Source organism: Notamacropus eugenii, chromosome 2 (assembly GCF_028372415.1).
Source record: "Notamacropus eugenii isolate mMacEug1 chromosome 2, mMacEug1.pri_v2, whole genome shotgun sequence".
Lineage (NCBI taxonomy): Eukaryota > Metazoa > Chordata > Mammalia > Diprotodontia > Macropodidae > Notamacropus > Notamacropus eugenii.
In genome coordinates this window covers 6,513,308-6,585,396 of record NC_092873.1, presented here as the reverse complement: position 1 = coordinate 6,585,396, position 72,089 = coordinate 6,513,308, and the positions used below count along the sequence as shown (strand labels likewise).

The following is a 72,089-nucleotide window of genomic DNA, read 5'->3' as shown; positions in this document are numbered from 1 at the left end:
GTACAACCACAGTGTGTGAGGAATTTTTCTGGTAGACTTCGTCCTGCCAAGCAATGCAAGGACTTAAACAATTCCCAATGGACTTTGGAGGCAAAATGCCTTTCACGTCCAAAGAAAGAACTGTGGGATACATCACAGCATGAAGAAAACCATTTTTTGTGTGTTACCTTTGGTTTGGTTTTATGGTTTTTCCCACTCATTTTAAGTCTTCTATACAACACGACGGAGGTGAAATTGCATTCAATAGGAATGTATTGTATAGGCTCTTTAATACCGCTTGCTGTCTTTGCGATGGAGTAGGGAGAGAGGAGACAATGAGGACGAGGATGCTGAAAAAAATCTAAGATAATGGGAAGTGATTGGACAACACTGAAAGCAAATAAAATAATCAGTAAAAAACCCCAAAGAATGAAAAAATAGAAGACAATGTGAAATATCTCTTTGGAAAAACAAGTGACCTGGAAAATAGATCCAGGAGAGACAATTTAACAATCGTGGGACTACGTGAAAGTCGTGATCCCAAAAAAGACCCTAGACACCATCTCTCATGGAATTATCTCAGAAAACTGCCCCAATATTCTCGAAGCAGAAGGTAAAAATTTCACCTCCTGAAAGAGATGCAAAAAGAAAAGCTCTTAGGAATATTGCAGCCAAATTCCAGAACTCCTAGGTCAAGGAGAAAATACAGCACCCAGCCAGAAAGAAAAAATTCCAGTATGGTGCAAATACAATCAGGAAAGCAGAACATCTAACAGTTTCTATATTACGGGACTGGGGAGTTGCAATATGATATTGCAGAGGTCAAAGGACCTGGGATTCAAACCAAGAATCACCTACCCAGCAATATTGAGTAGAACACTTCAGGGGGAAAAGCGGTCATTCAATGAAATAGAAAACTTTCAAGCATTCAAGATGAAAACCCCAGAGTTGAATAGAAAATTGGACTTTCAAAGACAAGAATCGAAGAAGCATGAAAAGGTAAACATGAAAGAGAAACCATAAGGGACTTACTAGAGTTGAAATGTTGACATTCCTATATAGAAAGATAATATTCCTAACTCTTGAAACTTTTCTCAGTATTTGGCTAGTTGATGGAAGTACACACACACACACGTGCAGATACGGAGAGAGGGAGAGGGAGGGAGGGAGAGAGAGAGAGAGAGAGAGAGAGAGAGAGAGAGAGAGAGAGAGAGAGAGAGAGAGAGAGACAGAGAGAGAGAGAGAGAGACAGAGACAGAGAGAGACAGAGAGAGAGAGAGAGATAGAGAGAGAGAGGGCTGAGGGTATGTTGAACAGGAAGTAATGATAAGTAAAAATTAAAACTAAGAGGTGAGAGGAATATATTGGGAGGCGAAAGGGACAAATGAAATGGGACAAATGATCTCCTATTAAAGAGGAAAGAAAAAGCTTTCTCAATGGACTGCAAAAGGGGTGAGGTGGGAGGGAAAAAGTGAAGCTTACTCTCATCACATTTGGCTTAAGGAGGGAATAACATGCACACTCAATTTCCTATAAATATCTATCTTACACTACAGGAAAATAGGGGAGCAAGGGATACCTGGGGTGTGGGAAGGCAAATGGGATGAGGGAGTAATTGGAGGTAAACACATTAGGGGAGGGACAAAAATCTAAAGAGAAAACAGGAATAAATACGGGGCAAGATAGGATGGAGGGAAATATAGTTAGTTTTTCACAACAAGATTATCATAGAAGTCTTTGGCAAAACCCTGCTAATAGAGCCTATATTGAAATGCTTGACTTCTGAATAGGTATGAGTGGGGAAGGAGGAAAGGAGAGAAGCTGAAATTCAACGTTTGAGGAAAGAATGTTCAGAATTGCTTTGCACCCAACTGGGGTATAAGAAATAGAGGTAATGGGGTATAGAAATCTATCTTGTCCCATCATAAAACAAACAAGATGGGAACAAGGGAAGGTAGGGGTGTAATAGAAGGGAAGGCAGAATGAGGGAAGGGGCAATCAGAATGCAGGGTGTTTTGGGATGGGGGAGGGGAGAGACGGGGAGAGAATGTGGAACTCCAAATCTTGTGGAAATGAATGCTCAGAAATAAGAATTTGTAAAAAAGAAAAGACCAGAGGTGAATAGAAAATTTGACTCTCAAATACAAGAATCAAGAGAAATATGAAAAAATAAACAAGAAAGCCAAGTCTTAAAGAGCACATTAAATCTGAGTTGCTTACATTCCTACGTGGAAAGTTGTTATTTACAATTCCTGAGACCTTTTACATTATTAGGGCAGTTAGAGGTAGTATATGTATATGTATGTGTGTGTATATATACATACATATACATATATACTATATGTATATAATTCCATATGTCTTTGAGTAGATGCAGATATATATGGGTATGTAAATATGTATATTATATATGCCTATGTGTGTCTCAGTATATATGTGTCTGTGTATATATATATATATATATGTATATATATATACGTATATATTTGTATACATACGTGTATATATGTATACACACAAACAATATAGACAGAGGAAACAGGATGACCTGAATATGAAGCGAGAATACCTAAAAAGATGAAACTTACTATTGAAGGGTATGTATTATGAGTAAGAGCAAGGGAGAGGTGGAATGTAGGAAATCATCTCATATGAAAAATAGAAGGAAAGGCTTTTACAACGGAGGAGACGAGGGGTGGGGGATGAAGGGAAATAAGTGAGCCTTACTGTCATGGGATATGGCTAGAGCGGGCGAATAACATACACTCAACTGCATGTGTAAATCTGTTTTCCCCTACAGGAAGGCAAAGGGAAAGGGCATAGGAGAGGGAAGATAATATAAGGGACAGCAAATTTGGGAAAGGGATAATCAGAAGCAAACACTATTGCGGGAAGATAGGTCAAGGGAGAGAATGGAATAAGTGGAGGGCAGGATAAGACAGAGAGTAATGTGGTAAGTCTTTTAAAACCAAACGCTATGGAACTGCCCTGCACTGTTAGACATATATGACCTATATTGAATTGCTTGTTATCTCAATCGAGATGGGTGGAGAGGGCGGGAGAGAATATGAAACTCAAAATTTTAATACTAAATGTTAAATATTGCTTTAGCATGCAAGTGGAAATGAAGATGTAGAGGCAAAGAATTACAGAAATCTATTTTTCCTTACAGGAAAATAGAGGTGAAGGGGAATGGAAGGAAGAAGGTGGGTACTAGAAGGCAGGAGAGACTGGAGGAAGGGGTGGATGGGGTGCATGCTGTCCTGGAGTAGTGGCTGGGGAGAGGTGGGGAGAAAATTTTTAATTCAAATTCTTGTGGAATTATATGTTGAGAACTGAAAAATAAATAAATTACATATTTTTTTAAAAGACGTTTGTTGAATTTCATTGAATAGATTGGGATCCTTTCATTTTCAATCTTCAAAGGACATCCTTCAAGAAAAAGATAAATAAAGGAAGCAAATATGTCTGTGTTTTGTCCTCTGTTAAACGCCTGGTTGCCTCTGTTACAGAATTTTGTATGATTTTAGCATAGGATTGGGGATATCATGTTTCAGGAGAAGATTAAACGTTTTTACTGAGTCAAGGACTTTTAAAAATTAACAAAGATATCCAAACACGTCCATTTAAGAAGGTATGGTCTGCTTGATAACAACCTCTGAAAACCTTTTCTTCCCTTATGATGCATCCATCCAGGATACCTTGTATGCAAGCACAGTCCATTCCTATGGTTTATCATGATGAGGAGGGTGTGTGAGGCTTAATTGCTGCTGTATTTTTGAGTCACATTTTAAAAAGGAAAGGAGCCTCTCACTCCTTCTGAACTCTTTCCTCCTTTCAGATATCTTGAAAACATATTCCTCAGTTCCATCAAAATTTTGTTGTATTCATTTAATTAATTGTAAATTTTATCGTTATGCAATTCTTCTGGATATGTTGGTTAGATCCAAGTGTTCTTCCTAGTTTTATCTGTTCAGCTGCTGTTGCCATTTCCTCACATTCTGAACTGGGCATAGAAGAGGTAGAATTCAAATGTTGTAGTTCCGTTATCACCACTAATCAGAAAAAATGTTCAGACCTGCTCCATTTCACGTCTCTATATTGTTCATCCACTGTAACTTATGAATCGACTTAGAACCCTAAGAACTCCACACTAACGTTTCCCCCTACTGCTTTTCATTCTCACTGTTTTGTGAGTTTATGTTGTTTGTCATCTTATGTTCTTTGGCCCTAAGCACAATGACTAGCATATAGTAAATGCTTATGAAACTCTTGTTGATTGGTTAACTTTCTACGAACTCTTACAATTGGGCTTGTAGTCTAACTCTATGTTGCCCTTCCCTTCCCTGGCCATCTCTGACTGATAAGAAAATGATGTTTCCGGACATTCTCCTTGTGGTAAGAATTTTGCCTTCATAAAGCATCAAGCTACTCTCAGAAAGCAAGGTATGGGATTGTAAGAAGGTAAGCACAGAGGCATAGTGCCGGTAGAGCAGCAAAGTAGTTCAATCATTTTGGAAAGCAGTTTGGAGTTGTGCAAATAAAGAGGGTATGACATTCATACTTTCTGAGCCAGAGATTGCACTATTAGGATCTTTGACAAGAATCAAGTCCTCATCCACAAAACAATATTTATCGCACTAATTTTTGTCATAGAAAAGAATCGAAAAGAAAGTAGATGCCAAAGAATTGGAGAATAATTAAACAGATTATGGTACATGAATGTGGTCAGATATTTATCTGTGCTATAATAAACTGCAAATATCATGAAAACAAAGAATCATGGAGACATTTGCATGATCTGACTCAGAGTGAAGAAATCAGAGCCAGGAAAACAATATATACTCGGACTATGGTAATGTAAATGAAACCACAAGCACAAAACAATCAAAAGTGAATGTGGTAGAATGACAAATAAGCCTGTTCCCAAGGAAGAGTTAAAATGGCACTCCCACCTCACTCATTTACACTGGTGGGAAGTTCATCAGTGTGGAATATTGGTTATGTTTCCAGATTTATTTGTTAAATTGAACTTTCCTAGCTGTTCTCTTTGTTATAGTTTACTTTGAAAATATTATTTTTTATGTGAGATGGCTCTGGAGGTACAGGAAAGGACACTAGGGAAAATTCTGGTGATGGAAGAAAGCAAATTATATTGAAGAAATGAATTTAAAAAAGAAATAGATGAGGGTCTATATCTTTCCTTTTGACCATTTCAAAATACTTGACATTGAATGTTTATATTTCTGGTGTTGCAGCTGATGTAATTCCATGCTATATCCCCTTTTTTTCTTCAAAGATAATTCTACTGCTTTTCTCTACCAAGATTAGCCTCTACCAAGAACATGATTAAACCACATAGAGATAATTCATTATTAAGTAATTATTATGACAGTAACCCATGATTTCCTTTCTTATAAGATAAATGTCTCCATGTGTGTGTATGTCTCTGAGTGTGTGTGTGTGTGTGTGTGTGTGTGTGTGTGTGAGTGAGTATATGAATGTTCACTATATTTGTTGTCTCCCTACTCGACTAAGGAAAATATTCATGTTATATAGGTGTTAGACTTTTGAGTGGTCACTTTGAGTTCTTGATTCTTAGGTATATTTTCGCACGTAGTTTGTGTTACATTTCCCCTTTTCCAATTTATCACTGCCGTTAGCCCGTGCGACAGTGGTGAATCTTGTTAAATTCTTCAGAGTAGAATTTTCATATTTCCTCACTCTCTCCTGCATATTTCCTTATTGTCTACTACATCCACTTCTATATATTATCTAACTGAGTTGTTCTGAGGAGTGAACTTTGTAAATAATAGCATTTTGAGGTGCTGAATAAATGGGAGGAGATAGTAAATATAATAAGTTAATGAGATATTATAAGTACCATATGATTTAATGTGATACCATATAACATGGCATAATACAATTATAATATATGATATAATAAAAAGATATCATAAAATATGACATAATATATCATGTGATGATGTAATGTGATGTCATTTGATGTGATGTGATGTAACGTGATGTAACATGCCAAAATATAAAAATAACTATAATATATTGCAATGCAATGCAATACAGTCTAACGGAATATATGTACACTAGTGTCTTGTAACTCTTTTCTTAGCAATGTTTGATCCACTCACTGAGACTACTAGACGATCAATGCCCAAATCAAATGAACTTTCTAATTTTGTACCCATAATGGAACTAGTGATGGCAAGTATGGGGAAAGACAGAAAATGAAAAGAGAAGTCTGTCTCCTCATCTCGGCAGACTGCAATATCTGATACCACTCCTTTCATCGCTGCTCCAATGGAAAAATAAAAGCTCCTAACCGTTTTTCTCCTTAAGCTTACAACAAGGGTAAGGGTGGAGGGGAAAGAGTAGCTGTGGGAGAGGAGGTTCAGATCAATAGGAATGTTAGGAATTCAGAAGTTGTTACATTGAAGAATCTGCGATTTACTGTAAAAAATTCAGGAATTACTAAAACTCCTATCTCATTTCTTTATTTTTGTTGCTCTCTATGATTAATCATAATAGGATGACACATCTTAAACATTTTGATGAGCAAGAGGTATAGGTGTAAGAGAAAAATGATTGCATAGGAAATGGGAACTTTGACCAGCTATGTAACTTTAGTCACTTCGTCTCTCTGGATGTCTTTGTAAATGACTTATACTTGATTAGCTCTGAAGATTCCATTGCGACCTTCATAACCAATGCCTTTTGAAATATAGCACATTGTTAGCCTTTTGAACATTAACATAGACTCTTACAATACAGATTAAGAACCTTTGAGTTGTAATAAAAATTTCAACAGTTCTAAAGTAATTCTTCATATCCAAAGTGCAATATCTGTTTTTCTTAAAAAGCTAATGCGTTACTTAAAAAAACACTTTGAAATTCCTTGGACATAAAAGATCTATCCTGCATCAGAGTTATTTTTCCCCTTTCTGACGTCACGAAGGGATTCATTCAAATTTCTCAAGCATTTGTCATGAATTATTTTGTACTATCTATGAGTTCGTTGTACTAATAACCTTAAAAGGATCTTGCATTCCAAACTTATATTACCTTCGTCAAGGAGGAGAAACTTTTACTGATTGAGGGAGTTTCTTTTCTTTTTTGGACCTTATTGTAGGAACTGTCTTACACTAGGTAAAGTTTTCCAGTCACTGAGGCTTATAACCTTGGCATCACTTGGACTGTTTCTTTGCATTCATACCACATATCAGACCTCTTACCGAGTCTTGTTTCTACCTTAAACATCCTCTCTTGTATATATCCCATCATCGTCATACAGACCCTCATTAACTGGCTCTTGGACTATTCAGGAACCTTCTTAATGGATCTGCTGGCCTCCAGTCACTACCTGTTTCAAGTCCATATCCTATTCTGCAGACAAAGTGGTCTTCCTAACTCCTAAATATTCTAATCATTTCATTTCTCTACACAGTAAATTCCACTGGCTCGTTTTTAGCTCTGAGATCAAATACAAAATCCTCTACTTGATTTTTCAATAACTTCATAAACTGCCTCCTTCCTGTGTTTTCAGTTGTATTACACTTCTCCGTACACTTCTTACCCTTACAGATATTGTCCCTATTCCTCATAACGATTTTATATCACAGAAATACGAGTCTACAGCATGACAAACAAATGCCCTTTAATTGTTCATTTTATCATTTTAAACACTCCTATCACTTGTCTCCTTAAGGACATGCAAAATTTTATCTCATAATTTGTTAATCGTTACATCATAAATGCCACTATCCTCCACTGCAGAAAAATTGAAAATATATCTAACCTATTTGAAATAACAATCTACGCAAGCTAAAGGGACATATAACAATTGATAATAAAGCAGACATTAGGCTGACCTAGATGTTTTTAAATAAGTCGTTTGACTTTACAGTCTCTTCCCATATATGTACCTTCCCACCCTGTCTAAAGAATGATTTTTTGATCAATTTTTCAGAAGATGTAAAATCCCTTCCAAAGCGTCCCTATCCTGTTACCAAAGCTTTCCAGGACCATTGAAAACTTTATGTATTATGTAAGGAGGAAAGATGCATTCTTTTTTTTTTCTTTCTGACAATTCTTTGAAAATATTCTTCGCACACATGGAAAATTAGTCTATGAAAAATGTAAAAGCTGCTAAAAAACCTGAGCATTCGGCTTCTACTCTGAATCTGAGAGCCACATGACCACGGATAACACATTCTGTTCAGAGAAAGACTGAAGACCGAAGCCTACATGTCCAGGAGTTGGAAAATATTCTATTATACTTAATGCTTTAACTTAAGAGAAGCAGGCACTCTTTAATGGGGAAAAAACCCCACAGATTGAAGTCAGATCATTTGGATTCAAATCCCACGCCTCATATTTCTAGTATGAATGTGGAGAGTCAGTTGACATTCCTCACCTGCATTTTTCTCATATCTCAAATAATGGCGTTGGTTGAGATGTCCTCTGAAATCTCTTATACCTCAAGCTTTATGATTCTAATATTCGATTGACCACAGCAAAAGAACACTCAACAAAATGCAATTGGCATATTTCTACATATGTGGTTAAGATGATTTGATGTTGAACAAATGTACAAATGAACAAAATGTAGTCACATTTTAGTTGTTTAATTATTAATTCTCTGGTATTTCATTCTCTTTTTTAATAAAACTAGTAACTCACATTCAAATAGTCTTCTAATGTTTTCATTATTACTCTTACTAGTATTCTTTCCAATTACATGTATAGTTCTCAACAGTCATTATTGTAAAATTTTATGTTCCAAACTTTTCTCCCTCCTTGATTTTCCTCCCTTCTACCCATGACACCAAATAATCAGATCAAGTTTTAATCAGATAAAATATTTAAAAAATGACAATTCAACCTAAATTAATTTGCTTATTAAGTGCCATACCAAACACAAGAGAAATATCTTCTAGAAATAGAATAAATAATATCCAAATTCATTTGGAAGCACAAATGGTCCAGAATATCAAGGGAAGTAATGAAAAGAAATGCTCGGGAAGGTGGCCTATCTCTGCCAGATCTCAAATTATATAATAAAGCAATAATTATGAAAACCACTTGGCTAAGAAACAGAATCTTAGATCAGGGGAATAAGTTAGATACACAAGACACAAAGTGAAGGAATGTAGCAATCTATTGCTTGATGAACCCATGGGGAAAGGAGCAGGAGGGAAGAGGAAAACAACAATCTAAGTTATATGGATATGACTGTACAACACTGAAAGCAAACAAAATTAGAAAAAGAAGAAGAGGAAAAGAAAGAGTTTAAGATGAATGAGTCAATTTCTTATTCTTCATGCTGGGGGAAGGTCTTTGATTCCCTAAAATAGAAAAGCGATGCAGAGGACATAGTGCAGTAAAAAGGTTTTCACCCACTTACTGGAGGAATGAAATGAAAATCTTTAGACTACTAGAGTCTTTCCTTCCCTTAAACCAACTCGAGCCCTTTTTTCATAGAGAAAGTCCTTCACTTTTAACTCTATGTTGTATTGTGAAGTTTCTTAATATTAGCGGTAATCATCTTGCAATCAAATTTTGTTTCACCTATTTTTGGTAATTTTCAAATCTCTTTTCAAATAGTTTTCAAATAGTTTATGATTCAGTCCTCCTTGTCGGGGATATTTTTTTATCTTCAGGATTAGAGAAACGGAGAATGAGAGGGAGCTCAGAATTTCTAAGAGGCCCTGGCAAGACTGCACATGAAAGGCTTTCCATCATTTGCTTTCTTCAAACAGTCAATCTCCTTTTGGGAAGACTCCAATTCTTAGAAAATTTGTGTATACGTGAAATCAATATTTGTGTCTTTGCAGTTTCCACTGATGAGCAAAACAAGCTTGATATTTCTCCCACGTGACAATTTGAAAATCCTTGATAGGTGCTTTTAACACACTATATTTAGATACATTTTATTGGACATGAATTTTATAATGGCAGAAGGTGAAAAATTTGTAACATACAAATCTAGATAGAAAGTCACTGGAGCCTAGAAGATTCATGTAAATATAAATTCCCCAACTTATCTACTGAGTTCCTAAGAGGAGCAAGAAACATGTGACTAGGACTTAAACAGAAAGTATTGCTTTGCAGTCATGGGGAAGATGTAAATCTCAAGGATGTAGCTCTCCAATGACCTGCTACATGTTCTAACTACTTCAAGAGGAATATAAAGAGAAGATATTTCACATTCTTCTATGTTATGGATTACCTTATTTTTCAACCTATTAATTTGTCTATCCCTTTCAGATTATACTTGCTCCACTTCCCCCTTGTCAAGAAAATCTCCTTTTTCAGATTCTCCAGATTTCTTTTTACTTGTTTCCAAAAGTTTTTTTTTAATCTGTGTGAATGAACAGGATAGTTGAGTCAAACTCTTTATAGCTCAAATATTATATAATTAAAAAGTATTAATTTTGACCAAGTGCCTTAAACTATTTTGAATCACAGAGAAGGAAATAAATCTAAAAAGAATTCTTGATGTCATCCAACAACATTTTCTTAAAAAACAAAAGCAGAGAAACAGTAGCCTAACTTATGTTTTCATCCCTATTGCAAGAGATGCATATTCAAGATCAGCTCTTCATTAATATAACTTCATTGTACAATATTCCCCAAATGAGTTTTGGTTATGTTTTAATATTTGTAGAAAGCCAGATAGCTTCCACCAATATAATCCAAAATCTAAAACGTAAGTAAATTTCTTTTGAAAAACGTTTTACACTGATGTGTTTTTGTGTCTTTGTAATTTTAGTTGCAGATCTGGATAAAGGAGCTAGCGACGTATTTGAAGGTCCTACTCCACACAATACAAATGACATCATTTAATGTTATTAGACTGCAAAGCTGCATTTATAATGTTCCTTTAGTGGATGTAAATATAGACAGTCCCTAACATGAAAAGTCAATTAGAACATTTTGAAAATGAGGAAACCAAGGCCTGAAGACAGAAAACCCTTTGTGAAAACTCATATGGACAGCAAGGGGCTGAGCCAAGCCTGGGGATGTTGGAAAAGTCACCTTCAAGTGCAGGTATTTCTTACTATATATGTATCGTATCAATAGATATTATGCATGCAAGTATATACTACCCAGTAAATGTAGCTATTTGGCAACTGTTCTTGCAGTAGAATTGCTAACTTTGCAAATTTTCATTGACCATTTTTTTGTGTAGGGAAGAACAGGACTGGCTTAACTACCACCTGCTCTAACCCCCGACTATAGTGGTCTCTCCTTTTTACAAATATTTACATATATACCATTCAGTGAGTAGTTCTTTATATCTTACCTTGTATTATAAATGAACTTCCACTATTCTCCATTGGCTTCCCAGTGAAAGTGCATGTTCTACAAGGAAAGAGGACATGTCTTACACATAGTGTTTGTAACCTGGTCAGAATTAACCATAGTTTAATTCACATAACCGGCATTCACTATTTGATGAAGTGTTGAAAAAGGAGGAAACAGTAATTTGGATTAATTCTTATGTAGTAAAAACTTAGTTGCCAGCATAGTCAGGGAAATTAGACAGGGAAGAAATGATGCCAGTTTTCCTTGGAAGGCAATCTTGTGAGTTAAGGCATAGTGCCAAAGATGGACTCTAACTTAGTGCTTCCTTGCTGTACCTTCTACTGCTCAGTTCACACGTACCTTCCCAATTGCAGCCTAAAGACAAAAGTTTTGGAAGGCTAATATTTTAATCAATGTGTCCCAAAAAGAATGCGACGGTAATAAAAGGAATGGGTGATAGGGGAGTTAATTGGGAAACAAAACATATTTTATTCCAATATTGATTTCTGAGACTTAGAAATATTTTTCAGGTCATTCTAACCCCAGGACAACATTCTATCCATAATTCCAGCAACGTACCTCCAAGCAGAGAACAATCTCGTCGTCGAAAATTTTATTTTTCAGTGTGCTGGCATAGATTTCTATTACTTTACCATTGAAAATGGGTACAAGACTGAAAATAGGTTTTGAAGGATACCAAGTATATATATTTCTGTAATTTTTGGCTGGTGTAATGATGAATATATTACATTTAAAAGCACATAAATGTGAGACACAACTGATAACAGAGAAATATATTTTGCAATAACAAAGGGAACATTTTAGGGAACTTGACTGTCAAACTCTTCTATGCTTTCCTTAGCCTTTATTATAATAATTTTAGTAGTAGTAGTAGTAGTAGTAGTAGTAGTAGTAGTAGTAGTAGTAGTAGTAGTAGTAGTAGTAGTAGCAGTACTAGTACTAGTAGTTCTAGTAGTAGTAGTAGAAGTAGTAGTGGTAGTATTGGTGGTGGTTGTAGTAGTAGTACTTGTAGTAGTGCTATTAATAGTAACAGTAAAAAATTTTTTATTGAATTTCTATTTTGCCACTGGGAGACTCTAGGGAATTGGGAACTAATAAAAAATGAGACTAGAAAGACTCAAAGTGGACTATTCCAAATACAGTCCACATATGACCTTAGAACAATTTTAATGTTAGCTAAACTTTCAACTCAGGGTAAAGTCAAGAAATAAACATTTACTTAGCTTCTTCTTCTTCTACCACTATGAAGATGACTACTACTGCTAATGCCACTACCACCACTACTACTACTACAATAATGACCATGACTTTTGTTTCCAACAAGCTGTGAAAAACAAATTCTACGGAAGATGACGTTTTATAAACAATCCATGTCCTGAAGGAATTACAGTCTAGCTGAGGAAACAAGCCTTAGGCACACAGAATGGTAGGTTGATAACAGGAACAACATAAGGCTATCAGTATACAGTTAAATAGGAAATCATGTGGCATGAGATGAAAAGTGGAATTCAGAAGTCTGTGAAATCAATAGGACTGAAAAGTCCAAAAAGGCATGTAGCAAACGAATCATTCTTTTGGAATTCAAAAGGATCTTGGAGGTGAAAGAGGTATTCGTGCATCAGGGTGCTGAGGAACAGATAGATTATGGATAGGTAGCAGAAATGGGGAAGTATAATTAAGCAAGAAGAAGAGCATGACTGAAGTTGTGGAGATGCAAAGCAACACGGTGAGATCATTACGAATAAATTAGAGAATATTAATAAGATTATTCATCTAATTAATTTAATTCTCAATGTCCGTTGGCATGCACAAGTTATATATTTACAAATTCTGAAGAAATATCATTTTTCTCTTATTCAAGTGGTTTGATTAGAAGTAAGCAACTTCCACTTCACAGAACTGTTATGGGGATTAAATGAGAAAATAAAGATTAAGGAATTTCCAAATATAAAGTGATGGAAATGACTTAGTTAGTACTGTTACTTGGAAAACCACCTCATTCTTTGCATAAGGATAGAAAAACAAAACTGTCAAACACCTAAAGAGTGAATATAATTATCCCAATTGAAGAGTAGAAATGGTGGAGTTTATCAATCTTGTTTTATGTCCATTTGAACGACAGACGCAGTGTTCAGATAATAATGGTAAAAACTGAAGTTACATTGAAAACACTTTCCATTAATCAATGAGCAACTATTGACTTTTTGAATACATACGTTGCATTTAGTTTGATGTATTTCCTTCTGCAGTTTTGTTTCATATCTCCCAAATTATTTCCAAAAAGTGATTTACCCTCTAGTTAAGCTTCTGTCCTGGATGTTTTTTTGAATGAGTAAGTTCTAGTTGAAGCTTTCTTACTGTAACCTAATAGAAATATGTTCGCATTGTTTCTATTAATTAGTTCATGAATTCATATCAGCTTATATAAGAAGAATAAACCTTAAAAATTAACAGATATAAATATTATGACATGCAACATAATTTCATTAATGTATTCACACTTTTGGTAGATTTAGAACTAGAAATATTCTCAGGGACTAGTGAATACAACCACCTCATTTTGCAGATGAGAAAAGCTACACCACAGAGGCCAAATGAGTTACGCACGGCCATAACGGTTGCAATTAATAGAGAAATGAAGTGCAATTTGGCTCCTGAGATTACAAAGCTCTTTTGACTATACCACCCATCCTTCATTCAGCATGGATCAAAGGCTATCTTCCTACATTCTCGGTATACTCCTCATAAAGTCATGCATTCAGCCCTATTTCCCCATTACCACTTTCTGAGATTTACAACACCTACAAGGCCACCTAGGGGCTAAAATTTGTGTTAGTGCAATTCACATGGAAGATGGGGCAATGGAAAGGAAGAATTTATAGGTTCCTATTCTACATAGAAACTGTAGGGTTTCCTCTTTCCATTTTTGAAAAAAGTAGAGTACTTTATTTGAATAAGGACATCTATTGTAAAAATTGCGTTTTCTTTACTCCCATAGTTTTCCTGAAGGATGAACATGTGCACTGATACGCTAGTCAAGCTTGGTAAAAACACATGAACAGATTGATTTGGATTTCTGGAAGCCAAAAGAAAAAAAAAAGAAAAAAGAAAAGAAAAACAGAAAAAAAGATCATTCGCTATCATTCACATCTTGAACTGTCCTTGGCAAACATACAATTCAATTCCTTTTTCTGCTAGAATAGGAAGTACGCTCTTGGCTGCAGTCAATAGGCAGAAAAAGGTGAAAATATGTTAATTCCACCACTTAAGTAAAGGGAAATCATTTCATTTCATTTCATGCCCTAATGTAGCAAAACTGCATACATACGTGTGTGTATTTACACACAACACCAATACACAGTTGTATTTTTATAGATATATACAGATATGCTATAAAATCCTATTTATTTCACTAGACAATAAATTATTGTACATATTATTAATAGCAAATAAAACTGAAAAGCAAAAGAAATTAATATTTTTCCATCATTAGATAAAATTAAGTATCATGTAAAAAAAAATTTAACTAAAGTCTAGGAAGTTTTAGAAAGGAAACATAAACTAAAGGAAGCCAATATAAAATTGTGAAAGGAAAAATGGGCATAATGAATTGAATGCCTAAAAACAAATTAAGTTCTAGCATGAAATCATGAGATTCAATCACATGATCGTATATATTAAAATTAAATATATATATTATTATACGAAATTTTTTTTACCCAGCACAATTAGTTGTAGTCTGGCCTCCCACTGCATGTGCGAACAAATCTCAAATAATAAGAACTGCTATCATACCACAAAAGACTAACCATCTTCAAAAAATAAAAGGCAATCATCCAAGAAACTACAATTGTGTGCATTTAGCAAGAAGTGTTAGTAAAACAGAGAAAAAATAGTGAGATAAAAATATGGAGTGGCAATGCAAAGAACATTTTTTAATTGGAAATATTAATGTAGAAAAAATACTTATCCTTAATGCAGAATCATAATATCTTTGAACAGCATCACCGTCCAAAATTTTAAAGGGACATAGTGGACAGCATTTGGAATAACATTAAAAATATGATCCAGGGATTAATATTTCTAAAATTATTTCCAAGTGTTTTGAATTAAACATAGATCGACTGATAAATATTTTCAAGTAATTATGAAAAGTGTAACTATATTATTCCACACAATCAAAATTCAGATGTACCATTTCAATTATTCCATAATTGCTAGCATCATTTTTCAGGATTTTCTTCAGGTATAGCATTTCATGTAATTTATTCCATGGCAGAATTAAAATGGAAAAGTAGGCATATTATTAGAGACATCAATTCATCAGTATTTATGCACAAGGGATTAACCCTACGTGTATTTATGAAAGCCACATTTCATGGGCTACATAATTTCATTATCAAAAAGAGTCATCTTATTTGAAAGATGATTTTTAAATTTTATTTTCATACTTTTCTTTTTAATTTTATTTTTATTCTATTAGTTTTATATTTGAGATTATTTCCATTTAGTTATTTAAATATCTATATTCTATTACATTCTGTTTAATTATTTTTTTCTTATAATGATTAGGTTCATATTTTATTACACAGTGCTACATTATTATTTTAGTAGCATATTCATCGTATTATTGTTTCTCATTCTCCTTTCCTACATATCAGTATTTTTTCAATGAAAGGTAGTATCATCTGCAGGCTGAAAATTCAAATCTTCTTTTATCTTTATCAAAATTACTTTGATTTTCATTTTAAAAAGAAAATGCTTATCAAATTATGACAAATAAGGAGCTATCTCTTTTTCTGCTTTCCCATTTTCATATTTGCACATTTGTTCTCTTAAGGGATTATATTCACTGATTACCTCTTTATTTCTCTCTTCTACCATAAAAATTTGTTTTTCAGTATCAACACGAACTTTGCTGAAGACATCAATACATTCTACCTGGTCATCACTCCATACCTTTTCTTGAAAGATGCCTTTGTTTTGCGTATCTTCAAGCTGTTGTTGAAGTAATATATTTTCACTCCAGATGTAAGCTAATCTTTCTTGGATAGATTTATGTTTGACAATATATTTGTTCAGTTTTTCTTTTTACACTTGCTTTGTGTGTTCAAGTTTCTTTGCGTTATGTTGGGCCTGTTTTACTTCTCTCTGTGTGCTTTCCAAAATGGCTATCGTTTCTCTAAGGTAGTCATGTACATGGTACAGCTCATTTTTTTACACTGTTGGCTTTACTTTTAGGTGTAGAGAGCTCTTGACAAAGGACACAATTGCCTTTCCCTAACCTAGACAAGTTATGGTTTAGTTTGTCCTGTAAATGAAGTCACTCATCTCTTTCTCCCTGAAAGGTATGTCCAAAGGCTAGTTTCGATGTCTCACTTTGTTCATGACCTCAATAGTAGAAGGGGTGGTATGATTTCGTTTCTGTCTCAAGCCTTTCCTATTTTTCTTTGTTGCATTCTCTACCTTAGTGTTCAACACTACATTCTCAGCTGTCCGAACATTTACTTGTCCACTCTACTGGGATATGATTTTTGTTACTGCTCCTTCATTCAGTTGTAATTCCTCTTGAAGCCCATATTTCTTTTCTTTTCAAACCTCAGTTTCTTCTGGATCTTGATTTTCTTTTGCATGATCTTTAATTTTTACTGTATTTAGCTCCAGTTTGAGCATAGCAACTTTGTACTGTAGGGTTCCAATTGTGTCCAGCAGATATTTTTCTTTTTCATTACTATCATTCGGGACCTGAATACAATTAAAAGGGGAAAAAATGCTATTCAAGATTAAATTGTATATTCTGAGTTTTCCTTAGTAATTCAAAACAAACTCCAAGGGGCCAAGAAGCATACGGAGAAAAAGTAAATCGAGGGAGTTGCACGTATTTCACATTTCGGTCAGACTCAGGTTTCCCAAAGAATAGGTCTTCAAGGTGCTTCATCAATCTGAAGATGTGGGTTGAATTTTTAGGCCTGTAAAACTGTCTGCCTTTCAGCATATTTCATTTCCTTTGCTCTATCGATGGGACACCACACTGATTCATCCTACAGTAATGACAAAAGTAACAATACCTACTATTTGCACAGGCATAGTAGGGTTCTGTGCAAATGACTTTCATTGCATTATCTCACTTCAGACTGGCAACACACTTATGAGGGCAATATTCATATTGTTCAATTCATTTTACAGAATCGAACTTAGGTGAGGAGAACTTGTTAAATGTTCCCCCCCCCCCCCGCCCATATCATCACACTCAGTAGGTTTTAGTAGCAGTATTTCAATCTAGGGCTCTTCATACTCGAAGTCTAACACTCTTTTGCAAAAGTTATTTTCCTCTTAGGTGTTGAAGATAAGAATTTGTCCTATATTTAGAGTCATTATTCTGGTACAATCATCTTATCTGCAAACCAATGAAATGATGACTGTCTTAAACTTTCCTAATACACGTCTTGAGAAACAGCTCTTTTCTGGGAGAACTGTAGCATTTTCATTTTATCATTGATTTAAAACTTTTAGAAGTTTTCTAGTCTGAACATCTCTTTTAAGGATGGGAATAGTGAGACCCGGAGTGTGGTCAGTAGATTGTAACCTAAACTTCCTTTACCATCAAATTTCAAAAGAATAGTGGAAGAATTATTGAGTTCAAAGTATAAAAGTTTGATGTTGCAGTGCCATCAGTTCAAGCAAACTGGGCCCCATTCAGGATAGGTGGAAAAGCTATCTCAAAATGCTTAGAAGATCCATTCTATGAGATTCCTTCTATAAAGTCACGAGGAGAGCATGAATAGGGAGCACTCCAGTACCCAGGCGGCAAAGGACTACTAAGGGCTAAATGATTTACTTGCTAAATGATTTACTTCCAATCGATTTTGGATAAAAGAAATGCAAAATCCTAAATCTGGCATTTGAGGAACTTGATTTTTTATCATACAGAGCAATGATGAATGTCAATTACTGAATCATTGTGATGGAAGGAGCCTTATTTTAGAAATCTAACTGAAAGTTATTCCTGTTACAAATCCTTATGTTCCTTCTCTTTCATGGAACATGTGTGAGACAACATCGTGAAATCGATCAAATTATTATCATGCATTTTATCACTCTTTCCCTCTGCCTATGAAAGCAGAAACGGATGAAATCAATTAATGAAGGAAGGAAAGAAATTTGTTTGAGATATCACCTTCTATTGGTTGCATTCCTTCCTCCCTGTAGGTATTAGTGACAGTGATGAGCTGCCCCTTTCTGATTCTCAGAAAGGGCAGAGGTGCTCCCTTTGTCTTCCTTCCCTTCTAAAGACCCCGTCCTTTTTCTTTCCCCTTCCTCTTCTTACTGCTTCTGAGCCTAGTTAGGTTCCATACTTAACTGAGTATGTTCTTCCTTTCTTGAATCATATCTAATGAGAGCAAAGTAAAAACAATGCTCATCTCCCTCCCTTCTTTCCCTTTACAGTCATATATTTTTGTGTCTCCTTAAGTGGAGTAATTTACAGTTTTCTGCGTCCTCCTTTGCCCTTCTCCCATTGCAATCTTTTTGTGATACTTAATTCCTTTTTTTGTCACATCTGTTAGTTTATACCCACAGCCTCTGTCTATGTCATTATAAAGATAAAATTTTCAAGATTTTTAAATGTCAGAATAAAGATAAAATGGTCAAGATTGTGAAGAGTATTGTTGTCCCACATAGGTATGTCAACAGTTTTCTCTTATTGAATAAGCTGATATTTTTTTAAAATGTGTTTTTCTTGTTTATTTTTTCATACTTCCCTTGAGTCTTGTATTTGAAGGTCAAATTTCCCATCAATCTCTGCCCTTTCATCAGGAAGATCTGGAAGTCCCTTCTTTAATATCCATCTCCTTGACTGAAAGATCACCCTCATTTTTGCTGGGTACCTGACCCTTGGATATAGTCCAACCTTCTTTGCCTTACAGAATAGCATATCCCAAAGCCTCTGACCTTTTAATGTAGAAGTTCCAAGGACCTTCGTGATCCTGACTGTAATTCCATGGTATTTGAACTGCTTCTTTCTGAATGCATGCAGTATGTTCTCATTCACCTGATAATTCTGGAATTTGACTACAATGTTCCTTGCAGTTTCAAATTTGAGATCTCTTTTAGGAAGTGATGGGTGGATATTTTTGATGACTAGGAGAAGGAAGTGGAAGAGGAGGTGGAGGAGGAGGAGGAGACAAAGAAGAATGTGACCTCAGCAGATCATATTAAGGAATGGGAAAGATGTTTACATTTAAATTACCATTACCGAAGGAGGAGAATAAAAAGGAGGAGAGCAAAGAGAAGAAGGAGGGGGAGGAGAGAGAGAGAGGGAAAAGGAAAGTGAGCGAAAAAGTTAAAGGTAAAGGAAGAGGGAGAGGGATAAGAAAAGGGGAAAAGAAGTAGAAGAAACAGAAGAAGAAGAAGAAGAAGAAGAAGAAGAAGAAGAAGATGATGTTGATGATGAAGAAGTAGAAGAAGAAGAAGAAGAAGAAGAAGAAGAACAAAAAGGAGAAAAAGGAGGAGGAGGAGGAGTAGAAGGAGGCAAAGGAGAAGGGAGAGGAGGAGGAGGAGGAGAAAAGGACATCATCTTGTGAGTATCCGTTATTGTTGTATTCAGAAGTCCAGTGATCATGGACCTGAATGAACAGAATGAATGTTAGTAGTGCAGAGTACAAATTTCACATCATGAATGGAAAGCTGCAGAGGAAAAAAAGGGGAAAAGCCAAAGACCATGTGGTCATAGCTGGTTGTATTCCCCTTTGCAAGTACTTCCTGAGCTAACATCAATAAAGATCGCCAATCTGCTCTGCATTATATGTACCTTCAAAACCAAGGCAGCTTTCATGATCTATTCTAATGGAAGTCTGCAACAGGACGATACAAACAAATACAGAGAAGGAAAATATCCCTGTCGAAAGAGACATTATAAATTCCAGAGTCCAACCTTGCAGTCAATGTAAGAATTGTGTCTGTAGTAGTCACACATAGTCAGACAGTGTCTCCTGAAGGAACTTGTCTCACAACCAATCCATTCCATTGCCATAAATTTTCATTTTTCTTATAAAAGTCACAACTAGGCACCTTTCATCACTGATTTGACCAATCTGTTCTAGAGATACCCAAGTCAGCACAGCAGCTCTTCACGGATCTGAAATTAGACATCATGCCGTCCCTCAACTGTCTTATTCATTCTTAGTTCATCCATATCACTTGTCTCTGAATTGAGTTCAGCCTTCTCCAGTCATCCTGATTCATATATGGCCAAAGAACCCTGGTGGTTCTGGAGGAGAAAGTGAAGCTGGTGACTTTCCACAGCCATTCCTTATTGAAATCCAATTCAGTGGTAAGCCGTGTCATCATCTTCTTCAAGTTCTATTGCTCCTCAAGAATAAAGGAGATACCAAAGCCTGTGAGTAGCTCACTTTACCTCAATAGGGACCCAGCTGAGCAGTTCTAGCTGGGCTACTCAGCTCGTCCTGTCCTCTCTCCTCTTTTTCTCCCCGACATAGGGTATCACCTCTTTCCTGTAGGGGGTTCTGCCCAAAGAAAGGTGAGATTTCATGACTCAAACCTACATAGTTACTGGACATTTACTGGCTGGATTCGCTTCTTAACGATAATGCCTTCAACTCAATTCACTCTGCCTCTGATTAAGTGAACTATAGGTCGCTGACGAAGTACCACTTAATGAGTATTTTTTGGCCATCCTGGCTTCAGAGTGAATGTAAATAATAATTGTTTCTCTTCAGGAGAGAAGAGAGTTGAATTTTTTTTTTTTAATTTCCATTAAAGTAGATATCCTTTGATTTACCTTTTAAACAGGCTTCTTAACTGAACTGGCATTGCCTCACTCAAAGTGAGAATTTGAAAAGACATTTATTTCAAACGAACAAGTTTCCTCGGCACATGCTGGGTCATCTCCAGTCATGCTGATCGATATGTAGCCAGTGGACTCAGATGGCTCCAGAGGAGAAAATCAAGCTGGTGGCTTTGCACAGCCCTCCCTCCAATCCAGTTGAAGTATAAGTCATGTTGTCTTCTTACTGAGGTCAAGGTCCTCTATCAGAAGGAAGGACAAACCATAATCACAACTCTTAACTTATCAATATTCCTCTTAATATGTAGCCCCCATTATTATCATAGTCTTCTGGACGGGGACCCTGCAGCCCAGAGGTGAATGGAACTGTTAACTTGCGAGATTTAAACTGTATTATTCTATTACCGTAGCCTTTCTTATGATCAGCTAAAACGAACATCACTTTTTCCAAGAAACTGCTGCAACCCACTCTTCCCCTACCCTTACTTAGGACATATCTAGGGCAATGATAATTTTGCAGAAGCTAGGCTTGAACCCAGGGCTTCCTGTCTAAGGCCAGCTCCACCCTCCCCGTGCCAGGCAGCCTGTCCCTGAGGAATCATTGCCCTCCTCTCCTGAAGGTCAGAAGGGAAAAGGAAGAATGAGAGCAAAGAGGAACCTAGGCTACCAGACATCAGAGTAGTAACATGCTACTCGTTTTCAGTCGGGGCGTCAACGAATTCTTAAAGCCTTGTAGACCCTTGGCGGGCTATGGAGAATCACCTCTTCCTTTTACAGACGCAGAAACTGAGGCTGGGAGAGGAGGTGCTTTCCCAAGTGAAACAACAGAGCCAGTCCGGAGTTCGACATTCGAATCCAAGTCCTCTGAATCCAGCTGCTCCAGCTTTCCCATTAGGTCTCCTCCACCCCTTCACAGCCCCGCCCCTATGCATCCTGTCCCAGCGCGAGACCCGGCAGAACCTCTAGCAGGGGAAGCAGCCAGCCTTGGGCCCAGCCACCCTCGCGATCATGACCTTTGGAGCCTTCCAGCAGAGAGTTAATGGACCTGGCACGTGAGCACTCGTGCAGGCTTAATCTTTCCCGTTGGGCGCGTGCGCATGCCTTGAGCGTCTGTCAAGCTCACGCGCACTTCGGTCTCCCTCGAGGCGTTGCTAGGGCTCCAAGCATCTCCAGGATCGATTCCTTTCTAACTGTTGCCCTGTTTGGACGCAGTTTCCTTGGAGTCTCTGACTATCGAAGTGTTTTGGAGAGTAAGCGAGCTCCCGGAGAAGGCTGAGGGTCTCCAAGTGAGTTCTCCAGACCATCTCTGAAGCCCGCCCTCAGGATGAGGAAGATTTTCAAAATCTTGAGAAGGAGAGAGCGGTCTCCATCTGGCTCCTCCTCTCCCAGGAGAGACAGCGAGGTCCGACCCTTGGTCCCAGGTGCCGGTTATGTCATCAGAATGAAGGACCTCGGGAAGATCCATAAAGCTGCCTCCTTCGGGGATGTGGCCAGGGTGCAGCACCTGCTGCTGCTGGGCCAGGCACACGTGGACGATCTGGATAAAGAGAAGCGGTGAGAGGGCGCTGGGGGTGAGAGAAGGGATGGCCCCCCCAGGAACAGTCTAAGACACCCCCTCCTCCACCCTCCCTCCACGAGTCTGCATGTGCCTTGGCTAATCCTTGGAAAACTTGTCCTTTGAGCACCTGGGCCAGAGCAGGCGCAGGCTCTGCCTCCTGGAGATTGGATCCCAAGTTCTGAGTGCTGGTGACCCCTGACCCTCCTGCCTGCCCATTTTTAATGGAGGGGAAACTCCTTCCTTTTACTTGTAGTCTGCTTCCAGCTGACTTACTCTTTCTCAGTGACGTGGTGGGAGCAAATGCTGCTCTCTTCCAGTGAAATGTTCTTCTGAGTCTGCTATTTATTTCCCAGACGTTTTTGTTCATCATATCCGGTCAGAAGAACTAATGCACATTGTAGATGTCCTCGGGTGAGAAGGGTGGCCACTTATATTTATTTGGGCAGCGATTTCGATTTCAGGCGGAGTAACAATAATGCATTTTATGTTACAAGTATAGTACCTAACAAGAGTACAATTTTGATTTTCGTAATTACCAAGCATTGACTTAGCTCTCATTTTCATAGCACACCTCTACACCTGGCTTCTGCAAATGGCCATCCAGATGTTGTGTCTCTCTTAGTAGAGAGAAAATGCAAAATAAACCTGCGTGACAAGCACTATCAGACATCTTTAATGAAGGTATGCCCTAGTTAACCTTGCTGGTCTATAGAATGCGTTTGGAGTAAGAAAATGTGCTTTACTAAATTATTTAAATATCACTAATGATGTTTTAGTATACTAAATACTTTTTAGAGTATTGATTGTCTCTTTCTCTACATTCCATTCACAGGCAGTACAGTGTCAGCAGGAGGAGTGTGCAAGGATCCTGCTGGATTATGGTGCAGACCCTGCTCTGATGGATACCCATGACAACACTGCACTTCACTATGCTGCCTCTGGACTTAACACAGCCATAGCAGCAAAGCTGCTTAGACATACAATAGACATGGAAGCAAAAAACAAGGTAGAAGTCTACCTCTTGTGTGAGAAAATATTTTCTGAGATCAAATGTGTAAATCAGGTATTTTCCAATGCACATTATATTCTTGGAAGCATTTCTTTAATGCAAGTATCTTAAAATCCATCTCTAGTCAAAGTTCATTGGCCTTGGGAATTTTCTGATGGCCAGGCAAAACGGGGAGGAGACTCCATTCACAACGGAACTCTTAATGAGGAACTTCCCTCGACTGCTTTGGACCAGGGCCTGTTCTAAGATTTAATCTTCGAGTAGGGTTGTTAACCTGGGATCCATTAATTTCAAAAAAAAATCACCATTTATTTTATAGTTCTTTCAATGTTATTGGCTTCCTTTGCATTCTCTGTATTTTAGGTATTTAAAAGCATTATTCTGGAAAGGGGTGCATGACACACACACACACACACAAAAAGTTATGAAAACGTGACTTAGGGAATGGTTTGTAATGGTGAAATGTGAAGTGACTTCCCAGGCTCACCTAGCCACTCTAAGTGTCTCAGCAGCAGGCCTTGAATCTCTGTTTCACTGATTTTGAGTTTGGCTCTCCATTCAGTCCACCACATCTGTCTCTCTAGAATTTTCTTTGCATGCTATATTAGGTCTGGTACCCAGAATTCAAAGGTTCCATCAAATATCTGTCTGCAATACTTTACATATAAACCTTTACCTATGATAGTACAATGTTAATTGGTCAAGAAGAAATGTCATAATGTTTTAAAAAATATTCTGTTAAAAATTTGTTCAGCATAAAACTGCAGACAGACATTTTACAAGAACAAATTCTTAAGTGTATGTAGGTGTGTTTTTTTTTTCTATTTCCTACACACTATGCCGTTTCCTTTCTAGACTTATTGAGTATCTCCTGATTTTTAAGAAAAGGTTTGACTCTTCGTCACTGCTGCTCAAGAAAGAAAATAAAAATCAAAATATACATTAGGAGGGTTGTGAAGGCAGGGAAAATATCAAGAGAATGACTTTCTTCAAGGTTCAGCCACCTTAAGGCAAGATTTTCTTGAGTTTTGAGGCTGGTTGTAACACACTTCAGGGGAAAGGATGAAGAGAACTAGGCAACTTGAAAACTGACCAGAACTTAGTTGTAGCTTGGCCAAGTACTGGGGAAATAAGGGTGACTGCACGCAGACGATCATTGATCACGACATGAAGACAGAGGAAAGGAAGGTACCCCTAAAAGATTAGGAAAATCTCTTACACATCCTGGTTTTCTATGTCCTGATCACAAATTAATAACTGGAAGCAATCCCAGAGGCTATCTAACTTCATTCCCTCATTTTACATGTGAGGAAACTAAGGCCCAAAGAAGTGAAATAATTTACTTACGGTCACATGGAAATTAACTAACAGAAGCTGGATTTATGCCCTGCTCTTCTCATTCCAGAGTTCCATTGTAGCCTACTTCCTTAGCATGTCATTAGCAAGTTCACAGGATGTTCACAACATGCCTTCAACTGAATTCTATCATATAAACAATTCTTGCATACCTTAACTTGATCTTTAATATGTTTTTGCAGGAAGGCTGCACACCACTTTTGCTTGCAGTTAAAGAAAATAACCGAGATATGGTAGATCTTTTCTTAAAGAATGGAGCAAATGTGAATACATCGGATAGGCTTGACAGGTACGGTAATTAAAGCTTCCAAGCAAAAAAGAGGTAACTGTTATTAGAGGAATAAGAACAACTTCAGTCAGGGAACTCTTAGTGAGCAACAATAATTGAAATTGTTCATCACTGAGAAAGGGTGACAATGTGCACAAACATCAATTATGAAAAGGGCTACTATTTATGCTTCTGCAGCAGAGAAAGCCATTCATGTGGGCATGCCATCCACCATCAATTAGTGATTTATTTTCGCAGGTTTCATTGTTTGATTTTCAATGACTTAAGATCATCACATAGCTGTTTTGTGTACTCGTGATGCAATTGATTCTCTACATGAAATAATCTTCATGTCAATCATGAGAATTGATGTGTGTAATTTTTCCTTCTTCTTCCTTTCATTGTTCTTAAGGATATGTGCACTGACAAATACAAATCAATACAATAATAAGATGATTGACTTTCATGATCCTGTGACCTTATCACTGTGAATATTTATGCCACTGGCTGAGATTTTAGTCCTTCCATACTTTCTTATGCTACAGGATTTTTGTCCTAATACCAGAAATTCCACATAGAGGATCCAAGAAAGGCATTGAAGCCTTCTCTTGGTTCTTTTAATATTTGAGGACGATGGAAGCGCTTACATTCTCACATTTTCTCTCTTTTATTCTTTTAAAATTTATTTATTTTTACTTTTCAATTTTTTGCAGTTTTCAAATTTTGAGTTCAAATTGTTCTTCTTCCTGGGCCTCCCCCTTTCCCAGGATGTTATGCAAACTGATATAGGCTGTACATGTACAATCATATTCAACCTATTTCTACACTGCTCATGTTTGACAGAAGTAGCAGAATAAAAGAGGAAAATCTGAAGACAGAAAAAACAAAAAACCAAAAGGGAGAGAAAATAGTATGCTTCCACCTCCATTCAGACTCCATAATTGTTTCTCTGGATGTGAATAACATTTTCTGTCATGAGACTTTTTCCCCCGGTTTTCTCAGCATTTTTTGTCAACTAGCGAATTCAGAAGCTGGAATTTTGGGTTTCTCATATAGAAGATTACTGTAGTCATTGACCCTGGTTCTTTGATACCAAACATATTCCACTGATCCTACACTCTGTTTCTCAGCCTGTCCCAAGTGGCTTTGATGATTGTCGATTTATACAATAGAATTTTATATATGGTAGAGATAGACCACCTTCACTTGTATTATTTTTGATTAATTCCCTTGGTATTCTGCACCTTTTGTTCTTCCCGATGAATTTTATTTTTTAATTTCTATACAATAATTTTGGTAGTTTGATTGGTATGGCACTGAGTAAGATATTACTTTTGGTAGAATTGTCATTTGTATCATATTAACTTGGCCTACCAATGAATAACTGATATTTTTTAGATTATTCAGATCTGACTTGATTTGAGTGAAAAACCTTTTGTAATTGTGTTCATTGTTGGTTGGTTTGTATTGGAAGAGAGATTCCCAAATATTTTATATTGTCACAATTCTCTTTCATCGCTCAATTCTTTGCACACTTTTCCTTCTACCTCTATTATATGATTTTAATTTCCTTTCTGAGCTCTTCCATGAGCTCTCTCTGGGATTGAGATCACTTCTCTTTTTGCTTTGCGATTTTGCCTATACGTGTTTTGGCGTCATTCTCCTTCTCTGAATTTTTTTCCTCCACATTCTTTGTGGCCACAATAACTTCCTATGGTCATTTTTTCCAATGACTTTTTGCTCGTCTTTTTTTCCCCTTTCTTTTCAATTTGAGCTCTGCTCACAATGTGGAAAGGGCACTGTTTCAGAATTTTGTAGCAGGGTCTCCAGGTCCTGGCTGTTTACAAGGTGCTGCAATGTTTTGCTGACTCGTGTGGGAGCCCTCTTTTACGGTGGTTTGCTCAGGGGATGGGAGTGGGAATGACAGGCACTGCTGCAGATAGTAGGGTTCTGACAGCTTACCTGATGCTGTCCCGGAGTTCTACTGCTGATGTTTGTCATGTGCTACGACTGGTGGAGTGTTCTTGAGTTTCCCTAGATGTACCCTGAAGTTCTTGGCATTGTAACCATTGGTGGCTGCCTGTTTCCTTAATCACCTGTAGGAATAGACCCTACCTGTTTGGCTGAGTCTATTCTGAGGCATGTCAGTTCTTAGAACTGGAGTCTGCCCACTCCCTATAATGGGGCTCAGAATCTACCATTGCTTTGTTGAGATGAGGCTTGCTGCTGCCCTGTTGGGATACTTCCTGTCCTGGAGTATGCTCCCTTTTACCTAAGTGAGAAAGAACTTCCCTGTCAATCTTCCAAGGTTTGGGGGCTCTAAGATTGTTTCACCCTATACCTTTGATGGTTCTGCTGTGGCAGGATTTGTTTGAGGGCAGTATTTTATGGTTGTTTCGAGGTGAATATTGGAGAGTTACGGCAATTTACTGCTTACTCCATCATCTTGGATCGCAAAACTAAAAATAATCTTTTAAAAAACAAACCTAATATTTTAAAAGATAGGATAATATTAAGAGCTAATACGATATTTGATAACTCCATCAGTTTCAATCTTTCCCATAATCCTTTATTCCGCGCCACCCCCAAATATATTGTACTCGTTCCTTTTGCTATGTTTGGTATTGAGATTTTGGATCAGAGAAAAACATTTAAACAGAATCAACATTTCTACCTTCCATAAAGAGTTTATTAACACTTGAATATACCTTAAAATATCCATAATTTCCCCATATAATATATTTATATTACATGGATATTTTTGACACTACTTCCACCTTCCACAGAGTTAGACTATTATATCGGTTATCACTGCGTGAGTGTTCACCCTTCCTTGCAGAGGAAGACCATGCCATCAGGGCAATACTGCCATGACTTGCAACTGACTTTATTTTGAGCGAGGGAGGGCTGTGCAGGTTGCCAGCCTCACATCTCCTCCAGAACCATCTGAATCCAGTGACCAGATATTCATCAGGATGACTGGAGATGACCCAGGATGAGACAATTAGGGTTAAGTGACTAGGCCAAGGTCACACACCTAGTGAGTGTCAAGTATCTGAGGTGAGATTTGAGCTCAGGTCCTCCTGACTCCTGCACTCGTGCTCTATGCACTGCACCACCTCGCTGCCCCATGAGTTATCACGAAGTAATCAAGGAACAGCAAACCTCTACGTGACATTACTGATGTATCTACAATACTGCCTTAGGCAGAAAAACAGTGAATTATTCAACATACCACAAACTCGGAACTTCAGAAGATCTCTGTTTTCACGATTTTGGATATTTTCTCTACTAGTGCAGCTTGTAATCACACTAACTCTTTATCAACTGCCTTCATGGGTTAATGGGCCTTCCTGAAATCCAATGGTCCTAGCTATCTGGTGATGAACCTTTCTTCAGTTACATGAGCTTGTCCATAAACATTACTTTCAAAGAGCCTCCACTTTCCTTTCAAGGCTAGTAAACAAGTGGAAACTTGGTGTAGGCTCCCTTGAAAGTTCTTCACTTTTGTACACAAGTTACTCTGATGCACTACCTTCTTTTTGTCATGAAAGTCTTGAATTGGACAGTTCCTGCTAGAACTCTAAGGGACAAAAAATACCCCTCTCAATCCTGTCTTTCCTTCTTTTCCTAACTGCCATTTTTCATGCTGCATATAAGCACAAAAAGTACTCATCCCTCACGAAGTATTCATGTTGCACATGCGTATAACCTCATATATGAGATATCCTCTTGTTGCAACATATCGAGAGAAATCTAATTACGTGTGACTCCTTTAAATTCTGAAATGTCGATGGTTTCTTTGTTATTCTAGAACAGCCCTGATGATTGCTGCCCGTTGTAAACCAACAGGTGTAGTCAGTCTTCTTCTTCAATATGATATTGATCTCTCTTGCCGAGATGCATTTGGACAGACAGCTGAGGAACATGCTGCTTTCAGTGGTCATTCCATGTAAGTATCAACGTTTTAATTCTAATAATTTGTATGGAATTGCATTTAAAATCATTTTTCCTCCATACAAAGGAGACTGTCTGGGACTTTCATAGTTGCATAATATGGCAAGCATCTGGCAAGCATACTTCAAGGCACTGTGAAGAAGTTGGTCCAAACGCCAATTTCGGTTATCCAAGTTCAGGAGGACATAAGCATGAGACGAGTTACAAAGTAGAGTCAGGGTGTGTGAGATCAGATTTTTCAGAAGTAAGGATAACGAGGATGATAGGTGCCATTTTTATAGTTCTATAAGCTTTTCCAACGTTTTCCATACATTTTAGTATTTGATCATCCCAAAAGTTCACTTCACAAAAATTTATTTATAAAGTCTGCTTTAAAGACACGGTTTTTTTTTCCTGTTTGTTTCTTAATTTTTGCTGATACCTCCAGTTATAGTAGATTTAAAGTTAGTTTTAGGAAAAGCCACATGATATGTTGGACACCTGAATGTGAGTGACAGCTAAAGAGAATAAGTAATAAATATAATAATCAACATCAAAATTTACAGTGAGGCAGTTTGATCAGGGGAAAGAGTGCTCTAATTGGAATCAGAGGACCTGAGGAAAAATGATGCTTCTCACTTTATGGATCACCCTGGAGAACTGTTAAACTTTTCTGGAACTCAGTTACTTAATCTAGAAAATAAAGTGTTTGTAGTAGATGATCTAAAGCTCTGAATCTATACTTCTCTATTACTGTGACTCTGAGTACATGTATACTAGGTTTAGGCTGAATAATTAGCTATACCCTACAGACTTTATCAAAAGAATAACAACAATTTTGCTGATAATCTGATTATTAAAGTCTAAGGTATGCAGAGACCCGGTACATATAATTTTATCTTGGTTGATGTAGAAATATTTTGTTTTATCTTTTACTTTGTACATAGTCATTACGAACTAATTTATCAATATGGACAACAGAAGGCAATTAATCAGCCCCTTTCACTCCAAATCAGCAGTTTGGAAAGGGCTGCTGATTCCAGATTTACCGTGACTGTACCTGCCAACGATCAGGAAGGTAAGATTGACAAATTTAAAAAAATAGCTAATTTTAAAAAATAATGAAAGAGCAATCTTTAATTTCATATATATTAAATATATATGTATATAAATATATGTATATATGTTCTATTTCCATTTTATACTTTTAAAGGGTAGGAATTGGTCTATTTTTGCTTATTTACTTAATTATCCTTGTAGGTTGATTATCCTGAACAAAACAGCCTCAAGGTATTTTGTGTTATTAATGTCTGCTTTCTCCAAAAATTTCTTTAAGCAAGTTACAATAACAATTTTCAGATTTCTCCATTGTTCTAAATGTAATTAATTAAATCATGTGAAAAATTTTGAACATATTTCACATGTATTATATGTAGTGATATTAGTTATTTTTGATGCTAAAACATGGGAAAAATAAGTACGTAAACGTCTCCTGTAAGTGTAACATGTTCACAGACAGAGGCACACCGACACAGATGGGCTCATCTAATATTTGGACATATAAAGGCAGAACGGTAAAACAGCTGGAGAGCAAAGCCTTCTTCCTTTTTGGAAGTCTATGAAAATCACTTATCCAAGCTTTGGAAATGGATACATTTTAAACGTTTCCAACATTTCTAAATGGTCATAAAGCTTTCAGTTCAGAGATAACAAAGAGGATGCAAAAGACACAGAAGTTAGGGGGAACAGGGGACAAAGGTTTGAAAGGTAATACATATATGTTCCTAGATTTTTGGTAGATATTTGCACATGTGCCCACTTCCAACATCATCCTAGGAACACTTCCAATCTCCTGATTCAGGCCGTTAAACTTTCAAAGAGAAGAGATTTTTTCTGAGTGGTTGCCTAATATTGAATCCTGCCAGCTGGGCCACTGGGAATCTCAATGACCCGGGCTTGCAATAATAACTTCATCCCGCATTTATGAGTTTTCTCTTTCAAATCAATTTACCCACTACCTTGTGAGAAATGCAGTGTGGGTATTCTGTTTGCGTCCATTTGAATGGTGATGAAACTAAGGAGCAGTTAGCTTAGATGCCTTGCTCATGCCAACAGAGCTCAAAAGAAAGTGTGATCATGCGCATATTACACTACAGATCTGAAAGAGATGAGCTATGTAAATCGTTCCTCAAAAGAAATAAGAAATCACAATGGCACAAGAAACAGTATTTAATTTTAAGTATATCTAGTACAGTCTAAAATCACATCCTTTTCAGAAAACATTCCTTGCTTATAGCTTGTCAGGTGATGAATGAACTTCATTTTTCTTCGTTTTCTTCGTTTGTAAAATAGTATATCTCTAGCTACATACATGCAAATAGAATGAACTTTTAAGATTAAAAATGTCAAGTTGTATTCCTCAATTTCTATTATGTTATCTAGAGAAAGAAATTTAATCAAATTTTTTGAAATTCCAAATCAAATTGTAATAAAAATAATTGTACTTAGGAAACTCAATGAAGGTGGAATGTCTATGAATTTCATCAAACAAGAAAATTTATAGTCTACAAGACGGAAATAAATATAGGGAAAACTGAAAGGATTGTTACTGATAGAACTATTCATAAGTAGGTTTGTGACAGATATCTGAATGCAGACACTGACTTTATGAAATATATAATAACCAGAATCATTTTCTATAGAAACCCAAATCAGAGTGTAAGCGCAACCATAGTAAGGTTAGAATTTTAAAAGCTTCAAACAACTAGGGATAGGAATAGGAAGAAAAAAATTTCTTTTTTTAAATATATTTTTATTAAATATGTATGCTTTCCTTGAAATACTCATTCTGTACCATAAGACATTTATTTGTTCTATCTCATTTATGTTCATCAAAGAATTAGTAAAATTTGTTATCTGATACACGAGTGTGGCAGTACAGCATAGCTTCATGCAGCATTAGACAAAATTGGTGATGACTTTTTTGAACTTGAGGAGTCACTGAGCTGTGACCATGAACCTCAAATCTTCATTGTTTTGAGGGGAAGATGAGAGTAGTAATAAAGTGAGGACATATTTTCTTGAGTTTTATTAGTAGTGAACCCTTTGCGTACACATTTTCTTATAAATCATATTGGCAAAGGAAACCAGGCTCTTATCATGAAGTATGAGTGTGATAGAGTTCCGATCCTGGGGCCTGGTAGTCATTTTTCGTTCCCTGAAGCAACATCTTCCTTCCTTGTAATTATTTCTTGTTTTCTTTTGTTCACATTAATTGAGAATAAGCCCAAATTATTTGTCAGAGAAATTCGAAATTTTCTGGTTTTCTGGCATTTTGACAAATTATTGTATTCTGGGGTGGAGCATTCCCTAATCAGTAATTCTCATTTCTTTGATATTTTAATTCAGGGTTATGGTAGCAAAGTCACAAATTATCCCAAAACATTGCAATCCAAAAGTCTTTTTTCTCTCTCTCCCTGATGATTGATATTCAGTTTTGTTTTCATGAAGCCATTACTTTAATTGAGTAATGTCATCTTGTTGCACAACTTTTCATGGGTAATACAAATTGGAAATGCTGACAAGTAAAAGTTGTCCTTCCCAAGTCAGACAGTGCTGTAGTGTAGCTAGATAAGACAGGCAGGATTTAGGACTAAGTGATCTAGTCCTGGCTCTGCCAGGTATTGTGTTGAATTAAGAAATCCAGTGCTCTTGTTAATTACTTTTCTCTTCTTGTCCTTAGCTTTAGGAAACAATGAGATGAATTTCAGTTTAATGAGTGGGTTATATAAATGTCTGCCTCAGGATACAAGCCCATATCACACAATTCTTTTTGGTGATAAAGACAAGACTTGTATTTCCGTTGGCATGAATTATCTCCTTCTGCAAGAGCAGGTTAGCACCTTCTGTGAAACTTCGGGTGGCAGAGAATTGACTTGAGCACTGAAAGGTGAAGGGATATATTAATTTTCACGTAGGCAATATCACAATCAAAGGTGCAACAATAATCCTATATACAAAAACTTGCACAGTAGTACCTGTTTCTTGATGCATTTACCTTTGTGCTCCCCTCCAGAAGGGCTCTAGAGCACGGCCCCATATTTCAGCGGACCAGAGGACCTGACTTTGACTATACATACATACATATTTATGTATGTGTGTGTATCTATGTATACGTGTACATATACATATATATCAATAATTGAAAATTCCCAAAGTTAATAAAAAGTTTTGCATATGTTCATTGATGCAACCAATTCCTCTTGTCAAACTAATTGTAAATACTTAATAAACAAGAAACCCCTGCTAAAAAAAAAGCTTTGAATTTAGTAATATATTGTGGACTGATGAATAGTAAAGGTAATTATATAGTTTTGTATATTAAACAACATCTTAAGACGTTTTTGGACTGATATATAGTAAAGTCATTTAATATTTCAAAATAGACAATGGCTGATGTAGGAATTAAAAGATGTAAAATTTCTTCCTCTAAGGACATGAACGAATTGGGCATGCAGGTGAGAAAGCCAGAACAAGAAAAAATTGAAAATCCCCAAGTAAATCCCCAATCAGAAAGACTGAAAACCAGAAGAGAGATTAATAAAATGGAAATTAAGAAAACTATTGAAGTCATAAATGAAACTCAAAGTTGGTTTTATGAAAAACCACAAAATTGAGAAACCTTTGAGCCATTTGATAAAAAAAAAAACAAAACCAAAGAAGAAAAGCAAATTACACTATCAAAGATGAAAAGGGTTGAAGTCACCTACAATGAGCTGGAAATAAAAACATTAACTAGAAATTACTTTGCCCAACTGTATGCCCATAAATTCGACAATCTAAAGGAGATGGATGACTATTTTAAAAAATGTGAATTGCCCAGATTAAGAAAAGAGGAAGTTGAGTAGTTACATAACCCTGTCTCGGAAAAAAGAAATTGAACAAACCATCCATGAACTCCCTAGGAAAAAATCTCCAGGGTTGGGTGGATTAACAAGTGAATTCTATCACACATTGTAGGAACAGTTACTTCCAATATTATATCGAGTATTTGGGAAAATTGGCAAAGGAGTCCTCTCAAAGTCGTTTTATGATGCAAATATCGTTGTGATACCTAAACCAGGAAGGGCCAAAACAGAAAAAGAAAATCCTGGACCAATTTCTCTAATGAATATTGGTGCAAAAATTTTAAATAAGATTTTAGCAAAAAAAAATACAGCAACTTACCTTGAAAAGAATGGCTCATTATTAGGAAAACTATTAACATTATTGATCATGTCAAAAACTAACAGAAACCACATTATTATCTCAAAAGATGCAGAAAATCCTTGGACAATATACAACACCCATTCCTACTGAAAAGACTGGAGAGCATAGGAGTAGATGGAACTTCCCACAAAATAATAAAACAATAAGTAGTATCTACCGAAAACCTTCAGCAAGCATCATATGCAAGGCATATAAGCTAGATGTACTTGCAAGAAGACCAGGGGTGAAACAAGGATGTCCATTATCACCAATGTTATACGATATGGTACTAGAAATATTAGTGGTAGCAATAGGAGAAGAAAAAGAAAAGGAAGGAATTAGAATAGGCAAAGAACAAACTAAGCTATCTCACTTTGCAAATGATATGATGATATACTTAGAGAATGCCAAAGGCTCTAGTAAAAAACTACTTGAAATGATAAATCATAAAAAACTTGACAAAGTTTCAGGTTGCAAAATGAATAGATCTTCTGCATTTCTATATATTATTAACAAAGCTCAAGAGTAAGAGATAGAAAGAACAATTCCTTGTAAAGCTAGGTTAGACACTATAAAATATTTAGGAGTCTACCTGCGAAGAGAAATCCAGGGATTATCTGAATACAATTACAAAACCGTTTTTGCACAAATAAAGACAGGTCTAAGTAAGCGGAAAAACACTAGTTGCTCATGGCTAGGCCAAGCCAATGTTAAAAAAACATGACAATTCTACCTAAGTTAATTTACTTATTCAGTGCCATAACAATCAAATTATCAGATAATTATTTTCTATAGCTAGACAAAATAATATCAAAATTCGTCGGGAAGAGAAAAAGGCCCAGAATATCAAGCGAACTAATGAAGAGAAATACCAGGGAAGGTGACCTTGATCTACCAGATCCCAAATTTCATTATAAAGCACCAATCATTAAAACCTCTTGATACGGGCCAAGAAACAGAAGGGCAGACCGGTGGTATAGCTTACGTCCTTCCGACGCAGTGGTCAAAGAATATAGCAATCTACACTTCGAGAAAGCCAAGGAACCCAGTTTCTGGGATAAGGACTCACTACTTGACAATAATTGCTGTGACAACTGGATAACATTGTGGTGGAAACTAGGGTTAGAGCATTGCCCAAAACCGTACACAGGAATAAATTCCAAATGGATACATGCTATAGGAATAAAGATTGATACTATAAATAAATTAATGGAGCAAGGAATAGTCTATTTTTCAGATTTATGAAGAAGGGAAGAATTTTTGACTAAACAGGAGGTGGAAAGCATTATGAAATTCAAAATGGAAAATGTTGATTCCATTAAACTGAAAAGCTTTCTACAACCAAACCCAATGCAACGAAGATTAGGAGGAAAGCAGAAACCTGGGAAACAATTTTTGCAACTAGCGTCTGTGATAAAGGCCTCATTTCTAAAAGAGATGGAGAAGTGAGTCAAATGTACAAGAATAGAAGTCAATCCCCAGCCCATTACTGGTCAAAGGTTATAAATAGGCAGTTTTCAGAGGAAGAAATAAAAGCTGTCTAGAGTGATATAAAAAAAGCTCTCAAGAACTTTTGATTAGAGAGATGCAATTCAAACCAACTCTGAGATACCACATCACAGCCATCAGGTTGGCTAACATGACAAAATAGGAAGATGATGCATGTTGGAGAAGATGTGGGAGAGATGGAACACTAATCTCTTGTGGGTGGAGCTGGGACCTGATCCAACCATTCTGGAGAACATTTTGGAACTATGTCCAGAGAGCTAAAAAATGTGCACAGCCCTTGACCTAGAACTACCTCTTCTAACCATGTATCCCCAAGAGATCACAAAAATGAGAAAGAGTCCTAAATGTACAAAAATATTTATAGCAGCTCTCCTTTGGGTGGCCAAAACCTGAAACTCTACGGGATGCATATCATTTAAGGAATAGCTGAATAAAGTGTGGCACAGGAATGTAATGGAATACTGTTTTGCTATAAGAAATGATGAACAGGAAGATTAATAAGAGGCCTGGAAATAGTAATGTGAAAAGATTGTGAGTGAAAGGAACAGAACCGGGAGACCTTTGTACACAGCAACAACCACTATATGGGAGGAATTTTTCTGCTAGGCGTAGCACTTCATTGCAATGCAGGGATTTACATAATTTCCAGTGGTCTCTTAAGGCAAAATGCCTTCCACATGCAGGGAAAGAACTACGAAATTTCATCACATAATGAAGCAGATCATTTTCTTTTGTATTCTGTTTTGATTTGTTTTAGGATTTCTCTCATTCGTTTTAACTCTTCTATGGAACATGACCAAGGTGAAAATATATTTAATTGGAATGTAAGTGTAGAATCTATAACAAACGGTATGCTGTCTCAGCATGGACATGGGGAGATAGGGGGTTACAGGGAGGGGGGAATCTAAGATATATGGAAATGACTGTTGAATACTGAAAACAAATGATATTTTAAAAATATACAATAGTTTCAAAGCTTCAAATTTTGATTTCTGAGATATATCTCCAACATGTACATAGCTTTCTTTTTCATTAATGGTAAAACACATATGTGGAAAGGGTGTTTATATATTAATAACTTTGAATTACTAAAGGAGATGACTAAAACCATTTTTCTTTCTTGAAATAACTCTCCAAATGGCAAAAGTTTTTCCATCATGTCTTAAAAATATTTTATATACGTTCTTTCCTATATGGATAAACTAAACTTAAAAAGTAGCTTTTATATTTTTATAGTTTTGAACATACACTTCCATTAATTTTACATTTTCTCCCCCTCCTTCCCTTTCCCCCTCCCCAAGACATTCTGCAATCAGATATAGGCTGTACATGTATTTTCCTATCAAACGTTTTTTCACATTAGTCATGTCATATAGAAGAACTGGAGTGAATGGGAAGAGCCATGACAAAGAAAATAAAACGAAAGGAAAATTGTCTGCTTGACTCTGAATTCACACTCCTTAGTACTTTCTCTGGCTGTGGACGGCACTTTCCGTCATGAGTAAAGAAAAACCTTTTAAGACATAAATTAATGGATACCAGAAGTGTAGAGATGCCAGTAGGCAGCACTGGTAAGGAAAGAAATGAAACTGTATTATTAACTGTTATTCTACAAGTGTGCATCGAAGTGGATGTATTCAAAACATAATTCTAGCTCTTTATTTCTGAGATAAGAATATCATTTATACATTGTTTGAAAGTACCTTATTGTGACTGCTTACATATTACGCGAATTTCCAAATTATACAACTAATTAAGGAATCATCCACACTGGGGTCCCTTGTGATATAATTGCATCAATCACTGCCATTGTTTGGAAGATATGATGCTGTGTTGCAGCATCAACTTCATAAGAGCCCCCTGGGAATCTTGAGTATCTATCCCTTCAAAAGAATCACCTTTACATGTGTCACTGTGGAGCATGTTATGTACTGCTCCATATACAAATATGTAAAACCCTTGAAGTAGGGTCTATTTGAAATGTGCGTTGCATGTTGTGTTAACACTATATTCTTGTTTTATTTCAAGAACTGATAATTGATTCTAATTGCTGTGATGCAAACGCCATAACCGGAAGTACACCAAATTATGGCTTTCATTCTTTAATTCACATACTGGGATCCAACAAGCCTATTCGTTTTGTGGGAAGTTGTGATGGTATTATATTGCTGAAATGCACTTGTTGATAAACCTTTCATTCTTTTTCTTTCAGATTCTCTTGAGAGACATCAAAATGTGAAGGTAATAAAAATGATACTGTTAATTTACATCTGATATTTATTCAAAGCTTTCAATATAACGATCTTCTTCTTATTGGTTTCATAGTCCATTCAACCCACTACAGAAAAGCATGTTTATTACACGAATGATAATCTTGGAAATGGAGTTCAGGAAAAACGAAAGTCATGTAAGTGTCCTAATTCTATAATTTAGGAAGAAAGAAAGTATATTTTTAAAAACGTAAATATTCATATCCTTTTTTCCTTCCATTTCTCCCTACTTATCTTACAGATTTAGTGGAAGAAAGGAACTTAGATGACTCAGATGATATTGACGGTATTGTCTCATTTTCCCCTTTTTTACAAGTAGGAGATTAGGTGATTTTTATTTTCAAAAAATCACACCTAATAGGAGATGTGCCCTGCAGTTTTCAGGTTTTTGCTGTTGTGTTATGAGTACCGTATTTCAAGTGGCATTTTTGTACTTGCTGCCTCCTTTCTACATTTCCCAAAGCCACATAAATTGAGTTATGTATGTATTATCGCAATTCAAGTTAGTATTTATTAAGGAACGATTATTTATCATGTGAATATCACATTCTTGCTGCTTTATTGGACGATGGAAAGATAAAAACAAACAGTTTTTTTGCCTCAAGAAATTTACTTTCTCTGAAGGGGTACAACGTACAAACTGTGTTAAAATGTCAGTAGTATGGAAGGTAAGGGAGAAGAATTACACTGCTCCAGGAAAATTGAGGGGTGAGAGATCAGGAGAAAGGGTATTGGTTGTGGAAGAAAGGTTTCATAGCCCCGAGAACTGCAGCAATAAGGTACCACAGAAGGATTGAGAGCAAGAGAATGGCCAGTTCAGGGTCTTAAAGAGATTACTTGATGACTTTGTGTAGAAGGAAGCAGAGAAGGTAGAATTCAGAAATATGAAGACTGCTTAGTAAGCTATGGCAAAAATCCAGGTAAAAGTTGAGGAGTTCGTGAAATGGGGGTTCTTTGATACTGATGAAAAGGGAGAGGATGACAGATGTGATGGAGGTAGAATCAACAGGGACTTAGCAGCTTTTGCATGTGTATGTTTCTTCATACACACACATACATATATGGATGAGAGGAGTATCAAAGATACGGGCCCATATTCCTGAGAAGATGGCATGCGTTTACCAAAGATAAAAAGTATTAAAGACTGTAGATTTAAGAGCTGGAATGGAGAGAAAAGAAAATGATGAGTTCAGACTTGTTCATGTTGAATTTGAAGCTTCAGGAGGACATACAGGCTGAGAGATCCAGGAGCCAGTCCCAAAAGATGGTGCCCAAAACACAGAACAGTATTTAGGTGTGGTCTGACGAAGGCAGGGGTCAGCTGGATTTATATCTCCCTTCCTCTGAACGTGATTTCTATTTTGATGAAATCTAAAATTGCTTTGTCTCTCACGGCTATTATATTGATTCAGAGAAAGCACATCATCCAAAAAACTCCCAAGAAATTCTGACAACCATTTCTATGTAATTCTCTATCCTGTTCTTGTACTTGCGTTTGTTATTCTGTCCAGAAAGATGACTTGTAGGAATTTGTCAAATGCTTTTCTGAAAGGGAGGCAAAGTATAATGACAATAATACCCTGTTCCGTCAGTCTAGTAAGATTGTCAAAATGTGAATATAGTCTGCTATGACGTGTTCTGACCCTATCTCAAGAAATCATGAGAGTTGCTAACAAATAGCATCAGAAGAGGTTATCCATGAAGCATAGAACTTGAACAGTATGTGATCACGACCATGTAAGGTCAAGAAAGAGTAAGAACGAGGATAAAGGCTATCAGATTTAGCCTTTAGAGACCATTGCTAATCTTGGAATCAGCAGTTTCTGTAGAAGGTTAGATCCAGGGCAGACAAAAGGGTTTGACAAATGAATATAAATAACTCTACTACTTGGACAGTGAAAAGGAGGGCAGATATCAGATAATATATTCCCAACATTCCGTGAAGGCTAGCAAGCCTCTCTCCTGCTCTTTCATCATTGAGAAAAACAAGTAACCCAATGGATTGATTACTCCTGGCCTAACTACCAAAATGATCACACATGACCATTGTTCATTAGTTTACCTTTAATTTTCAAATTTTACAATTTCATCTGGAATGAATACATAAATCAATCCTCACAGCTTCCTGTGATTTGGTATAAAATGAACATCTCACAAGCTACTTAAAATGCAGCAGTTGATTGAGATTACAGAATAATTTGATGAATGCATGATCAGTGAAATCGAATTTTCTTATATTCATTCCTTTCTTGAAAAGAGAATACAATGGATAACTTATAGCTGTCCTGATTGCCACTGCTGATAAGAGGGGGAGGTTTCATTTCTATGAGAAAAATGCTTCTGAATAAAATCACCTCTTACTTAAACATTAATGCCCATTTAACCCAATAATTGGAATTTAAAGGATCATCAGAGGAAAGTCAAGAAAGTTTTGATAAAAGTGACCTGGAACAGGTATGTAATAATAATATTCCAATTTCTGATATTTTGTATTATGCAAAGTGCCTTTCATGCTAGTTTGCTTGCAAGACTTTCATAACTTGGTTTACTTTTCAATGCTTTTTGCAATAACTTTAGAAAATAATGCATGTTTCAGTGACAACGAATAGGAATAGTTAATCTGAAAATGAATAATTTTAGAAATTGTCTCCTAGTCAAATATGTCCATTGTGAATGCTGGAAATTTGATGATAAAGCTGGAATTTACTTCATTTCTCCCTATATATTAAAGAAGAATGTTTATAATCAGGAAGACGTGATTATATATATTATACATATGATATAATAATATATGATTATATATCGTTATTTTATATACGTTATATGATATCATACATGATATCATATATATATGATAATTTTCACAAGATTCCTAAATAATGTAGCTTCTAATTGGGTTAGGTGGCATACTAGGTAGGGTCAATAAGACCTAATTGTGAATCCATCCTTGGATTCCTAGCTAAGTCTATGATACTGGACAAGCCACCTTACATTTGTAAAATGATTATGAATATTGCTTGTCTCACAAAATGGTTGTGAGAATGCCACGAAGTTTTGTGAAAATCTGAAAGTGCGACAGAAATGTTAGCCATTGTTGTTCTTTAAATATTTGTTTTTTTAATTTTCCCCTGCTGTCATGTATTTTACAGGACACAGTACAGATGGATGCAAACAATTGTGATGACCTCACTCAGTCTTCTGTCACAGCTACAGAGGGTGATGATTTACCTGCCTTAAACTATACGAATGTTTTGTTAGTGATGGAACAACTTAGTGTTGGTTGTGATGGTACGAACGTTTTACAATTTCCTAAGAAAATAACAATGTTCAACAGAAACCAAAGATGTGTGTGTATGCAAGAAGATACAACTGAAGTCCTAACCCATTTTCTCATAGCAAAGTAGAGGTCAGCTTAATCTCTGGCAGGCCTTCACCAAAGAATCACTAAGTACCTATTGTGTGCTAAATATTCAAAGTTTAGATAAGTTTCCTCATTCAATGTGCAATCTAGTACGGAATATAGCCTACATAGATAACTCAAAAATTAATATGTATATTCATATATATATGTATATGTACATATACGTATATATGTACTATATACGTGTGCATATATATGCATATATATATATGTATGTTTGAGAAGCACAGTCATATTGCTGTTTGAGGTTCAGTGGGGGAAAGACTATCAACATTACAAAATAAATAACCTGTGTGTGAAGGTAGCATTTGAGTTGACTTTTAAAGAATGAGTATGAATTCAGTAGGTAGAGATCATGGGAAAATAGGGAGATGAAATGAACATTTTCAACCATGGAAACTCTGAGTAGAAAGGTAAAAAAGTGACACTGAAAAATCCAGTTTTTCTGGACAATATATACCTGTAAGAATTAAATATGGAAAGTTAGGATATTACACATTTGCACAGGGCCTTGATTTTGTCTGTAGTGCACACACTTAAACGTGGAACTTCAGTTTCATAACGTATAAAATGTCATACTTCACAGGATTGTTGTTGGAGGAGGTGTATTTTGTAAGCCTCTAAGTGCTATATTATATAATCTGTGTTATTAATACTGGTTGGTAATAGGAGAACCATTGAAGAGACTGAACTGACTACGAGTATAAAGATCTCAAGGAGTGAACTCTTTCATGAAAAGAATAGTCAAAATATGATAATCTTTCATAAAATGGCCCCAAATATCAAACATCTTGTAAATATTCTGCCTAGTTTTTATAATTCTTCTCTCAGCATGGCATATAGAATAGTGCACTGGACACGATGCCGTGAAGAGCTAGGTTCAGATTCTGCATTTAACACGTTCCAGTTGTGCGAATCTTAACAAGTCTTTTAACTTCTCGGTGCCTCAGTACCTTCTTTTCTTTGAATCGGTGAGCTAACCAGTTCCCTCAGTGTCAGCTTCTCTTCTACTCCAGTATGTCTACATCCAGCAATTGGGTTCTCTCTTGTTGCCTCACTTCAGTTCAACAGTGAATGAATATATGAAGAATTGGAAGTTATCAAGGAAAACCCAATAATCAAGTTCGTTGAAACTGTAACGACATAACGAACATTTCTAACTCTGGATTAGGTCTCAATTTGACTCCATATGTCTCTCAAGAATAAAGGGGCAGCTATTTTCTTTAGTGCTCAGAACCATTTTTGACCTTCCTCTGGTGTTTCAAGTTACCAGAGGTTTCGCCAATGAATAAATGAGGATGGATATTTCAATGTGTGAATATTACATACTTGTTGATATTATAAATCTCTAAAGAGGAAACAGTGTTTCCATACAATTATGTAAAGCAAAACATATTTATATTTCTAAAATAATTCACTATATTTTCATTATGTAGATATTAAGTATATAATCCCTTGGATGAATCTTATTTGTCCCACCCAGAATACACCTCAAAATACTTCCTTTTCACAAATATTTTTCTTTCATTGTGAAGAATTCTGAGCTTTCAGATTTTTTTATATCAATTAATTTGTCACTTAGAGATTGTGTTTCATTGCCTACAGTGCACACATAGAAATAGGTTATTGTCATCTTCAATGTAAATTTTTGACAACGCATTATTTTGCAATATGTGAGGATTTATACGTGGATATGATTTTGTCATTGCCAGAGTATTTGAATTCTAAGTATACTGCTACGGTTCAGCGGATTTTAAAATACTCATGTTTTTATTGACTTGCGTTTTTCTCTGTACAGATTTTATTAAACTTGTGAAAAATGAAGATGCAATACTTAGATATGATCGATCAGTGGTACGTAAAAAAGGACATTGTCCATTACTCACCAGGAAAGTGAAGAGTTTAGAAAACAAGATTTGTGGACTGAGGGAAGAATTATCAGAAACAAGGCAAATGGTGTCTGACTTAGAGCAACAAAAAGCAGAATGGAAAAGAGAACTCCTTAGCACCAGGTATGGAACTCATGATTTTAAACAAATCCTTGGAAGCTTTTCTCTTACCGTTGAAGAAATGTGATAGAGGATTTGAGGTTAGGAAGGCCAAAATACCACCTCATTCAAACAGTATTATGAATGAGCCCTACTTACTCATTTTTACTCTGTGGATATCAGGTAGAGATGCATTTGTAGTGAATTTTGAAAACTGTAACACAAGTAGCTGTGTTTCATTTTTTTCAACATGAAGTAAAAAATCACTTCACTAATCAATAGTAATGGAAAAATGGATGTAATTTCATATGCATCCCCCTCTACACTTTTCACCGGCGAATTTGAAATGTATCAGAACTCGGGAATTTGGAAATAATCTTTTGTTCCAGCTCCACACAATTTATGGAATTTCTCTTCATTGAATACAAGAAACAAAAGCATCCAAGTGAATATATGATACAGTTTTGATAGAATTAAAATGCCCTGCACTAGCCTGGATAAAAAAAATGGGTTCCCCTCTGATTTTGATGACAACTGGCAGAGGGGCAATAAGTGCCACGCAAAGACCAGAGTACCACGGGCAGGTCACCTGGAATGAATTCACAAACTCAAACATTTTTGACATCAAGGTAAAGCTTTCTGACACTTTTCAGCAGCAAGGGTTCTTAGGGAAACTGCAACCCTAGCTGGGTACAGGTAAAGTTTATATACGATAGTCTATAGGAAAACATGTGCCAAATATGCTAAGCAGATGACTCAAGGTGAGACTAGGCAATGGTTAAGCAGAGGTTATTTGTTAAAGGAACATGCAATTTTGGTATCTACCTGGCAGGTATTATACGCAGAGTTCACAGGGAAATAGCATAAGGAGGAGTGGCAACTGCATAGAGATGCGGTTTTAGGACTGAAACATCCCTAAGTCCACTAGTGGTCAGCACAGACTAACGGATGCCAGATTGGTCTCACGAATATCTTGTTGGACAAGAAAAATGTAAGGGAGTGTTCCTATATCTAAATCGAGGAAACATATGATGGGTCAATGAGTAGTCAATGTCGTTCTGGCCATGTTCACAGACTGTTCAGCCAGCACACAGCTGTTCAAACTTCTGAATTCTATGGTTGTAACTGGCTATTGTATCAGGTAAGGAGATAATAGTTGTTGCTGTGACAGGCTGTTTTCTTGCACTGGGGAGAAACTGCCTGAGATAATGTTTTGAGGCTAGGGAGAAATGCGATTTTGAAAGAGAAACGTGATTTTAGAATTGTGTCCAAGCACAGGCACCCAAGAACTCCATCAGTTTCTGACACATCCTGCTTTGTGAGCCTGTGCAAGTTACGTTTATTCTCAGTGTTATAGGGAACAGAAACAGGTCAACTCAAAAGTGTAGAGCACGGACCACTCTGCATGAACAGAGGGAGTTCCTTGACAGGGAGTTCTCTACATAGATCGAGTTCCCAATAAATTAATCTTCTTTTCCTTTAGAAATCCAGATGTGTATATTCAATGGTATTTCATCCTTATTTCTACTGCATTGTCATTGAAAAAGGACAATTTTCATCTAGGGTTCCCGGGAAGCAAGAAGAAATTGAGCAAGACGCTGAAGAAAAGCTAGTTCTAAAAATGAGTCACCAGTTCACAAAAAAAGAACGACGTGGTGAAAACGTGGAGCTAAGACAGGAATTTCAATACCCTCTCAGAACTCTGGACCTGGAATTGAGAACAGAAACAAATCATTCGAAACAGGTAAATTGGAATTTTAAAGTCACTATTTCCATCTGTTCTTGGTAAGAAAACTTGTGGGTTCCCTGGGAGTGGGGAAGTGAACATCATACTCTTTTTAATCTTGAGAAAGGACTAGGATTTTTATGTCTAGTGTAAGTAAGTTGGGTCTAATCATTTGTAGATATGTACTCATGAATATAAAAAAAATATATATCCCATGCAGTAGCATTAGAATGTAAAATTGCAGTCTAAAGAGCCATGAAAGAGTAAAGTGAAATTAGTACTTTTTAAAGTATGTCTCACAGTAGAGGATCACTATGGCGGAGTGAATAGAACTAACCTGATATCCAGAGAAACCTGGGTTCAAATGTTGCCACGGAGTTCATCTCACCTACCCCTGAGCCAAAGGTTTCAAAGTCCCCCAGATCTGTCCATAGAACTCAGTACTGGAGGATCTGTTTGACACCACTGCTCTATCCTCAACTTTGATAGCAACATAAGTTCCAGAGGATTCCTCTCCATTTTTAGAGAGAGTCTCCTTATCTGAAAATACTTTGGGCAATGCAAGTGCAAGTTCCTTCTCTTTTTCTCTTCCTTTCACTACACTTTAGCACACATCCTTCAGGCTTTCAGAAGAGTTTATTGGTCTCTAGGGTCTTTATGTTTTACTTATTTACGTGTTGATTTACTTAAAATTATTGCAGACTTTCTACATGGAGGAAATGCAAACTCTCAAGAAGTCAGAGTACTGGACTGAGCCTATTCATAACATGATATTTAGTGAGGATTACTGTCAAATTATACAATTAGTTACAAAATTAGGTTCATACATATGAGTTGGGGGAAATAGGTTTAGATAGCATTTTGCCTGAAAAGATATAAGAATCGTGGCCAGTTCTAAACTAAAGTTGATTTATTGATGTTATTTGAGAACCCAAAAGCTAGCGTAATTTTGCATCTTATTCAGAAAAGTATAGCTACCAAAATAGAGAAGGTGAAAAGCACTCTCTACTCCGAAGTGAATAAGTAGATAGGCTTATGTTGTTTAACTCATTTGTGGCTTCCTCAGAATTATGCTCGCTAATAAGCAGAATGGCAAACAGGATGAGGAATGCCCTTGGGGACCATGACTTGTGAGGATCTGTTCAAGAAAATAGAGCTATTGATCCTTTTATGTTCAAGTTTTTGAAGGAGAGTCATGTGGAAGAAGGACGAAGCTTGCTCTGCTTCAGTGTAAGGATAAGAGCTAAGAGCCATGGATAAGAGTTGCACAAATGTACATTTTTAAGATTAATGAGAAAAAACTTGCCAACAAAGAGAACCATCCACAAATCGAATGAGTTCACTTGAGATATGGTATCTATCCTCACCTGTGAAGACTTCAAGCTGAGGCTTGTAAGAGTTAAGGACTTAACCCTGGGTGTGGATCGCCCTGAGGAGTGATTGAGGTTCCTTTCCAACTTTGAAATGCTTTCCTTCTTGTTGCTTTTCCTTTTCAGTAGCCTGTTTTTCTTTGAGTTTTTAAAGTTAGTTTCCGTGCTTTGTCCGATTCTGTATTCCAGTTAAAGGTAAAATGTTGTTGCTGACTGTTGAAGGAAAATGGTGATAAAAATTTTATGAACTTCTTGTCCGCAGGACGAAGAAGAGCTAAAGGAAACTCAAGGACCACTTTTTCCGGGGCTAAATGTTATAGCTTTGCAAAGTGGGATTCTGAACAATCCTCTTTCGAAGCAGAAAGAAAACAAAACAACTGCTTCCAAAATCACTCAGACTTCTGAGATATTTACTTTGGTCATTTTCAAATCTAACTACATATTTTGAAAGTTCAGATTTCGGTTCTTCATTTTGGGACATCTTTGTTATCCTCAGTCCCGTCCATCTGTCTGCAACAGATAGTTCAGGACACAGGTAGTGACTAAAATCAGCACAATACTGTTTGTCTTGCTTGACCGTTTCTTTTTCTTTTAATTGAATGATCTCTCCCGAGACCCAACTTTACGTCTACTGAAAAAAGTTCCTGGTGCACAACAGTACCTCTTCCTTTCTGGACATAGGAAAGGGGCAGCACATCAGTGTCACTAACTCCTAGCTTAGAGAGAGAAAGGAATGCAACTAGGTAGAAGGTGACACCTCAAACACAAACCATTTTTCTTCCTTGATTAAGGGATATCATCTGCTTGTACTTTTGAGGGAAGAGAGTGAGGGTTCTGAAATATATGTTAATACATTGCTCTATTTCACCTTCTTGTCTCCCTCATCTTTCATTAAAGAAAAGGAATAAAAGTATTTGCCACAGAAATAAATTTCACTTAGGTTTCTGACATAAGGCTCTATCCGGGCCATGAATTCCTCCATTCGCTCACATTCATCATTGCTCAGCATGATAGAAACATAAGTTTCTCAAATGCCAAAATTAGAAATTTTCATTTTCTTCTGTTTTTCAACAGTTGTTTGAAGTAAATCATTTGGGTTGTTGGCCCTTAGTAGTCCTTTGGTGCTTGCACACTGGAGTGCTTCATTGAACTCACCTGTGACCAATTCATGCTCTCCTTCTGGCTTTTTAGAAAAGATATCATAGAATGCAGCTTCTAAGCTATTGGATAAAACGCTGTTCTCTGGTCCTGAACGGGATCCAACGCTTCTGGAGGAGTTTGGTTGTGATGGTAGTGCAATACTCATATTTTATTATTTGGCCCCAATAATTCTTTCATCATTTCTTTAACATGTCATGGTTAAGACTAGGTTACCATCAGTAGGGGACCACATTCTAGGCCTGACTTTTCCCTTCCCTAAAATGAGAGATTTCAACTTGATAACTTCTAAAAGTTTTAAATCAATGATGCTATGAAAATGCGACAGATCCATGAGAAAATCGATTATTCGTAAGACTTCTACTAAGAAACATAAGACTTATGAGTTCATTGTTCTGGAGTGAAGTTCATTGTACCAGGGCAAGGAGTCTCCATTTAGGACAAATTCTTAATATCAACTGCTGAAAGGAAATAAGCTATTGAAAAAAGTGTGCTAGATTTGGAGTCTGAAGAGACCTGGATTGAGATATTGCTGCTGACACTTACTGAGTGTGATAATGGACAGGTTGTTCAATAATGTATCCTAACCTAAGTTCTAATCTGTAAAACGGGGAGAAGAATATCAATATTTCCCGCATCAGGGTGTGGCAAGGCTTAGGTGAGACAATGTATGGGAAGTACTTTGCTGAATACCACCAAAGGCAATGTGTCACGAAGACTTTAGAGAGGCCTGGAAGGACTTATGTGAACTGATGATGAGTGACAGGAGCAGCACCAGGAAAATATTGTATGCAGGAACAACCAGAGTGTGTGAGGAAATATTCTTGTAGATGTAGTACCTCGTTGCATTGCAAGGACTTAAAAAATTCCCTTTGGCTTCTTGAAGCAAAATGCCTTCCACATGCTGAGAAACAACTATGAAATTTGATCTCAGAATGTAGCAAAGCATTGTCTTTTCTGTTACATTTTGTTTTATGGTTTCCCCCGTTCATTTTAATTCTTCTAGGGAGTATAACTAAGGTAAAAATGCACTTAATAGGAATGTATGTATAGATACAAGATACTAGATAAGATATAAGACAAGATATTGATGCTCTATAAGATCGTACACCGTGTAAGGCAGTAAGTGGAGAGAGAAGAGGAAAGGAGGTGGGGGAAAGGGAAAAGAATCTAAGATATACAGAAGAGATTGCACAACACTGAAAATGAGTAAAATAACACAACATAGAAGAGGCAGTTTGAAAATATTAAGTATTTTAATTCTATTAACAATATGACTTATCAGCGTGGAATAGAATGGACAGAGCAAAGGAAATAAAATATAAGCTTTCTAGGCCTAAAAGTACACTCCATGTCTTTTGATTAATGAAGCACTTTTAAAATGTGTTCTTTGTGAAAACTGACTCCGAGAGAAATGTGAAATAGGGCAAACTCCCTCATTTTAATTGTGTTTTATTAAAGTATGCTTCTTGGTACCTTGGCGTTTATTTGGAATTGCTAGGGAATAATCAGCATCCATAACTTTATTTTGAGTAGCACTTTTTTTCTGTTTATTATGTTTAGATTCCTGACAGCCATGAGAAAGAAAAATATCTGTTCGACAAAAATCAAATCTTAGAGGATGAAAATGCCATGCTCAAACTCGAAGTAGATACACTAAAAATTAAGAATCGAGACAAAGAAAAGCATATAGAAATTTTAAAGGAAAAGAATGATTATCTTCAACAGAAATTACAGTTGAATGCAGAAATACTAACAGCAATCAGAGTACAGTACAGTGAAGAAGTAAATGTTGTGACAGCTGAGAATGCAGTGCTGAATTCTAAATTGGACACTGCAAAACAAAACACAGAGAGACTAGAGGGCGAAATTGAATCATACAGGTCTCGTCTGATGTCTGTTATTGACGATTATGAGCAAAGTGAGGCGTCCAAGCTAGCCCTTGAACATTCCTTTCAGGAAGCAAGAGATGAGTGGCTTCATGTACAGGACAAGTTATACAGTGACTTGTCTAGTTTAAGAGAGAACCATGCTTTCCTTTCTGAAGAACTCTCTCAGGCTGAAAGTGGAGCCAAGAGTTTAGAAAATGAGCTAGGCCATGTCCATGAATCCCTCAGAGAAAAGACATATATTGTAGAAAACACACAGAGAGAACTGAACCATGCTGAAGAGAAGGCAAAGGAACTTGAAGAAACAAATCGAGTGTTAAAGGAAAAACTCAACAGATGTAGTTTGGAAAATGAATCTCTGCAAGAAAGATTAGGGCAAATCCAGAGTGAAAATATGGTTCTTCAGCAAGCGCTTGAAGACACACAGAAGAAAGTCACGATGAAAGAAAAGCAACTGCGTGATGCCCAGGTACAGTTTATTGATCTCTTCAAAAAACTTTATGCTGATAGTGAAAAACAAGTTCTTCTAGTAGAGGAGAGCAAGAAAGTGTTAGTCAGTGAATGTAACCACTTTGGAGAAGAAATGTGTAAATATGAAATTGAGAAGGCTGAAAGAGGATTGGGTCATTAAATGTCATACTTGGACAAAGATAAAGCTTTTTGAAATGAAAGTCAAAGTAATTGTAATCAAAATAATTTAGGAATTTGAATTTTCAACAGGCTGGTGAGGTTATCAACTTTCATTGTGGAAATGCTGATATGTAAGAATTGAGAATGAGAATCCATAATATGATAAATAGAACAAGTAATATCATGATTTTGAAGATAATATGATTGCAATAATAAGTAAATATCCTGTAATAAAATATAAGTAATTAACTTAAATGAAAATAATGTGACATATAAAATAATAATTTAAAAACAAAATAAAACTAAAATTAGAAAATGCTTTTTTAGATAAGATGACTCATTTTGATTGAAGAAATTCTAGAGGCCATGACATTTTGGTTTCATAAATATTTGTAAGGGAAATCGCTAGTGTATAAACACAAATAATTTTTTATATTATTAATTTTCCTAATATCCTATTTGAATATTGAAATGGAATAAATTAATTCCAACGCTGAAGTTTAAGAGAAGTCTTACCAAAAAATGCTAGGAATAATGTAACAGTTGAAAGATAACATTTCTTTTGAGATACTCTGGAATATTCCCATTAGACATCTCATTAACATTTAAACATGCTCAACATTCTGACGAGTTTCAATTCAGATTCCTCTGAACTACTCTTTGCAACGCTAACGACAGGATGATAGTTGTAGTGAAAATCCAGAGTCTAGACACTCCTTTTCTTTTCAATTTAGGACGGTAATTCTATTCACAAAGAGGTTAATTTTGGGGTTACTAATATTATTTTTTATTGTGCTTCACTACCAATTTTTTTTAATCTCAGTACTTTTTATTGTTTTACTAATAATTCTTGCTCGGTGTGCAAAATTGCGAGTTCTGGTATCACTGCCTTTTAGTTGTTGAATAAGAACAGCTTTACACAGTCTAATAGCAGCTCTCATTTTCTGTGATTTGTCATATATACAATGAGCGTCCATTGTACCATATATTGTACTGGGTAATAATTTCATCTAAAAAATATGAAAATTTTTTCTTGTCATTCAATGGTATAATTTAGTTAACACGTAAGAATTCAGTGAATTGCGCCCATTTTACTTTCTCAACTTTACATTGTCTTCTTTTAGCCTTACGTTTTCTTCAAAACAACTTACCAGACTTTAGTTAAATTTAGTTTCACAAAGTATTTCAACTTGTCTAATAGGAGAAAACATTTTGATTTCTTTTGATTTGGGGCTTCATTTGGTATTCATAATTTATGCAATAACTTGCCTGGCACTATGATGAAAGCAGAGATGAATTTCTGCAGTATAACAGTCCATAAACACACGACTTTGTATCTCTGTGTGTATATTTGCTTATACACATATGTGAATGAAGGAATACGTCTGCAGGTACAAAACTCTGATTTTGTAATGTGCTATATATGCATAAGCGGGAGAGCTAGCATGTTTTCCGCAGTTTCCTTTTTTTTTGCCGATGGACTGAAACCAGGCGTGTAATTCCTATCAGAACAGGAAAAGGAATTCTTTGAAGGCTTAGCAAAGACTCTTGAAGATGGGAACAGCAACTAGTGACCATATGTGTTCTTCTCATTTTGGCTTTGAGCAAAGCACATCATTCATGTGAAGCGCTTTTACCTAGCCTGACATGCGTGCCAGTACCTACGTTCCTTCCCCCGAGTTAAACAATGAGAGGAACGAAAATTCAAACGTTTCTTGTAGATGTCCTCTTCTTTCTAAAGGTTGGTGCATAGAAATGAGGCAGTTAACTTTTCTGAAAAACGGAATGGGAAACCATTAATGTGGCTATCAAGTACAAAAAAGTATACATTCCTCCCCCCTCATACCATTCCCTTCCATGTGAGTCTCACCTATAATATTTTAGTCCCTAGATAACTTTTGAGGTGATACAATTATGCTCAAAAAACAGGCAATGGGAAATCAGGCTGAATGTTTGAGCAAGTAGTAAGATCTCATTTGACCCATGCTAAATGAAGGTTGAGTAGAATAATCAAAAGAGCTTTCTCGTGTCAGGAGCCAAGTGTCAATCTTTGTCCCTAGAAACGACTAACGTTAGGAGCTTGGGTAACTCAACTAACCTCTTTGGAGTTTCGTTTTTCTCATGTGCGACATGCGGGAATTTTGTTAAATAACATCTAAGATATTAATAACGCAAATCTATGAAAATTATGAATATGTTGATGAAATTAAATTGCATGCAGAACTATAATGACTTTTGATGTGAATTTTGACATGATATTTATTTCACATGAGCTAATACTGCTTTCTGAAATCAGCAATAGAAATAATTTGGACATATATCTCTCAGGCCAGAGAAAGAAATCTTCAGCGAGAAGTTCCTGTTTCTGGCAACTACCAATCCATGAGAATAGTTTCGCAACAAGTTACATCATTTTATCGAAGGAATTATGAAGAGAAGGAAAAACTACCGAAGCAAGTAGATGAAACCAAAAGTAAAGTATGTATGCAAAAAGATCAATAATTTGTTCCTGATGAATGGAAATTGTGTGCAGTGTGACATTTCCCTTTTTCTCGTCAACAGTATAAATTTTCTGAACGCTCTGTCTGTCAATTAAGTCGAATTAAATTAGACCTACAAACTCCACAATGTGTGCACACGAATTTCAATACAAATATTCACTCATGATGTGCTTGACAATTTGGTTTATCTGTCTTTACAGAAAGAGTGAGGTGTTTTCCCAAGGACCCATAATGCCTAAATCATTTCTATGATTCCTTATGTTTAGAAAGACCTTTACCATTATTTTCTCTTTTAATCCCAAAGCAATACTGTGAAGTAGAAATTACTTGTTTACTTACGTTGAAACTTCTCCTTGAACAACAGGAAAAGGTTGTTTCTTCACAATTTGTAAATATGTAAATTGTACCTGCAAAATGCAATTGAGAATTCAAGTAATGAGATGGATGATTTCATTAATATCCTCTAACTTCATCGATCTGATCTCACCATGTAGATTTCTGGCTCCATACCTTCTTCACACTCTTCTTCTGGCTTACACACAGTTACACGTCCTCATCTGCACTACCCGTCAAAAACCTATCGACTCTTTACCTCCAGCATGCTTGTGCCTTCCAAAAGCATGATTCGTTTGCCATAAGGCCATTGGGACTTTTCACCCATATGGATTTCTGAATCTCCTGAAATCCACTTTTCATTTGATATGACCTCATTGGGTATTTATTGCTTTATGCTGTTCACATCTGTTAACAAACTATTACTTCCGTGTTCTACCTCTTGTTTGCCCAACTATCATAGATATCCTTGAGGACAGTGATCATTTAGACTTCGTTATTTTTGATAGAACGTTGTTTTCAAAGCATGCTGTCAAGAGAAGTAATTGTTATTATTTTTTCAGTACAAGTAGTACTAGTAGTAGTTCTAGTACTAGTAGTTCTAGTGATAGTAGTACTTGTAGTGGTAGCACTAGCAGTAGAAAAACAGGAACAAGGAAACTCAATGTTTTCTGTTGATTTTGCCAGGAGTTGCAAGTTTACCTAAAATTAAATTTGTTCTAAGGTAATGGTTGGGCTAGAGTACTTTGAGTTTCTCTAGTCTGATTTTATATAAAGTTTCAATTTCCCAGACGCCAAAAGTAGAAATTCAATACAAAAGTATTGTAGTTTCTGTGATCATTCTTCGAAATTATTAAAATGAAAGTGCAGTTAAGCGTACAATAGCATGACAGTTAAATTCTTCTAGCCCCTTCCCTTTAATACTATCAAATAGCTTTCTCCATTGTCAGTTGCTTTCCCACATTTCCATGTATTTCTGCATGCTATTCATCATGGTGGAAGGCACAACGTATAGTAAGGGAGATTTCTGAGATTCTTCCAACCGCAATTTCACCCTGGTAGTCACCATAACTTGAAAAGTAAGTAAGTAACTCTGCCAAAGCAGGTTAAAAAAGAACTTTGGATGATGAGATATTTCTCCACTTAGACGTATGTTGGCGGAATTAGCGATAGAAATTTGGGTCTGGGGTTAGAAAAATCTGACTTCAAATGTGTCCGGAGATTCTGTCTGTGTGATCCTAGGCAAGTCACTTAGTTTTTCTCAGTTTCCTCAGCCACAAAATGGGGATAATACTAGTACATACTTCTCAGGGTTGTTGTGAGAATCAAATGAGATCATTATTGTAAATCTCTTATGTTTATGGCCTTTATTGTTGGCACATATTGGACACTTAGGAAATGCTAGTTTCCCTGCTCCAAAAGCATAAAGACCAATGTCCACTATATATAAATAATACTGCCTCCCACATTTGGATAATCATCTCCTAATATTGCAAAAGAGTTTTCTTAACCTGGCCAATTTCAGTGTACTCAGCTTAGTTAAGAAACTATTATGAATTCCAATCTCATTCTTCTGAAAATGACTTTTCCTTTCAATGTCCATGCTTGAGAAATTTTTCAAGGTGTCAGAAATGAGCACTGGAATGAAAAAGTTCTGTTTCCCAATTAACGCCCCTATCACTTCTTGTCTTCATTTCTCTCAACTTCTTTCTGAAAGACTTGGATTAAAATATGAACCTTCATAAGCTTTTGGCTTCAGGTTGCAGTCAAGAAACGAGGTGTGAACTGACTCCTGGAAGGTATACCAAGCAAGCAGTAACTTAGAGTCCATCGTTGGCAGCAAGAAGTAGGTCATTTTATGGGCATTCTGGCCAAACTGGCACCATTTCTTGTGTAATTTCCCTGATCGTGTAAGTTTTCAGTATGTAAGAATTTAGTGAAATTACAGTTTCTTCCTTGTTCAAACGTTATTTCATCAACTAGTGAATACTGTCTATGTGAACAACACTGTGATAGATCCTGAGCAGGATAAAAGACTGTGTGTCAGACGTGCACTGTCTCCTTGAAGAATTTTCACTCTCTGTGGAAGTTAACACAAAATAGAGAAACTTCATTTATAACAAACGGTAGAATTTAAACAACTACGAAGTGAGCGATTTTCCAGTAAGCATTTACAAAAGGGAGATATCACTAAAGTTGCACGTTAGAGCAGATGGTAGTAATCCAATCATGTTTTTCCTAATGCAAACATTACTTGATGCAATTTGGTTGAGTTAGCAGCCCTACTGGAAGAACAATTGCTGAAAACCTACCTATTGTATATCTATATCTATCTATCTATCTGTCTATCTGTCTGTCTGTCTATCTACCTATCTACCTATCTATCTATCTATCTATCTATCTATCTATCTATCTATCATCTATCTATCTATCTATCTATCTATCTATCTATCTATCTATCATCTATCTATCTATCTATCTATCTATCTATATATATCTATATATGTATCTATCTATATTAACATGTACATTTATATTTATATATTTATTTATATTGATATATTTGTTCCTGTGTGCATGTGTATATGCACACACAAAAATATACATGTACACATACGTTGATACATGCACATATATGTGTGTGTTTTTACAAATATGTGTCTGAAGTTTGTTAAAACTCTGCATCTAAGGGTGACTTTTCCAAGATTTCGTGTTCTGCTTCAGTCATTGCCATCCAGTTGGCTTTCGACAAATGATTTTCTGTCTTTAGGCTTCTGGTTCTTGATTTGTAAAATGATGTACTAACTCATCAGTAGTGTCCATTATTGCTCGAACAATCTATAGTTTTACGTGCGTGAAGTGCACTTCTGTTACCCAATTAGCAATATGAAGGAATATAAATATTTCCCTCACAAGGGTGGTGCAAATTTTAGGTGAGATGATGTACTGAAAGTCCTTTCCAAAAACCTTGACATGTCTCAGATAGAATCATCAGTGTGAGACAGAATGTATGGAGAAAAGGAAACCAAATCTACTGAAAGACAGACAGCTTTGTGAGTTCAAAAATGGTGTCCAAATCTTCTGGTTGATGAAGCAGTTTTCAGCCGTATTCTTTCAGCAAATTGATAGAAATGGGAAAGAGGTGAAAGTCCCTCAGTTAACTTTTTCTTTAAATACACTATGCTTCTTGGCCCCTTGGCGTTTCCTTTGAATTTTTAAGGAAATATCCGAATAAGTCATTTTATTTTGAATAACATTATCTTTTCTTTTCCTTATGTTTAGGTTCCTGTTAGGAATGTAAAGGAAAAATATTTGCAGGAGAAAAAGGACATCATACAGTATGAAGTTGCCATGCACAAAGTGGAATTAAAAACAGTAAAAATTAAGAATCAGCAAACCAGAAAGCACCACAGAGAAGAAACTGAAGCTTTGAAAGAGAAGAATGAGGAGCTTCAACAGGAATTACAGTGGAATAGAGAAGCATTAAGAAAAATCCGATTTCAATACAGTGGCCAAGTAAAGGTTCTGAAAGCTGAGAATGCAGCGCTGAACTCTCAATTGGAGAATGCAAAAGAAAACACAGAGAGACTAGAGAGCGAAATTGAATCATACAGGTCTCGTCTGATGTCTGTTATTGACGATTATGAGCAAAGTGAGGCGTCCAAACTAGCCCTTGAACATTCCTTTCAGGAAGCAAGAGATGAGTGGCTTCATGTACAGGACAAGTTAAACAGTGACTTGTCTAGTTTAAGAGAGAACCATGCTTTCCTTTCTGAAGAACTCTCTCAGGCTGAAAGTGGAGCCAAGAGTTTAGAAAATGAGCTAGACCATGTTCATGAATCCCTCAGAGAAAAGACATATATTGTAGAAAACACACAGAGAGAACTGAACCATGCTGAAGAGAAGGCAAAGGAACTTGAAGAAACAAATCGAGTGTTAAAGGAAAAACTCAACAGATGTAGTTTGGAAAATGAATCTCTCCAAGAAAGGTTACGTCAAATCCAGAGTGAAAATATGGTGCTTCAGCAAGCGCTTGAAGACACACAGAAGAAAGTCACGATGAAAGAAAAGCAACTGAGTGATGCTCAGGTACAGTTTATTGATCTCTTCAACAAACTTTATACTGATAGTGAAAAACAAGTTCTTCTAGTAGAAGACAGCAAGAAAGTGTTAGTCAGTGAATGTAACCACTTAGGAGAACAAATGTGTAAATATGAAATTGAGAAGGCTGAAAGAGGGTTCGGTCATTAAATGTCATACTTGGATAACGATATAGCTTTTTGAAATGAAAGTCAAAGTAATTTTAATCAAGATAATTTAGGAATTTGAATTCTCAACAGGCTGGTGAGGTTATCAACTTTCATTGGGGAAATGCTGATATGTAAGAATTGAGAATGAGAATCCATAATATGATAAATAGAACAAGTAATGTCATGATTTTTAAGATAATATGAATGCAATATTAATTAAACATACTGTAATAAAAAGTAAGCAATGAAATTAAGAAATGAAAATAATGTGATACATAAAAATAATAACATAAAAACGAAATAAAAATAAAAATAAAAAAATGCTTTTTACCTTAAGAAGACTCAGAGTCCATGACATTTTGGTTTCATAAATATTTGTAGGGGAAATCGCTGCCTCATAAATGCAGATAATTTTTTCCATTTTAATAATTTTCCTAATATCCCATTTGAACTCTGAAATGGAATAAATTATTTCAAATGCTGAAGTTGAAGAGAGATCTTACACAAAAATGCTAGGAATTATATAACAGTTGAAAGATAAAATTTCTTGTTTGATTCTGTGGAATATTCCCATTAGACATCTCATTAGCATTTAAACATATTCCACAATATGACTAGTTTCAATTCAGACTCCTCTCAACTACCTTTTGATGCATTAACAACTGGATTATATTTGTAGTGAAATTCCGTAGTCTAGACACTATTTTTCTTTCCAAGTGAGGACAGCAATTCTATTCCGAAAGATCATTTTTCTGCATTAAACGTTAACTTTTTGGGTTAATAATCTTATTTTTTAATTGTGCTTCACTAGTAATATTTTAATGTCAGTATTTTTTTATTGTTTTACGAATAATTCTTGCTCGATGTGCAAAATTGCAAGTTCTGGAATCACGGCCGTTTAGTTGTTGAATAAGAATAACTTTACACAGTCTAATACCAGCTCTCATTTTCTGTGATTTTTCATATATACAATGAGTGTCCATTATACCATATGTTGTACTGGGCAATAATTCATCTAAAAAAGTTGAAAATTTTATCTTATCCTTCCAAAGCAGAATTTAGTAACCTTATGGGAATTCAGTACATTGTGCCCATTTTACTGTCTCAACTTTACATTGTCTCCTTTTAGCCTTATGTTTTCTTCAAAATAGCTTCCCAGACTTTAGTTACAGTTAGTTTCACAAATTCCTTCATCGTGCCTAATTAGAGAAAAAATTTTGATCTCTTTTGATTTTTGGCTTCATTTGGTATTCATAACTTATGCAATAATTTGCGTTGCACTATGATGAAATTAGAGATGAATTTTTGCAGTGTATCAGTCTATACACACATGACTTTGCATCTTGCGTGTATATGTACACATACACATATGAGAATGGATGAATACGTCTGTATGTACAAAACGCTGAACTTGCAACGTGCTGTGTATAGATTAGTGGGAGAACTAGCATATTCTTTCATAGTTTCCTTTTTTTTGTCGATTGACTGAAACCAGGAGTGTAATTCCTATCTGAACAGGAACAGGAATTCTTTGAAGGCTTAGCAAAGACTCTTGAAGATGTGAACAGTGCCTAGTGACCATATTTGTTGTTTTCATTTTGGCTTTGAGCAAAACAAATCATTCATGTCAAACGCTTTTACCAAGCCTGACATGCGTACCGGTAACTACGTTCCTTCTCCCCAGTTAAACAATGAGAGGAAGGAAAATTCAAACGTTTCTTGTAGATGTCCTCCTCTTTCTAAATGTTGGTGCATAGAAATGAGGCAGTTAATTTCTCTGAAAAAAGGAATGGGAAACGATTAATGTGTCTATCAAGTACAAAAAAGTATACATTCCTCCCCCCTCATTCCAGTATTTTCCATGTGAATTTCACCTATAATATTTCAGTCCCTAGATAGCTTTTGAGGGGCTGTAATTATTCTCAAAAAGGAGTCAATGGAGACACCAGGCTGAATGTTCTGATATCTCAGGATTATACTGAGCAAGTGGAAAGTGCGCATTTGATCCATGCTAAATGAAGGTTGAGTAGAATAATCAAAAGAGCTTTCTTGTGTCAGGAGCCAAGTGTCAATCTTTTTCCCTAGAAACGACTAACGTTAGGACCTTGGGTAACTCAACTAACCTCTTTGGAGTTTCGTTTTTCTCATGTGCCACATGCGGGAATTTTGTTAAATACCATCTAAGATATTTATATCTCAAATCTATGAAAATTATGAATATGTTGATGAAATTAAATTGCATGCAGAACTATAATGACTTTTGATTTGAATTTTGAAACTATATTTATTTTATATGAGCTAATATTGCTTTCTGAAATCAGCAATAGAAATAATTTGAACACATATCTATCAGGCCAGAGAAAGACATCTTCAGCGAGAAGTTCCTGTTTCCGGCAACTATCAATCCATGAGAATGGTTTCACAACAAGTTACATCATTTTATCGAAGGAATTATGAAGAGAAGGAAAAACTACTGAAGCAAGTAGACGAAACCAAAAGTAAAGTATGTATGCAAAAAGATCAATAATTTGTTCCTGATGAATGGAAATTGTGTGCAGTGTGACATTTCCCTTTTGCTCGTCAACAGTATAAATTTTCTGAACGCTCTGTCTGTCATTTAAGTTGAATTAAAGTTAGACCTACAACCGCCACAATTTGTGCACATGAATTTCAATGCTAATATTCACTCATGATGTCGTTGACAATTTGGTTTATCTGTCCTTACACAAAGAATGAGTGTTTTTCCAAGGACCCATAATGCCTAAATCATTTCTATGATTCTTTATGTTTAGAAAGACCTTTACCATCATTTTCTCATTTAATCCCCAAACAATGCTGTGAAGTAAAAATTATTTGTATACTTCCATTGAAACTTCTCCTTGAATAACAGGAAAAGGTTGTTTCTTCACAATTCCTAAATATGTAAATTGTACCTGCAAAATACAATTGAGAATTAAAGTAATGAGATGGATGATTTCATTAATATCTTCTAACTTCAGCAATCAGATCTCACCATGTGCATTTCTAGCTCCATACCTTCTTCACTTCTTGCTCAGTTACACGTTCTCATCTGCACTCCCCATCAAAAACCTATCTACTCTTCATCTCCAACAGGCTTGTGCATTCCAAACCCACGATATTTTTGCCATAATGCCATTGGGACTTTTCACCCCTAAGGATTTCTGAATCTCCTGAAATCCGCTTTTCATCTGATACCACCTAATTACCTAATACCGAATTGGGTATGTAAGTGAGCATTTATTGCTTTATGGTTTTCACATCTGTTGACAAACTATCACTTCCCTTTTCTAACTGTTTTTTGCCCAACTGTAATAAAGTTTCTTGAGGACAGAACAATGGATACTTCATTCTTTCTCGGTAGAACTTTGCTTTCAAAGCACACTGTCAGTAGAGGCAATTGTTATGATTGTTGTAGTACAAGTAGTACTAGTTGTAGTTCCAGTACTATTAGTTCTAGTGATAGGAGTACTTGTAGTAGTAGTCCTAGTAGTAGGAAAACAGGAACAAGGAAACTAAATGTTTATTTGTTGATTTTGCCAGCAGTTGAAAGTGGTTGGACTAAAATACTTGGAGATGTTCTAGTCTGATTTTTATAAATTTTGAATTCTCCAGACCACAAAGAGCAAAGTAGAAATTGAAAACAAAATTATTTTTCAGTTGCTCGTATTATTCTTAGAAATTTTTAAAATTAAGGTACAGTTAAGCGTACAATAGCACGACAGTCAAATTCTTCTAACCTGTTCCCTTTAATGCTAGCAAATACCTTTCTCCATTGTCAGTTGCTTTCCCACATTTCCAAGTATTTAGGTATGGATTCATCATTGTAGAAGGCACAATCTATAGTAAGAGGTATTTCGGATACTCTTCAAAACAAATTTCACCCTAGTCGTCATCATAAATTGCTTAGTAAGTACGTATCTCTTCCAAAGCAGGCAAAAAAAGAACTTTTGATGATGGGATATTTCTCCACTTAGACGTATGTTGGGGGAATTAGGGATAGAAATTTGCGTCTGGGGTTAGAAAGATTTGACTTCAAATGTGTCCACAGATTCTATCTGTGTGATCCTAGGCAAGTCACTTAATTCTTCTCCCTTTCCTTAGCCACAAAATGGGGATTATAATAGCACATACTTCTCAGTGTTGTTGGAAGAATCAAATGAGATAATGATTGTAAATCTCTTAAGGTTATGGCCTTTGTTCTTGGCACGTATTAGATACTTAAGAAATATTAGTTTCCCTGCTCCAAGGACATAAAGATCATTGTCCATTTTATACAAATAATACTACCTCCCAAATTTTGATAAGCATCTCCAAATATTGCAAAAGACTTTTCTTAACCTGTCTAATTTCAGTAGACTTGGCTTAGTTAAAAAACTATTATGAGTTCCAGTCTCATTCTTCTGAAAATTACTTTTCTTTTGAATTTGTATTCTTGAGAAATTTTTCAAGGTGTCAGAAATCAGCACTGGAATGAAATAAGTTTTGTTTCCCAAGTAGCTCCCCTATCACTCCTTGTCTTCCTTTCCCTCACCTTCTTTCTGGAAGACCTGGATTAAAATATTAACCGTCAAAAGCTTTTTGCATCAGGATGCAGTCAAGAAACTAGGTGTGAACTGACTCCTGGAAGTTACAGCAAGGAAGCAGTAATTTAGAATCCATCTTTGGTAGGAAGAGGTAGGTCAATTAATTGGCATTCTGGCCAAACTGGCACTATGTCTTGTGTAATTTCCCTGATCGCGCAAGTTTTCACTATGGAAGATTTCAGTGAAATTACAGTTTCTCCCTTGTTCAAATGTTATTTCATCAATTAGTGAATAATAATTATGTGAACAACACTGTGATAGACCCTGAGAAGTATACGAAGACTGTGTGTGAGACACGCACTGTCTTCTTGAAGAATTTTCACTCTCTCTGGGAAGTCAATACAAAAGAGAGAAAGTTCATTTGTAGCAAAAAGTAGAATTTAAACAACTACTAAGTGAACGATATTCCTGTAAGTATTTATGAAAGAAGATATCAGTACAGGTGGAAATTAGAGCAGATGGTATTAATCCATTCATGTTTTTATTAATGAGAACATTACTCGATGCAAATTGGATGAGTTAGCAGCCCTAGTGGAAGAACAATTGCTGAATACCTACGTATTATACATATATATGTATATATATATATATGTATATATATTTATACATATATATGTACATTTATATATTTATTTATATTGATATATCTGTTCCTGTGTGGATGTGTATATGTACACACAAAATTATACATGTGCACATATGGAATTACACACACATGTGTGTGTTCATATAATTATATGTCTGAAATCTGGTAAAACTGTCAATCTAAGGGGGACTTTTCCAAGATTTTGTGTTCTGCTTCAGTCCATTGCCATCCACACGACTTTCAGCAAATGGTTTTCTGTCGTTAGGCTTCTGGTTCTTGAATTATAAAATGATGTACTAACTCATCAGTAGTGTCCCCTTTTGCTCTAATAATCTATAGTTTCAAATGCGTGAACTGCACTTCTGTTCCACACTTAGCAATATAAATAAATATAAGTATTTCCCTCATAAAGGTTGTGCAAATTGTAGGTGAGATCATGTATTGAAAGTACTTTCCAGAGACCTTGAAATGTCTGAAATAGAATCAGCAGTGTGAGATAAAATGTATGGAGAAAAGGAAATCAAATATACTGAAAGACAGACAGCTTTGTCGATCCAAAAACGCGTTCCAAATCTTTGATTTATGATGCAGTTTTAAGTCCTGTTCTTTGCGCAAATTAACAGAATGGGAAATAGGTGAAACTCCCTCAGTTAACTTTTCCTCTGAAGACACTATGCTTCTTGGACCTTTGGCGTTTATTTTGAATTTTTATGGAAATATCAGAATTTATAATTTTATTTTGAATAACATTTTTTTTCTTTTTCTTATCTTTAGGTTCCTCTTAGGAACGAAAAGGAAAAATACCTGCAGAAAAAAAAGGAAATCATACAGTATGAAGTTGCCATGCACCAAATGGAATTACACGCAGTAAAAATTAAGGATAAGCGCACCAGAAAGCACCACACAGAAGAAACTGAAGCGTTGAAAGAAAAGATTGAGGAGCTTCAACAGAAATTACAATTAAATAAAGAAGCGTTAAGAAAAATCGGATTTCAGTGCCGTCGACGAATAATCGTTCTGAAAGCTCAGAATGCCATGCTGAACTCTAAACTGCAGAATGCAGAACAAAACATTGAGAAACTAGAGGACGATGGGGCATCATACGCGTCCAGGTTGATTAAAATCGTTGGCAAATATGAGTTATCAAAATTAGCCATTGAGGATTCCTTTGAGGGTAAAAGAGATGAGTGGCTTCATTTAAAGGACAAACTAAACCATGACTTGTGTAGTCTAAGAGAGGATAACGGTGTCCTTTCTGAAAAACTCTCTAAGACTGCAAGTAGAGCCAAGAGTTTAGAAAATGAGTTAGACCATGTCCATGAATCCCTCAGAGAGAAGACATACATTTTAGAAAACACACAGAGAGAACTGAAGCATGCTGAATAGAAGGCAGAGAAACTTGAAGAACCAAATCAAGTGTTAAAGGAAAAAATCAAGAGATATAGTTTGGAAAATGAATCTCTCCAAGAAAGATTAGGCCAAATCCAGAGTGAAAATATGGTGCTGCAGCAAGAGCTTGAAGACACACAGAAGAAAATCATAATTCAAGAAAAGCAAATGAGTGATGCCCAGGTGCAATTTATTGATCTCTTCAATAAAGTTTATGCTGATATTGATAAACAAGCTCTTATAGTAGAAGAGAGCAATAAAGTATTAGTTAATGCGTGAATGGAACCACTTCAGAGAGCAAACGTGGAAATATGAAAATGAGAAGGCCGCAAGAGGGTTCGCTCTTGAAGTATTTTGCTTGGATAAGTTTTAGTCGTTTTGAAATGAAATTCAATTTAATTTTTATCAAGATATCTTAGGAATTTGAATATTCGACAGGCTGGTGATGCTATTATCTTTCATTGTATAAATTCTGATATATAAGAATTGAGAGTGAGAATCCATGATATGATAAATAGAACAAGTAATATAATAATTTTTAAGATCAAATGAATATAAAAATGAAAATAAAATGTACTGTAATACAATATAAGTAATAAAGCAAACAATCGAAAGCAATTTTAAACATAAAAATAATAATATAAAAGATAAAAGTATAAAAATAATTTACAAATTCTTCTTTTAGGTAACGACACATTTTGCTTCAAGAAATCATGCAGTCCATGACATTTGGCTTAATAAATATTTGTATAGGAAATCTCTAGTATCCAAATAAAGATAAATTTTTATTTCATTAATTTTTCTATTATTCCATTTGAATACTGAAATATCACAAATTTTTTCAAATGCTGCAATTTAAGAAAAGTCTTCCAACATAATGCTAGGAACAATATTACAGTTGAAGTATAAAATCTCTTTTGAGATAACTGTGCAATATGCCCTTTACGAGTTTCATTAAAATTTAAACATACTCATCTGTCTAACTAGTTTCAATTTAGACACTTTTGAACTCATTTTTGAAACATTAACGATTGGATTCTATTTGTAATGAAATTCCATAGTCTAGCCACTACTTTTCTTTGAAATTTAGGACAGTGCTTCTATTCAGAAACATTATGATTCTTCATTAAGCGTTAATTTTTCAGTTACTAATCTTATTTTTTAATTGTACTCCACTATTTTTTCATCTCTTTTTTTATTTTTTTTTTGTGGTTGGACTAACAAGTCTTGCTCAGTTTCCAAAGTTGCCGGTTCTGGAATCACTCCTTTTAGTTCCTTAATATGAATAATTTATACAGTCTAATAGCAGATCTCATTATCTGTGATTTTTCATATATGCAGTGAGGGTCGATTCTACCACGTATTGTCCTGGGTAATGATTTCATCTAAAAAATTTAAAATTTTATCTAGTCATTCCATAATAGAGTACAGTTTACTTGTAGAAATTCAGTGAATTGAGCCAATTTTACTTTCTGAACTTTACATTGTCTTCTCTTAGCCTTATGTTTTCTTCAAAAAATTTGGCGTGACTCTACTAAAATTGACTTTTACAAAGTACTTCATCTTGTCTAATTAGAAAAAACATTTGGCTTCTTTTGATTTTTGGCTTCATTTGGTTTTCATAATTTATGCAATAATTCCCCTTGCTCTGTAGTGAAAGAGGAGAAGAATTGTTGCAGTATATCATTCTATACACATACAGTTATGTTTTTCTGTGTGGATATCTCCATATACATATATGTGAACGGATGAATACGTCTGTATGTCCAAAACTCTGTACTTCTAACATGCTATGTACACATAGCGTGTAGAACTAGCATATTTTCCATAGTTTCCTGTTTCTTCTCCATTGACTGAAACCAGGAGTGTAACTCTTATCTGAACAGAGAAAGCAACTTCCTTGAAGGCTTAGCAAAGACTGTTGAAGATGTGAATAATACCTAGCGCCCATATTTGTTGTTGACATTTTGACTTTGGGCATGTTAAGTGCTTTTACCAAGCCTGACAAGCATATCAGTGCCGATGTTCATTCTCCAGCGTAAACCATGAGAGGAAAGAAAGCACAACCTTTTCTTGTAGATGTCTTTCTTCTACGGACTGGCACACAGAAATAAGGTAGTCAACTTTTCCGAAAAATGGAATGGGAAACCTTTACATTTTCTACCAAGCATAAGAAAGTATACGTTCTTCCCTCCTCTTTCCTTTACTTTGCGTGGGAATTTCACGTAAAATGTTTTAGTGCCTAGATAGCTTTGGAGGTGGTCTCATTCTTGTCAATTAAGATGTAATGGGGAAAGCAGGCTGACTGTACTGATTTCTGAGGAGTATTCTGAGGGAGTAGAAAGATCTCATTTGCTCCATGCTAAATGGAAGTTGAGTGGTATAATCTAAACAACTTTGCTGTCTCAGGAGCCAAGTTTCAATCTTTTTCTTTCTAAACGTCTACCTTTAGGACCTTGGTTACTCATTTAACCTCTTTGGAGTTTAGTTTTTCTCACCTGCAAAATGAGGTTGTTTTCTTATCCCTAATAGATTTCTGTCTTTCAATCTTTGATAATTATGAACATACTGAAGAAATTAAGTTGTATGCAAAATTATATAGACTTTTGATTTGAATTTTAAAATTATATTTATTTTATACGAGCTAATGTTGCTTTATGAAATCTGTAATATTAGTAATTTGGACATATTTCTATCAGGCTAGAGTAAGAAATCTTCAGCGAGAGCCACCTGTTTCCTGCAATTATCAGTCCCTGACAGGAGTTTCACAACAAGTCACATCATTTAATGAAATTGATTATGAAGATAAGGAAAAACTACAGAAGGAAGTAGATGAAACCAAAAGTCAAGTACGTATGCAAAAAGATCAGTAATTTGTTCTGGAAACAAAGGAGTGGAAAGTATATTCAGTGTGACATTTCACATTTTTAAGCAATATATTTAGTTTTAATATTCTCCAATCACTACGACAAAACTTAGATTTTTTTCCCTCCCCAAGAGCCATACAATTCTATATAGAATCTACATATACATTCCTACTGAGTACATTTTCACTGTAGTCATGCTGTGTAGAGGAACTAAAATAAATGGGAGAAATCATATAACAAACCAAAATATAACACACACACACACACACACACACACACACTCACACACACACAGAAATGATCTGTTAAATTCTGCGATTGAATTCCATAGTTCTTTCCCTGCATGTGGAAAGCATTTTGCCTTAGGGCACCATTGGGAATTTTTTTTTTTTTCTATGAATATCGAAGTCTACCAGAAAAAGCTCTTGCACACTTTGGTGGTTGCTGTGCACAAAGTTCTCCTGGTGCTGCTCCTCTTGCTCAGCATCAAACCATATAAATATTTTCAGGCTTCTCTGAAGTCATCTTGCTCATCATTTCTTATAGCGCAATAGTATTCCATTACATTCATATACCATAATGTCTTCAGCCATTCCTCAATTGATGGGCATCCCCTTGATTTCCAGTTTTTGGCCACTACAAAGAGTGATGCTGTAAATATTTTTGTACATGTGGGGTCCTTTCTCATTTTTATTATCTCTTGGGGATACAGTCATATTGCTGTATATTGCTGGGTGAAGGGGTATGCACATTTTTGTAGCCCTTTCGGCACAGTTCCAAAGCGCTGTCCAGAACGGTTGGATGAACTCACAGCTCCACAAACAATGAATTAGTGTTCCAACTCTCCCACATCCTCTCCAACATTTATTATTTTCCTGTTCTGTCATGTTTGCCAATCTAATAGGTGTGTTGTGGTACCTCAGAGTTGTTTTGATTTGCATCTCTAATCAAAAGTGGTTGAGAGCATTTCTTCTATGATTATAGGTATCTTTAATTTTTTCCTCTGAAAATTGTTTGTTCATATCCTTTTACCATTTATTAATTGTGGAATGACTTGTATTCTGGTACATTTGACTCAGTTCTCTATATACTCTAGAAATGAGGCCTTTGTCCCCAACATTAACTGTCAAAATTCTTTCCCAATGTACTACATCCCTCTGAATCCTGATTGCATTGGGTCTAGTTGTGCAAAAACTTTTCAGTTTAGTGCAATCACAATTATTCACCTTTCCCTTCATAATGCTTACTGTCTTTCCTTTAGTCAAAAACTCTTCCCTTCTCCATAAATCTGATAAATACACTATTCCTTCCTCCTTCACTTTGTCCATGATATCAATCTATATCCCTAGATCATGTACCCATTCATTCTTGTGCATGGTGTCATGAATTGGTCTATGCTTAGTTTCCACCACATTGTTATCCAGTTTTCCCCGCAATTTTCTCGAACAGTGAGTTCTTATCCCAGAAGGTAGGGGTCCTTGAGTTTATCAACCCAGAGACTGCTATATTCATTGCCTGCTATCTCTTGAGTACCTAGCCCATTCCAATTCTCTACCCTTCTCTTTCTTAGCTACTACCAAGTGGTTTGGGGAATTGCTGCTTTCTCATTTTACCAGTTTTGTCAATTTTCTGAACACTGTGTCTGTAATTTCCGTTGACTTAGAATTACTCCTCCAACTTCCACAATCTGTACACGTAAATTTTAATACTTATATTCACTCTTTCTGTGGTTGACCATTTGGTTTATCTGTCCTTATGCAAAGAGTGAGGTGTTTGTCCCAGGACCAATAATAGCTCAATCATTTCTATCATACTCGATTTTTAGAAACACCTTGACCTTCATTTTCTCATTTAATCCCCCAAACAGCACTGTCAAGTACAAATTCTTTGTTTCTTTCTGTTCAAACTCCTCCTTGAATAACAAGAAAATGTTATTTCTTCACATTTTGTACATATAGAAATTGTACATGGAAAGGATAAATTGGAGTTGAAGTAATTAGATGGATGCTTTCATTAATATTCCCTAACTTAATCAATCTGATCTCACCCTGTGGATTTCCACCTCCATACCTCCATCTTGTTTAGTTACTCTTCTTGTTTAGTTTCACTTCCTCATCTGTGCTACCTATTCAAAACCTTTCTACTCTTCACATTCAAGATGTTTTTGAATTACAAAAGTATGATTCTTTTCTCATAATGCTTTTTGGGCTTTTCACCCCTGTTGATTCCTGAATCTCCTCAAATCCACTTTTCATCTGATACCACAAAATCTGGTATTTAATTACAGATAGATTGTCCTATGGTGATCGCATTTCTTATCAAACTATCAATTGCTTTATCTCATTGTTTTTTACCCAATTATAATGGAGTTCCTTGAGGACAGGGAGTATTCATGCTTCCTTATTTTCCATAGAAATTCCTTTTCCCAGGATGTTGGCAGTAGAGTAATTGTTATTATTGTAGTAGCAAAAGTAGTAGTAGTAGTTGTAATAGATTTGGTAGTAGTACTTCTAGTAGAAGTAGTAGTGGTACTGGTAATAATAGTAGTATTACTAGTGGAAAAACAAGAAGGACAAAACTCTATATTCATTTCTTGGCTTTGCCTAGGTTGAAAATGGAGTTAAAATGAAAATTGGCTCAAGGTGATATTTGGACGAAAGCACCTTGAGTTTGTCTATTCTGGTTTTTTATATATTTTCGGTTTCCCAGAGCCTCCAATGGCCGCATATAAATTCAGTAAAAAAAATATTGTTGTTATTATTATTAGAAATTATTAAAATGAAGGGGAGGTTACGCATAGAATACCAACACAATCAAATTCCCCTAACGGGTTTCCATTATTAGGTCAAGTGCCTTTCTCCTTTTTCATTTGCTTTCCCATATTTATATCTAGTTGTGTGTGCTATTCATCATTATGCCTGCCAAAAAGTATAGAAGTGGATATTTCTGACATTCCTCAAACATATTTTCAAATTAGTACCCATCATAAGTGGTAAAGCAAGGGAAATCTAAGCCAAAGTGATCAAAAAGAGAATTTTGTATGATGAGATGTTTCTCAACTTGAAGGGGATGGGCAGCAATTATGGATAAAATCTTGAGCCTGGGCTGAGAAAGATCTGATTACAGATATAGCCTCAGATGCTCTTGGTGTGATCTTAGGCAAGTCACTTAATCTTTTCAGTATTCTCAAACATGAAATGGGGTTGATAATAGCACCTACCTCCCAGGGTTGTTGTGAGAATCAAATGAGATGATAATTGCAAATCACTCAACTTTATGGCCTTTGTTCCTTGCACACGTTAGACACTGACTAAATGCTAGTTTCTCTACACTGAAAACAAAAGACCATTGTCATTTTCATACAAATAACCACTGCCTCCCCCATTTTCATATCTACCTCTTAATTTTTCAAAAGCCTTATTTTGAACTCGTTAATTTCCGTATACTTCCCTTAGCTATGACATTATTACAAGGTCCAATCTCATTCTTAGAATAACTTCTTTACTCTGGCATTTGACCCTTGAGACATTTTTCTAGGTTTCAGAACGCAGTACGAGAGTGAAACAACTTTTTTTTTCCCAATTAACTCCCCTATCCCTCATTGTCTTCATTTCGCTCACATTGTTTGTGGAACACATCGATTGAAATATTACCCTTCCAAACCTTTTAGTTTCAGGCTGCAGTCCAGAAACTAGGTGTGGACTGAGACCTTGAAGGTAAAGTAAGGAAGAAAAAAGTCAGAGTCCCTCTTTGTCAGTACGAATTACCTCATGTAATTGGTATTCAGTGCAAACTAGCACCCATTTCTAATCTAATTTCCCAGATCATCCAAGTTTTCGCTCTGTAAAAATTAGTCAAATTACAATTTCTTCCTTGTTCAAAATTTACCTCATCAACTAGTGAAAATCCATATGTGAATTCCACTATGAGAGGTTCTGAGCAGGTAGCAAAAGCTATGTGTAAGACATGCACTCTCTCCTTGAAGAATTTTCAGTCTCTCTAGCATTCCAATGCCAAATAGAGGAATTTCATGTTTAATACAATGTAGCATATAAACAACTACTAAGTGCATGGTAAACATGTAAGCATTTATGAAAAGGAGAGATCACTATAGGTGGAGGTTAGAGCAGATGGTATTATCCAGTCCTGTTCTCAGTACAAGAAGTTCCCAGAGCAAATTTGCTGAGGTAGCAACTCTAGTGGAAGAAAAATTGCCGAATATCTGAATTTTATATATGCGTACACACATCTATACATCTGCACATATGTATATTAATTATTGATAGCATATATAGGAGGGTGAACTTTAAAAATTTTGCGTCCTGGCTCAGCCTCTTGGCATACAACTTGTTTTTATGAATGTTTTTCTCTCTCAAACCTTGGATTCTTCATTTATAAAAAAATCTGTACTAACTCATGACTTGTCCATTTTTGCTCTGCTTATAGTTCTAAATGAGTATAGTGCAGTTGAATTCCTGCTAGGTCCCTATACAATGTGTCACCAGTAGACACTGAAATAATAAAGAACTAAAATGACAGGTGATTCTCAATGTAGGCATTAACCCGAATAGCATACTCACTGAATGCTGCAGACAAAAATCTCAAAGAATGTAGTGAAGGCAAGGTTCATTGAAGCAAAATAGTAAGGAAAGCATTGAAGAAAAGTGAGAACTTTGAGTTGCCTTCGAGATTTGGGAAGGGATCAGCAGTACAGGAGAGCAATGGAGTCCAATAGGCTAAGAAAGTGATGGATTAGTAGGATAGGGAGCGATAGGAAAATACGAAAAGCATAGGAGTGTGAGGAGGGGAGCCGTAAAGCAATTAGAATTAAAAGTTGGAAAAATGTGAAGTGAGATATAAGAGAAAAGAAGACGGAGAATTTAAGCCTCAATCTGATAGCCCATAGAAGTTCCTGTACATGGCAGTAACATGATCTCAACGATGTTTGATAGTACTTGGCTTAGCATTTTGTAGGAAAGATTGGTGTGCGGGCAAAATTAGAACAGAAAGACTCTGTAGCCCTTTTGTTTTTAATTAAACTGTATGCAACTGATTTAACACCAGTGTGATTGCTTCCTCTTTTGTAAAATGAGA

General features: G+C 35.9%; 2 protein-coding genes across 2 annotated transcripts; both read left to right on the top strand.

Moving 5' to 3' along the window:
• The first annotated feature begins 22,454 nt into the window (after positions 1-22,454).
• On the top strand, positions 22,455-50,661 carry LOC140522086 (uncharacterized). Its single transcript, XM_072637122.1, has 14 exons — positions 22,455-22,684; positions 23,255-23,369; positions 23,521-23,751; positions 25,236-25,342; positions 29,136-29,273; positions 30,205-30,335; positions 38,042-38,170; positions 38,226-38,254; positions 38,339-38,420; positions 38,525-38,569; positions 40,688-40,737; positions 41,433-41,579; positions 47,051-47,206; positions 49,510-50,661. The coding sequence occupies exons 1-14, from the start codon at positions 22,455-22,457 to the stop codon at positions 50,464-50,466; spliced, it is 2,547 nt and encodes an 848-aa protein (XP_072493223.1). The 3' UTR covers positions 50,467-50,661.
• Positions 50,662-56,275: 5,614 nt separating this feature from the next.
• On the top strand, positions 56,276-66,961 carry LOC140524305 (uncharacterized). The gene is made up of 4 exons (XM_072638727.1): positions 56,276-57,388; positions 59,903-60,052; positions 63,514-64,311; positions 66,828-66,961. The coding sequence occupies exons 1-3, from the start codon at positions 56,651-56,653 to the stop codon at positions 64,123-64,125; spliced, it is 1,500 nt and encodes a 499-aa protein (XP_072494828.1). The 5' UTR covers positions 56,276-56,650; the 3' UTR covers positions 64,126-64,311; positions 66,828-66,961.
• The last annotated feature ends 5,128 nt before the right edge of the window (positions 66,962-72,089 follow it).

Coding starts and splice junctions, on each gene's coding strand:
- LOC140522086 (XM_072637122.1), top strand. CDS start 22,455: ATGAGGAAGATTTTCAAAATCTTGAGAAGGAGAGAGCGGTCTCCATCT. Junction 30,336..38,041: donor ACCTGCCAACGATCAGGAAG/GTAAGATTGACA, acceptor TTTTATTTCAAG/AACTGATAATTGATTCTAAT. Junction 38,570..40,687: donor TGACTCAGATGATATTGACG/GTATTGTCTCAT, acceptor TGGAATTTAAAG/GATCATCAGAGGAAAGTCAA.
- LOC140524305 (XM_072638727.1), top strand. CDS start 56,651: ATGCACAAAGTGGAATTAAAAACAGTAAAAATTAAGAATCAGCAAACC. Junction 57,389..59,902: donor AGCAACTGAGTGATGCTCAG/GTACAGTTTATT, acceptor CATATCTATCAG/GCCAGAGAAAGACATCTTCA. Junction 60,053..63,513: donor TAGACGAAACCAAAAGTAAA/GTATGTATGCAA, acceptor TCTTATCTTTAG/GTTCCTCTTAGGAACGAAAA.